Genomic DNA, 72089 nt, shown 5'->3' with positions numbered 1-72089 from the left:
TTATACTAAACATAGATCAGGGTTTAATGGTTTGCAAACTAGTGGTTTGCAAACTGATCAGTAACCTCATTGAAACACTTAGCTGATCTAAGAGGAGACATGGCTATTCACTAGACCGTCTGTGTTTTAAGTATTTGGGATTTATTTTAAACCCATGTCGTGTCTTTGGCTATGCCGGATTAAGTGATATGACATGCTATTCTATAAAATAATTTCTCCTCAATTAATATCACCTGATAGAGCTAATCATGTAAATGTCATTAACTAGAGAGTCGGGCACCAGAAAATAATATTTATAGAGCTGTTATCTTCCGAATAAACTCTTAAAGACTTAGTAATATTTTACATCAATAGCAGTCAATATCAATCGTCATCTAAATTCAGTCTCATCTGAAAGTTGTAAATTATTTTATCTGCACGAACCCTGTCTAACAAGTTGAATCAGCAATACAAAATTGGGTTTAATTATTTATTTACTAAATACCTAACTAATCACACAGAATTACACATACACATAATTAAATCATAACTTGATTACAAATTGCTTCATAAAGGAAAACGTCCCTAGCGGGTGGAACAGATATGACAGCTTGTTACACAAAAGAAAAGGGGCTGGGTTTGAGCGAAAGAGCAGGAAGACTGAGGGACACAGGGAGAAGCTGTGCTATTGCAAATCCAGTATCTTATGCATTCTAAATTACCGCCCATTTAGAAAAGGAAAATGCAATAAATATTTACTCTGAGCTGCGCTTCGGTAGGTTGGTGGTAGATGGAAGGCCGTGTTGCCAAACCGAGTCCTTTGAAGAATGTCTCTGGTTGTCAATTGGTTATGTTGTAGTAACGTCATTGTGTGATAGATGGGATACTCTGTCTGTTCCTTCCTAACCCTCGTTTGCAGCGGCTGTTGCTAACTCAACGGTTAGGAGGTATCACTTCTGTAGTGAATAAGAGTTCAAAGTTCATACCATTCGCAACCAAAGCTCACGCTGATGTTGGCTTCGTTCTGTAGTTATCTGAACCATTCTGACATGGGACCGTCGTCCTACATCCCCGGAACAGGAAGTTCTATTGTCGTCAAGGGCTTATATAGGAAGGGAGAGGAGGGCGTGTTTGAAAAGTTTTATAGCCCATGTCCCTTCACAGAGCGGGCCACTGATTGAGCAGCCCTATCTTATGAAAACCCACATCTCACATTTTAGAAGCTAAAATCACATGTCATCCCATCACAAATAATTTCATATTCAAACATTTAAATTGAACAACAATTCCATGTGAATCCGATAACTCTGACGTGTAGACTTTAAAAAAAATGTCATCTTATCATTGATGAGAATGTCTCAGATGACAACCGAACTGACATCATATTCATTAAGTACCACCGCATATGTTCAATTGTTCGGATTACCAGAATATAGTTAATCTCCCCCCACCTACTGATGTTCCCAGAATCTCTATGTTGACCAAGGGTTTTGTTCCCTCCCCTGTTTGCATAGTTGATGTGATATATAGCTATGATTTATTGTTAATGCTCCTCTCAACGAGAATAAATGTTATCTAACTGTGAATCTATCTATGAATATGACCATTGTTGACAATGGTGTGGAAGCAAGTTTGACAGTGCATATCACAATCATCTCGCTAAGTTTGGGGGAGGAACATTTATTTAAGACCAGATTGTCAATTTTTACAGAATATTAAAACATCAGGCAGGTGAGATATTTGTTTTGGTCCTCTGTTCACTGGAGTTGAAAGTAGACAAGAGATGTCTGAGTTTTCTGAGTTAAGCGCTTACAGAGCTGTCTGGGTTGACACAAGTTATTTTACATTACGTCAAAATCAAACCTTGACATTTCAGAGAGAATCTGACACACTTCCATTGCAGCCGTCCCCAGAATGAATTGCGATGAACCTGTGGCTCCTCTAAAGTCTATTAGTGGATGAGGGGCAGGTCATTTGAAAAGGTCCTGTCGACCATGACAGGGTCCTCCATAAAAACCAGGAGTCTGTATCGATCTGTCAAATAAACAAGCCAGCGCTAAGACTAGTGAGTGAACACAGAGCAAACATTGGACATGTGCTTCTCTGAATCATTTTCTCCAACTTTCTCTTTTAATTTCCTGGGAGGGACTAGATGGAATAGCCAATGAATCCGTTGAGAAATAAGACTATAAATTCAGTGCATTCGGAAAGTATTCAGATCTTTCCACATTTTGTTACATTACATCCTTATTCTAAAATCAATTGAATATTTTTTTCTCATCAATCAACACACAATACTACATAATAACAAATCAAAAACAGAAATACCTTATTTACATAAGTATTCAAACCCTTTGCTATGAGACTCAAAACTGAGCTCATGTGAATCCTGTTTCCATTGATCATCCTTTAGATGTTTCCACAACTTGGAGTTCACCTGTGGTAAATTCAATTGATTGGACATCATTTGGAAAGGCACACACCTGTCTATATAAGGTTCCACAGTTGAGAGAAACAAGATTCTCTGGACTGAAGAAACCAAGATTGAACTATTTGGCCTGAATGCCAAGCGTCACGTCTGGAGGAAACATGGCACCATCTCTACGGTAAAGAATGGTGGTGGCAGCATCATCCTGTGGGGATGTTTTTCAGCGGCAGGGACTGGGAGACTAGCCAGGGTCGAGGGAAAGATGAATGGAGCAAAGTACAGAGAGCCTTGATAAAAACCTGCTCCAGAGTAATCAGCACCTCAGACTGGGGAGAAGATTCACCTTCCAACAGCACAACGACCCTAAGCACACAGCCAAGACAATGCAGGAGTGGCTTCGGGAAAAGTCTCTAAATGTACTTGAGTGTCCCAGACAGAGCTCAGACTTGAACATCTCTAAGACCTGAAAATACCTGTGCAGCGAAGCTCCCCATCCAACCTGGCAGAGCTTGAGGAGATCTGCAGAGAAGAATGGGAGAAACTCCCCAAACACAGGTGTGCCAAGCTTGTAGAGTCATACCCAAGAAGACTTGAGGCTGTAATCGCTGCCAATGGTGCTTCAACAAAGTACTGCGTAAAGGGTCTGAATACTTATGTTAAATGTAATATTACATTTTTTTTTATATGCATAAATCAAATTAAAAACTGTTTTGGATTTGTCATTATGGGGTATTGCGTGTAGATTGATGAGGGAAAAAACGATTTTATACATTTTAGAATAAGGCTGTAACGTAACAAAATGTGAAAAAGTCAAGGGATCTGAATACTTTCCGAATGCACTCAGTCATTGTGTTTCTTATGTAAAGTCCACAATCAACTCCAATCGACACCATTTCCAAAAGCTTCTCTTATACTCTACAGCTGCACAAAATCAACAGCATAGGGTCGAGTTGACTCAAGAAGCCATATGTTTTATCTTCCTATCACCTAGCTAGGCAGATAAAGTGTGTGTCTGCTGAGGGTAGCATAATGAAGGTGACCTTACCCTCCCTGTACTTTACACTCAATAGCATTCAGACTCATTGCTCATCCCTCAGATGGAACCTGCCCCACAGACTAAAGGGAGGGGTAAGGAGGGCAGTCATAATAATAGAGTACTGAGGAGGCAATAGGCGGTATCGTAAACAAATAAAGAATGTGGTACAACGAGGGGACAGATTGAACTGGGCATAGCCTACAGCTGGATCAGAGGCCTGATCAAAGCAATCACCGGTCAGTCACATCTGATCAATGCTACTTTACACAGCCAGTTCTTCTTTCCTCCAGCAGACAGCATGCTGTCCGAATCACTACGGTAATATCTGAGAGGTTTGAAACCTATATTCAGTCTTTTTGGTAATATCAAAGGAAAATGGAAAGTGATGAAGAGAAAGACAGAGAGAAACGCCAAGGGGGCGAGGTAGAGAGTGAGACCTTGAGAGCGGGTGAGATGACGAGACAGAGAGAGATGGCGAGAAGACTACTTAGCAAGTAAAAATAGTTTGCTGCTGTTTTTTTCAATGGCAGTGTTATTGTCGATTCATAGCATAAAATGTATAATTCAGCCTTAACTTCCTGTATCAATCGACCCTAAGCAGTGATAACCAGATTAGGATGAGAAAGAATGTCATGAGGAAAAATAGAGCAAAAACGTCTTTAGAAAAGTTGCTCAAGCCTTTTATTTGACTTCTGGCTACTGTACACAATATTCATTGGGGTTAACAACGAGTCATCTGAAAGGACTTAAACCTTTCAAATGATGATTCCATCCTAAAATAAAACTGCATAGAGTACAGCATATTTCATAATACTATGGTCCAAAAACACTTCAAGCGTTCATCTCGGCTCATCAACTCACTGAACCTTCAGTGCAACACTTACTGTGCCAGACAACATACAGATCAGCTGAGTTTTGCAAAAAATAAATATACACCATGGGAAAACAGCCCAAAACAGAACGATAGCATTTAATTAATCTCACTGAGAAAATCTCCCCCAACTCAGTACATAAAATATTAAATTCCACTAGCGGGTATAACTGCATGCTCTTTGGCAATAGATGCAGCGAGTACTGCACTTCATAAATTCTACTTGTAGTTAATGGGCATCATGCTCGTCCAGCTCAGAAAAGCACAACAGATAAATCAGATGTTCATTTATTCTTATACCATTACTGTATTGATTCCAATACCTATTGATGAGTCAGGCTCACCTATGGACTATAAGTTACTGTACTTATATGCCCTCTGTGCATCATAAACTGTAATTATCAAAAGTTCTGGCAGTGTTGTGGGTCCTTCCCCCTAGTGAGGTCACAGTCATCTGTTGTCTAAATCTTAAGGCCAAGGTAACAGTAATGTGAAATGCCCCTGCTTGGCACAGCACTGCGCACAAAGATTGGGCTACAGTGGAGACTTTTTTATGGACAAGCTTTCAGGCTTTGGGGACTTCGGGATCATTTTGCTACCCCTCACTATTTTGGGCCAATCACAGCATAAGCGATATGAAAAATGTACACAGTCAACTCTTCATGCAGGACCTGGCTTTCAGTGTAGACATGTAAATATGCAGTCTGCCTGAAAATCAGAATGCAATGTCAGGAACTATTTATAGGTTCCCACAACTTTGCTGTGTATTGGTGAATGTCCCTAAAGGAAAAAAATCACTCAAAAACCTTTGGTATTTTTTCATTAGTCCACTGTTGATACAGTCCCCCAAATTTTTACATGTCAGCAGTCAAGTTTTAAAAATATTGGACTTTCAAGAAGCAAAGTGTCACTTGCCACATCATCATATGATTAATTTTGCATCATCATGATGATGTGAAAAGTGACACTTCACTTCTTAAATTTGATTGATTGACCGAGAATATTATTTGCATGCATCAGCTAGTTAGCTTTTCTCCTGACCAGCACTGTCCCAGAGCTTGGGGAAGTGTGTTTCTTCATCGTGCGGCTTGTGCGCGAGACACAACTTTACCATCATCATAGCATAGATGTCGGTGAATCGCTGTGACACATGAAATACGAGTGATATGTATTACACTATGTTAAAAATGTATGAAAATGCAGTCAGAATCAGGTCCTGATTGGTCAACAAGGTTATTTGCCGCCTCAAATAGTATTATTTAACGAGTATCTTTTTTGACACGCAAAGACCCAAACGGCCTTCAATCCAGCGTGGCATTGTGTGCCCTTGAAATATTACTGGTAATTTACCAAAGTTACTGTCATGTTCGGTCATTTTGGTACTAAACAGGTAATCTATGGCAATATATAGTACCTTTTGGTAAATTACTGAACTTAAAAAATGTATTCAAATATAGTATAATATGTTTTATGTACAGTATGTATCCATATTGTCTCTATAATCAACAATGGCATTATTTCCTCTGCAACTCTTCCAACTATCACCAGTTTGGTGCCAAAATATTTACAACAAAGACATATTGTACATAGTATAAAACATATATGTAAAGGATTTTTCATTCATTACTTTTTTTTTTAGCAGACACTTATTCAGAGTGATTTACAGGAGCAATTAGGATTAAGTGCCTTGCTCAAGTTAGCTCAGGGATTCAAACCAGCAATCTTTTGGTTACAAGCCCAAAGATCTTAACCACTCGGCTAACTGCCGCCCCTGAAACCCTCATATTAAACAGCAATGATTTTCACTAAGTTGATGGTTTATATTTAGGATGTTTTACAGCTGTCATTCTATTTATTTTTAAATATTATTTTATTATACACATACATACATACACAGCGCATTATTAAAGTATTCAGAGACCTTGACTTGTTCCACATTTAGATACGTTACAGCCTTATTCTAAAATGTATTAAATAGTATTTCCCCCTCATCATTCTACACACAGTACCCAATAATGACAAGGCAAAAACAGTTCTTTACACACTTTTTTGCAAATGTATAAAATAAAATACATTTTCAAATGAAATATGACATTTACCTAAGGATTCAGACCCTTTTTTCAGTACTTTGTTGAAGCACCTTTGGCAGCCATTACAGCCTAGAGTCTTCTTGGGTATGATGCTACAAGCTTGGCACAGCTGTATTTGGGTCATTGCACAGCTATATTCAGGTCTCTCCAGAGATGTTCGATTGGGTTTAAGTCCGGTCTCTGGCTGGGACACACAAGGACATTCAGAGACTTGTCCCAAAGCCACTCCCGCGTTGTCTTGGCTGTGTGCTTAGGGTCATTGTTGGAAGGTGAACCTTCACCCTAGTCTGAGGTCCTGAGTGCTCTGGAGCAGGTTTTCATCTAGGATCTCTCTGTACTTTCATCCATTCATCTTTCTCTCGATCCCCACAGCATGGGACGGTGCCAGGTTTCCTCCAGACGTGGCACTTTGCAGTCAGGCCAAAGAGTTCAATCTTGGTTTCATCAGACTATACAATCTTGTTTCTCATGGTCTGAGAGTCCTTTAGTTGCCTTTTGGCAAACTCCAAGTGGGCCGTCATGTGCCCTTTACTGAGGAGTGGCTTCTGTCTGAACAATCTACCATAAAGGCCTGATTGGTGGAGTGCTGCAGAGATGGTTGTCCTTCTGGAAGGTTCTTCCATCTCCACAGAGGAACTCACTTTGGAGCTCTGTCAGAGTGACCATCGGGTTCTTTGGTCACCTCCCTGACCAAGGCCCTTCTCCCCGATTGCTCAGTTTGAACGGGTGGCCAGCTCTAGGAAGAGTCTTGGTGGTTCCATACTTATTCCATTTAGGAATGATGGAAGTCACTGTGTTCTTAAGGACCTTCAATGCTGCATGAATGTTTTGGTTCTCTTCCCCAGATCTGTGCCTCGACACAATCCTGTCTCTGAGCTCTACGGACAATTTCTTCGACCTCATGGCTTGGTTTTTGCTCTGACTTGCACTGTCAACTGTGGGACCTTACAGGTGTGTGCCTTTTCAAATCATGTCTAATCAATTGAATTTACCACATGTGGACTCCAATCAAGTTGTAGAAACATCTGAACGATGATCAATGGAAACAGGATGCACCTGAGCTCAGTTTCGAGTCTCAAAGCAAAGGGTCTGAATACTTATGTAAATAAGCTTATTATCTATTATTATCTATTTTTATTTTTTATAAATTTGCTAACATTTCTAAAAACCTGTTTTTGCTTTATCATTATGGGGCATTGTGTGTAGATTGATGAGGAAAACAATTAATTTAATCCATTTTAGAAAAAAGGCTGTAATGTAACAAAATGTAGAAAAAGGGAAGGGGTCTGAATACTTTCTGAATGGCACACCTGTTAATCAAAATCCATTCCAGGTGACTACCTCATGAAGCTGGTTGAGAGAATGCCAAGAGTGTGCAAAGCTGTCATCAAGGCAAAGGGTGGCTACTTTTAAGAATCTTAAAAATACAATATATTTTGTATGATTTAATATATTTAATGTTTTTTTAAAACACTTTTTTGGTTACTACATGATTCCATATGTGTTATTTCACATTGTTGATGTCTTCACTATTATTCTACAATGTAGAAAATAGCAAAAATAAAGGAAAACCCTGTAATGAATAGGTGTGTCCAAACCTTTGACTGGTACTGTACTGTATATATTACACTACATTGCATGTGATAAGTCCATAAAGAGGGCCAGAAATAATTAGACACCTATGATTATCTGTACCCAAAAAGGCCACTAGATGTCATGTGATAACATTCCATAAAATACTTGAACGTTTCCAAAACTCTGGTAGTTTACAGGTAAACTTCGAATGTTTAAAATAATATACCCTGCCTTTGCAATCCTAGCTCTGACCAAGCTTGTTACACAATGAATGAGAACTCTGTAATAGATACAATGTGTGCTTTCATCCATTCAGAAAATCAGTGCAAAAAAGCGAGAGCTGGAAGTACTAGTTAAAAGATTCCCTTTCATTGGTCTTATATAACTGTCATCCTGTGAACTGTCCTTCACATGCAATAAAAGCAATTTACTGAGATGACAAGTTTTCTTATCATTTAGGACTTGTCCTGTATTTTCCCCTTAATTGTCCCTTGTGCTATTACAGCCTTGGACATTCTAAAACACCCATTAGTCTGTGTATGTTCCCCTTCAATCAATTTCAATCAATTATGATCTGCCAGAGAAGCAATATTGTGGCACAAAGTTTTCATTTTATGCTTCAATCACATAAGTATCCAGAGAGAAAGAATAGCTCAACCATCAGGCAGCCCATTAAAATGACTATTTATGAAACAATCAATAGCATCAAGTCAGCGTTGCTGAACACTTGGTTGAAATAAAGCAGAACAATCCATATCCGCTTCATATCTAAAGCTCCAGTACAATCTGAAATTGAACCATAAGCGTCCTTAAGGAGTTGGATCTCATCTACTCAACTCTGGACTCAATTTAATAACTTTTGTATAGCTGCCCGCTCAATGCTCATTAAAAGCTACCCCAGTATATTGTGAAATTGACTTCTCTTTGCAATCCAATAAGTCTTTCTCCCCATGTCTCTTGTTTGTGAGGTTCTGACCGATTTTAGGTCTGTGAAAAAGAGTGCTCATGCGGTTTGATTAGATTTCACATGGGCTTTGAAAAAATCTGGATATTTCAGTATGGGTCCGTGCTAAGGTTAAGGTTAGGGCCAGGTAAGGGTTATGGTTAAGGTTAGGGTTTAGGGTAGAGACGGATCACAGATAGTTCATACAGAAATGTCAGTGCTTCAGATTTGTTTATTATAATGATTACCGATCAAAAGATTCTCTATATTGATCAGAAGCAAAATTATGCTCTCAAATGATGAAACATGATGCAATATCCTGAACAGTGCACAGTAGACAAAAACTAACAGATGGGAAGAAGATGAAATTAACCAAAATTGTCTGTGGCAGAGTATCTCCTTTTAACATTCAGGAGGCAGATCTCAATTACACAGGCCTAATTAACTCGGACTCCTAATTTGGCTAGACTGTCGTGTAAAATGATGGCTTCCTGTTCCTTAATATGCACAGATTTTCAGAGTTGGGGGTAGGATTTCTCAACCAAACAACTACAAAATCAGTAAGGTAATTTCCAGAGAGTGATAATAATTTCTACCTTGGAGCCATGTGTGATGGATATAGCGAGGCAGTTAGTTAAATATGAAAAATAATATTTTGGAGAAATGCAATAATGCACTGGAGTTAAACGCCAAAGACTTCATTGCACCTATGGAGCTAAAGTTGATCATCATGGATCACGTAAATGATGACATGGACGGTACATTACTGTGACACAAAACCATTGCTACAGCATCTTCAACAGCTTGGCATTGCACATCTGTTCCATGTGCTGTTACTTAGAGAGGTATTATACACAGCCGAGCTACATAACTCTACTATGAGTCTCACCCTGGCACTCCAAACTGAGTCAGTTTTGTGAATCTCAATGGGCAAACAGAAGTATCTGTCATTGACAATCTGTGCAGGCATACCAAATGACAGTTACACAGCCCAGATCATCACTTCCATTCAGTCCTGTGTTCTCTAAACCTCCCACAGGACCAAAGTTCCATATTCTCCAAACAGACTTTTCAAAAGGAATTTGGAGGCCCTGAGCAACAATGTTTGTACTGTAGGCTGATACTAAGTTGGGAAGAGACATATATATATAAAACATATAGAAAGAATGTGACTTCCCTTGTGTTCTACAGCTGGATAGGTGAGGTTGAGAGGGAAATAGGAAATGAGTACAAACATATCAAGTAAGGCATGCGAGAGGGAGAGAGGCAGAAGGAAGGAGTAGAAAGCAGAGTCAGTATTTAAAGGCAAGTTGTCGTAGAAAAAGAGAGTGATAAGGGGTGAAGTCACAGTCAAAGTGCAGAAATTAAAAGTACATAATATAGAGTAAGGGAGTGGTGTAGGATAGTGAGGAGGAGGAACCCGGAGAATGCAGCCTGGGTGCTGGTTCAATCCTGGTTTAATTGGCTAGGACTGCTTGGCCGCCTGCTGTGCTTGTCTATCATTTCTCTCAATGATCTAATTACAGGAAGTTCCACCTGACTGAATCCACGGTTCTCCACCGTGGATTTTCAGTGTCTATTTTTCCTTTCTCCATTGTAAGTGACTTTAAAGTAAGGAATGGCTTGTATGTTTAAAGAGCAGTGTACTGTATGAAGTGGTATGTATAAAGAGGTGGACTCTACTGCCTATGCAACTTACAGAGTTCATGGGAAGTTTCCAAAGGAAGTGCCATGTGTCTGTAATGTTTCATATCTATGAAGATTGCTTTTGACATTGCTTGTGATATATATCACCTCCCTCTAAAAAAACACACATACCATGAAGTGTTTTCTACCATAATCCATCTCTCTGTTACACTAAATTAAGTGTACATGCCGATAAACAAGTTCAATAATGGCTTTAGTTGATGTTGTTACTCTCTCTCTCTCGGTCTATGTACAGTATATACAGTTAAAGTCGGAGGTTTACATACACATAGGTTGGAGTCATAAAAACTTGTTTTTCAACAACTCAACAAATGTCTTGTTAACAAACTATAGTTTTGGCAAATCGGTTAGGGAATCTAGTTTGTGCATGACACAAGTCATTTTTCCAACAATTGTTTACAGAAAGATTTTTCACTTATAATTGTCATGCCCTGACCATAGCGAGCTCTTGGTTCTCTATGGCGTAGTAGGTCAGGGCATGACTAGGGGTTGTTCTAGTATGTATATTTCTATGTTGGTGCTAATATGGTTCCCAATTAGAGGCAGCTGTTTATCGTTGCCTCTGATTGGGGATCATATTTAGGTAGCCATTTCCCCACCTGTGTTTTGTGGGATATTGTTTGTGTTTAGTTGCCTGTGTGCACGTCATGACTTCACGTTTCGTTGTTTCTTTATTGTTTTGTTTTGTTTGTTACACGGAGATTAAAAATATGTGGAACTATACTCACGCTGCCCCTTGGTTCGCTCATTACGACGATCGTGACAATAATTCACTGTATCACAACTCCAGTGGGTCAGAACTTTACATACACTAAGTTGACTATGCCTTCAAACAGCTTGGAAAATTCCAGAAAATGATGTCATGGCTTTAGAAGCTTCTAATAGGCTAATTGACATCATTTGAGTCAATTGGAGGTGTACCTGTGGATGTATTTCAAGGCCTACCTTCAAACTCAGTGCCTCTGCTTGACATCATCTGAAAATTAAAATTAATCAGCCAAGACCTCAGAAACAATATTGTAGACCTCCACAAATCTGGTTCATCTTTGAGAGAAATCTCCAAACGCCTGAAGGTACCACTTTCATCTGTACAAACAATTGTACGCAGGTATAAACACCATGGGACCACGCAGCCGTCATACCTCTCAGGAAGGAGGACACATTCTGTCTCCTAGAGATGAACGTACTTTGGTGCGAAAAGTGCAAATCAATCCCATAACATCAGCAAAGGACCTTGTGAAGATGCTGGAGGAAACAGGTACAAAAGTATCTATATCCATAGTCAAACAAGTCCTATATCAACATAACCTAAAAGGCCGTTCAGCAAGGAAGAAGCCACTGCTCCAAAACCACCATAAAAAGGCAGACTACGGTTTGCAACTGCACATGGGGACAAAGATCGTACTTTTTGGAGAAATGTCCTCTGGTCTGATGAAACAAAAATAGAACTGTTTGGCCATAATGACCATCGTTATGTTTGGAGGAAAAGGGGGGAGGCTTCCAAGCCGAAGAACACCACCCCAACCGTGAAGCACGGGCTGGCAGCATCATGTTGTGGGGTGCTTTGCTGCAGGACGGACTGGTGCACTTCACAAAATAGATGGCATGAGGTAGGAAAATTATGTGGATATATTGAAGCAACATCTCAAGACATCAGTCAGGAAATTAAAGCTTGGTTGCAAATGGGTCTTCCAAATGGACAATGACCCCAAGCATACTTCCAAAGTTGTGGCAAAATGGCTTAAGGACAAGATATTTAAGGATTGGAGACGCCATCACAAAGCCCTGACCTCAATCTTATTGACAATTTGTGGGCAGAACTGAAAAAGTGTTTGCGAGCAAGGAGGCCTACAAACCTGACTCGGTTATGCCAGCTCTGTCAGGAGGAATGGGCCAAAAGTCACCCAACTTATTGTGGGAAGCTTGTGGAAGGCTACCCAAAATGTTTGACCCACGTTAAACAATTTAAAGGCAATGCTACCAAATACTAATTGAGTGCATGTAAACTTCTGACCCACTGGGAATGTGATGAAATAAATAAAAGCTGAAATAAATCATAAATCATCACTCTCCTACTATTTATCTACTATTTCACATTCTTAAAATAAAGTGGTGATCCTAACTAACCGAGGACAGGGAACTTTTACTTCGATTAAATGTCAGGAATTGTGAAAAACTGAGTTGAAATGTATTTGGCTAAGGTGTATGTAAACTTCCCACTTCAACTGTACAAAACATTAAGGACACCTGCTCTTTCCCTGAAAATGACTGACCAGGTGAAAGCTATGGTCCCTTATTGATGTCACTTGTTAAATCCACTTCAATCAGTGTAGATGAAGGGGAGGAGACAGGTTACAGAAGGACTTTTAAACTGTGAGACAATTTAGACATGGATTATGTATGTGTGCCATTCAGTGGATGAATGGGCAATAAACACATATTTAAGTGCCTTTGAATGGGCAATAAACACATATTTAAGTGCCTTTGAATGGGCAATAAACACATATTTAAGTGCCTTTAAATGGTGCATGGTAGTTGGTACCAGATACACCGGTTTGTGCCAAGAACTGCAACGCATCTGGTGTTGTCATGCTCAGTATCTTGTGTGTATCAAGAATGGTCCACCATACAAAGGACATCCTGCCAACTTGACACAACTGTGGGAAGCATTGGAGGGAACATGGGCCAGCATTCCAGTGAAATACTTTTTACACCTTGTAGAGTCCATGCTCCGACGAACTGAGGCTGTTCTGAGGGAAAAAGGGGGTTTGCAACTCAATATTAGGAAGGTGTTCCTAATGTTTTGTATGGGATGTCAGGGTTAATAAAACCACTCAACCATAAACAAGACAATGTATGTTTCCTTCCTCAATCCTATTTTATATTATTGTAAAAAAAAGTGTTTTGATTAAAGTCAGTGATGTGAATCACTTGAATAAAATTTAAGTAAATTCTAATTTCCTCCATCATTTTTCAGCACTTTCTTTTATTATACTTTTGAGTTTTTGGTGCTTTTGGTGTAGCTGTGTGGAGGGGGCTGGATATGCATAACCTTATGCAACCACAGGGACCCTTCAAAACGTTGAGATATTAAAGCCCTTCCCTGGAGATGAATGTAAATAGCTACCCTTCACAATATAATGAAAACAGTTGCGCCCTTACCTCTACATGGCCTAATATAATTGAATGAACATTATACAACAGTGGTACTTGGTCATAATACAACTACTTTATATCATTGATTGAACCCCCTACCCCCCCATGTCTATTAATCAATAACATTGTAATACATTAGTCCATTCTAATGAACAATGTGTTCTAATGTAACTGTTTTTTGACGGCTTTGTGTTATTTTTTAAAATCAGTAATGAGGTAGATAAAGCAGCATGCATAGGTAGACATAGGTAGACATAGGTAGACCATCACTGATACTTGATTTCCTCAAAAGAAGAGAACACAGTCCAGTGACTCATTTGTGTAAATAATAGCCAAACAGTGCAACACACTGTTTAAAAAGTATCCAGTTAGATCATTGTTTTGGACTTTTAGCCAGATAATGCAAGAAGGCAAATGACCAAACAACCAGCCAAACTGTTAGGGGCTGACAACGTCTGTGATGTTGACCCGTGGTGGTGACCTGTGGTCTGATTAGATGACTAGACATGCTGGGGTTGCACATGGCTTCCATTATGATTAAGCAGTGTGACTGTCTTAGAACTGAGTAACAACCATTGCTGGCAGCAGTCACACCCACTTGACAATACAAAAATACTAATCTCTCGGAAATTTTCCACATTTTGTTACGTTACAGCCTTCTTCTAAAATGTCTGTCCCCCCCCACACACACACACATCAATACCCCGTAATGACAAAGCAAAAACAGGTTTAGAATGTTTTGCAAATGTATTAAAAAAAATATTTAAAAAAAAATCTATTTTACATAAGTATTTAGACCTTTTACTCAAAACTTTGTTAAACTACCTGCAGTGATTACAGCCTTGTTTCCACTTGGGTTTGACGCTACGAGCTTGGGACACCTTTTTTTGGGGAGATTCTCCCATTCTTCTCTGCAGAAGCTCTCAAGCTCTGTCAGGTTGGATGGGGAGTGTTGCTGCACAACTATTTTCAGGTCTCTCCAAAGATGTTTTATCAGGTTCAAGTCCGGGCTTTGCCTGGGCCACTCAAGGACATTCAGAGACTTGTCCCGAAGCCACTCCTGCATTGTCTTGGCTGGTCATTGTCCTGTTGGAAGGTGAATCTTAACCCCAGTCTGAGGTCCTGAGCCCTCTGGAGCAGGTTTTCATCAAGGATCTCTCTGTACTTTGCTTCATTCATCTTTCCCTCGATCCTGACAAGTCTCCCAGTCCCTGCCTCTGAAACACATCCCCACAGCATGATACTGCCACCACCATGCTTCACCATAGGGATGTTTCCTTCAGATGTGATGCTTGGCATTCAGGCCAAAGGGTTCAATATTGATTTAATCAGACCAGAGAATCATGTTTCTCATGGTCTGGTGCCTTTTGGCAAACTCCAAGCGGGCTGTCATGTGCCTTTTACTGAGGAGTGGCTTCCGTCTGGCCACTCTACCATAAAGGCCTGATTGGTGGAGTGCTGCAGAGATGGCTGTCCTTCTAGAAGGTTCTCCCATATCCACAGATAAACTCTGGAGCTCTGTCTGAGTGACCATCAGGTTCTTGGTCATTTCCCTGACCCTTCTCCCCCCGATTGCTCAGTTTGGCTGGGCAGCAAGCTCTAGGGAGAGTCTTAGCGGTTCCAAACTTATTCCATTTAAGAATGATGGCCACTGTGTTCTTGGGGACCTTCAATGCTGCAGAAATGTTTTGGTACCCTTCCCAAGATCTGTGCTTCGACACAATCCTGACTCGGAGCTCTACAGACAATTCCTTCAACCCCATGGCTTGGTTTTTACTCTGACATGCACTGTCAACTGTGGGACCTTGTATAGACAGGCGTGTACCTTTCCGAATCATGTACAATCAATCAAATTTACCACAGGTGGACTCCAATTAAGTTGTAGAAACATCTCAAGGATGATAAATGTAAACAGGATGCACATGAGCTCAATTTCGAGTCTCATAGCAAAGGGTATGAATACTTAAATAAATAAGGTATCTGTTTTTTTTCATTTTAACAACCCTGTTTTTGCTTTGTCATTATTTGGTATTGTGTGTAGATTGAGGATTTTTATTTATTTAATCAATTTTAGAATAACGCAGTAACGTAACAAAATGTGGAAAAGGGGAAGGGCTCTGAATACTCTCCGAATACACTGCAATGGTAGTAGCGTCTGTCAGCAGACTGTGGGATGGGATGACTAACGTGGAACCTTGGGTCCGGTACAAATATTATTTTGTCAGTGATCATCTGGACAAATACTGATTTGACAGATGCTCAAATCTTTAGAATTTCAAAAGGGGAGGGTACATTTGGCCCTTAGACTTGCTTGAAACTTGCAGAGAGTTTCAGTTTAGAGTGGGTGGAGACTTTGTGTTAGTAGCTTTCATCTCGCCCCAGAACTTAATTGAGCATCTGACACAATTACGCACAATTTTACTTCTGGGTTTATGAGAAACTATGAAACTATAAATCTGTCAACGGCAGTTTCACAATGTTGACAACTATTGTGAATGATCATTTGTTCAGCGGCTGTCATTGTGACACTATGACACCTTCAACACATAAAACTCATAGTCTCATTTAAATTCTAGACAACACACCATTTCTGGGCACCAGCTCTAATACAAAACTCCCATTACCTTTGAAAGCCATTTTATTAAAGTGAAAATCTATAAAAAGGTAGCTATTACTCTCAAAACAGACCAGCCATATCTCTAAAAAAGCAACTGAGAAATTCATGAAAAAAAAACAAATTAAACAACAATGTAGTAACTACTGTATGTTATTGTATACCATGACTCTTCTCCGTGTGTTTCATGAATCAGGGTGAACTGAACATGCATTTAGGGTGTTGATGAGAGCTTCAGATAGTGTTTCATGTCAGGGTGAAATACAGCTCAAACGTGGGAGGTGAGGCAACAGAATCAAGTAAGCGTTTTATCATTGACCTGGAGATGCTTTACAAGACACATTTACAGCTGTTCGGCTGCTCCACTTTTCTACCTCAACATTGAATTGAGCGATTTGGCAAACGTGACGGTGGTTTGGGATCAAACTAATTATTGGCTATTGTTGGAGCAAGTTGAGCTTCCGAGCTTCTGAGTGTCAGGGCTGGTGTCACGACTTCCGCCAAAGTCGGTTCCTCTCCATGTTCGATGTCGCCGGTCTTCTAGCCATCGCCGATCCACTTTTCATTTTCCATTGATTTTGTCTTTGTTTCCCACACATGTGGCTTTCATTTCCCAATTACTGGTCATGTATTTAATCCTTTGTTACCCCATGTCTTTGTGTGTGATTGTTTACTGTTCATGTCGGTATGTTTCCGGCTGGATTTGTTCAGGTGCTGTTTTCACCCGTGTTTTGTGGCAACCTTTATTGTTTGCACATTGGTACTGTTATTTGTGACAGCTGGTATTATAGCTTTGTTAGTATGTAATGCATAATATGATACAATTATGTACAGGCAGCAACCCATAACTTGGTTTTACAAAATATACTAAAGATTTTGTCATTAGCCATCCTGCAAATGTTTCACACACACCTATTACACATACAGTGCCTTAGGAAAGTACTGACACCCCTTGACTTTTTACAAAGAGGGACCTCTGGCTTTTTCATCCAATGGGTTTTGAGAAGGTGGCGAGGAGAGAGGATGCAAGGAGTATGCAATTGAGATTTTCCCAGATTGTTTTCCTGGTCAGGAAAAAACCCTAACTCTAGGTATGATGCTTCATTACTTTCTAACATAGATCATGGTAAACTTTCATCTCTCAAAGCTATAAATTATAGTATGTTTGCATTGTCTGAATCTGTCTGATTTACATTTTCGCTCCACTGGGTTCAGGTGTTAAGTGTTCTCCCTGCTGTCTGTGAAGAGAGGAGCTGCCATAACCCTGTGATGGAGTGTCGGCCTGGCTACCTGCTGTGCTACAGAACCATACAAGGAAATATGTATATTCATCAGTCTGCTTTAAAACCAGGAATTCTGAGAAACAGCAGCTGCATTTCCTTTGCCTATGCCTTAACCTTCACTTGTTGGTGTTAAAAACTTACTATTGCAGCACAACTATTGTTGTTTCTTCTTCACATATGCTGAGACAGGAGTTTTTCTGTCTCTTCATTCAACCAGATAAATATGAACGATAATCAAGTTGTATTTGTCAGATGCGCCGAATACAACCAGCATAGACTTTACCGTGAAATACTTCCTGAGGAGCCCTTTCCAACGATGCACAGTGCAACAATAGTAAGACGAGGAATAAAATAAAATACACAAGAATGGAGCTATATACAGGGAGTACCAGTACCGATGTGCAGAGGTACGAGATATTTGAGGTAGAAATGTACATGAAGGCAGGGTAAAGTGACTAGGCATCAGGGTAGATAATAATAATGAGAGAACAGAGAAGCATCAGCAAATGATGAATGTAAAAGTGCGGGAGTGTGTATGTTTGTGTGTGTGCATTATGTGTGTGTGTGTGTGTGTAGTGTATGTGAATGTGTGTGGGTTTTGTATGTGTGTATATAGTCTAGTGAGTGTGTGTAGGGTCAGTCCAAGAGAGTGGTTAGAGCGTTGGGCTTGTAACCGAAAGGTTGCTAGATCGAATCCCTGAGCTAACAAGGTAAAAATCTGTCTTTCTGCCCCTGAACAAGCCAGTTAACTCTTTGTTTTAAAGTTCCCTGTCCTCGGTTAGTTAGGATCACCACTTTATTTTAAGAATGTGAAATAGTAGATAAATAGTAGGAGAGCAAATGATTTATTTCAGCTTTTATTTATTTCATCACATTCCCAGTGGGTCAGAAGTTTACATACACTCAATTAGTATTTGGTAGCATTGCCTTTAAATTGTTTAACTTGGATCAAACATTTCGGGTAGCCTTCCACGCGCTTCCCACAATAAGTTGGGTGAATTTTGGCCCATTCCTCCTGACAGAGCTGGTGTAACTGAGTCAGGTTTGTAGGCCTCCTTGCTCGCACACGCTTTTTCAGTTCTGCACAAAAATGTTCTGTAGGTCTGAGGTCAGGGCTTTGTGATGGCCACTCCAATACCTTAACTTTGTTCTCCTTAAAGCCATTTTGCCACAACTTTGTAAGTATGTTTGGGGTCATTGTCCAAATGGGAAGACCCATTTGCGACCAAGCTTTAACTTCCTGACTGATGTCTTGAGATGTTGCTTCAATATATCCACATCATTTTCCTATCTCATGATGCCATCTATTCTGTGACGTGCACCAGTGCCTCCTGCAGCAAAGCACCCCCACAACATGATACTGCCACCCTGTGTTTCACGGTTGGGATGGTGTTCTTCGGCTTGCAATCCCACCCCTTTTCCTCCAAACATAACGATGGTCATTATGGCCAAACAGTTCTATTTCTTGTTTCATCAGACCAGGGGACGTTTCTCCAAAAAGTATGATCTTAGTCCCAAACCGTAGTCTGCCTTTTTGTATGGTGGTTTTGGAGCAGTGGCTTCTTCCTGCTGAGTGACCTTTCAGGTTATGTCGATATAGGACTAATTTTACTATGGATATAAATACTTTTGTACCTGTTTCCTCCAGCATCTTCACAGGGTCCTTTGCTGTTGTTCTGGGATTGATTTGCACTTTTCACACCAAAGTACATTCATCTCTAGGAGACAGAACGCGTCTTCTCCCTGAGAGGTATGGCGGCTGCGTGGTCCCATGGTGTTTGCACTTGTGTACTATTGTTTGTACAGATGAACGTGGTACCTTCAAGCATTTGTACATTTCTCCCAAGGATGAACCACATTTGTGGAGGTCTACAATTTTGTTTGTGATGTCTTGGCTGATTTCTTTTGATTTTCCCATGATGTCAAGCAAAGAGGCACCGAGTTTGAAGGTAGGCCTTGAATTACATCCACAGGTACACCTCCAATTGACTCAAATGATGTCAATTAGCCTATCATAATCCTCTAAAGCCATGACATAATTTTCAGAAAATTTCCAAGCTGTTTAAAAGGCACAGTCAACTTAGTGTATGTAAACTTCTGACCCACTGGAATTGTGATACAGTCAATTATAAGTGAAATAATCTGTCTGTAAACAATTGTTGGAAAAATTACTTGTCATACACAAAGTAAATGTCATAACCGACTTGCCAAAACTATAGTTTGTTAACAAGGAATTTGTGGAGTGGTTAAAAAATTAGTTTTAATAACTCCAACCTAAGTGTATGTAAACTTCCGACTTCAACTGTATCAATGACCCATCAATGATCCAAGACCAGCTCAGTTAATCCCTACCATTGTGACAATGAGTCGTCATAATGCTGCATCAAATGTACATTATCCTATGGGCATTGGGAGACACATTGTAAGGAACTCTGTTGATCCTACAGCTATTTTATGCAGTAATCATGAGCCTATGAACCAGAGTTATACTGTTAGCACTGAGGAGGAAGCCCGAGTAGGAAGACCACTGTGTGCAGCTGACCATGCACGATCAGCTCCAATAAAAAGAACATGAGTAAGTCTACTTCTGATAAGCATTAAAAGTAATACATTTAAAAACCCAGAAAAGTGCTAAAAATAGCCCATATTAACATGAGAAACAAGGTCCGTGAAGTCAATAACTTGCTTGTAACAGATGACATTCATATTCTGACTATCACTGAAACTCACTTAGATAATACTTTTGATGATACAGTTGTAGCAATACATGGTTATAACATCTACCGAAAGACTGAAATGCCAACAGGGTCGGTGTTGTGGTCTATATTAAGAAACACATTCCTGTAAAGCTTAGAGACGATCTCATGTTAATAAATACTGTTGAAGTCATATGGATACAGGTTCATCTGCCTCACCTTAATCCCATTATTGTGGGAAGCTGCTAACAGTCATTATCTGGATAATGTGTCTGCAATGCTTGATAATATATGCGCTATCAACAGAGATATTTTCTGGGTGATTTAAATATTGACTGGCTCTAATCAAGCTGCCCACTCAAAAAAGAAGTTCAAACTGTAACTAGTGCCTGCAACCTGATTCAGGTTGTCAGTCAACCTACCAGGGTATTTACAAACAGCACAGGAATGATATTGCCACATCTTCAATTTAAGCCTACTATAAAATGTGTGCCCTCAGGCCTGGAGGGAAGCTAAAGTCATTCCACTACCCAAGAATAGTAAAAACCGATTTACTAGCTCAAATATCCAACAAACCAGCCTGTTACCAACCTTTAGTAAACTTCTGGAAAAAATTGTGTTTGACCGCATACAATGATATTTTACAGTCAACAAATTGCCTTGACAGACTTTCAGCACATTTATAGGGAAGGATACTCAACAAGCACAGCACACAAATGACTGATGATTGGCTAAGAGAAATTGATGATACAATTATTGTGGGGGCTGTCTTGTTAGACATCAGTGCAGCTTTTGACATTATCGATCATAGTCTGCTGCTGGAAAAACATGTGTTATGACTTTACACCCCCTGCTGTTATGTGGATAAATAGTTACTTGTCAAACAGAACACAAAGGGTGTTATTTATCCTCTCTGGGGTAGGTGGGACGCTACCGTCCCACCAGGCCAACATCCGGTGAAGTTGCAGAGCTCTAAAATTATAAATAAACCATTCGTAATATTAAATATTTATGTGAATACATGTATCTCACATCATTTAAAAGATTAACTTCTGTTAATTCAGATTTCAAAAATGCTTTACGGCGAAAGCACACCATGCAATCTTCTGAGGACAGCGCCCTGCACACACAAGTATTAATAGCATTATCCAACCAAGAATTAGCGTCACAAAAGTCAGAAATAACAAGAAAATAAATTGCTTACCTCTGAAGATCTTCCTCTGGTGGTAATGCCAAGTGTCCTAACTACACAGTGAATGTTAATTTTGTTTGATAAAATCCATTTTTATAGCCTAACACAAAACATTTGTAAACCACTTGCGTCGTGATTTCCGTCTCATTCAACTTTGGATGAAACATTTGTGGTAATTATACACACAAAACAAATGTTTATTCAGTCATGGTTGGTTTCATTGCAATTCTATGGTTGTTACTAACACAACCATACTTGATGGTTCTTTTCCCAGGACATATTGACGGAAACAAAACAATTTGAAGACACCAATCAATGACCTCATTGCGTACCAATGTTAGGACCGGTCTATTGTTGATTGCCTGTATTTTTGCCCAATGACCACTGATCATCTTGAAATCTAGCTTGGAAGATAGCCAATGAGCTTAGGTAAACGGCAATATGTAATGGTTATATGTTCGAAGACCAGCCTTTGTCGTAAACTCTGGCGTAAAAGAGGTTAATTCGTCAATAGCATTTTGAGCAAGTTTATATTTTTAAATTATGGCGAATAAATCAGGAAAAGCTAAAACAAAGTCTAGGTATACAGATTTAAACCACATTATAGAGGAAATTGATAGAGAAAGCGAGACCAAGTTGCTTCAGGAAGATGAATCTTTCAGCGAAGCTAGTTTTGACTCCCAGCCGGAAGACATGTTTCTGCACGGAGAGGATGCCATGCTGGACTGGTAAATTCTAATGCTAATGTCGTTGTTTGAAATTAATAATATTATATATTATTATTCATTTCATTTGATTTCTTATTTTATTTGGAATATATAAATAAAAATATCATCAGTAATGAAATGTGTAAAGTATACATTGGCCATACAGTGTGTGTGTGTTATATATTTTTTTACATTTATTTTACATAAACATGGAATGGAACAGCACTTCACCATAGTGATTATGTTCCCTGTACTCTATATAATACATAGCTGTTTATTTTATGTGTTGATACAGGGCTCATACGTGAAAGTATTGTTACAGATTTGTTTAAATCTTTCACAGTGGCAGTGATTCTGATTATGAGCCGCCAATGTCTAAGTGTCCATCTCCGTCTGAAGCTAATTCATCCATCCGGAGCCCTGCTGTCTCCGGCTCCACACTTAGCCGGCCACCTAGAGGTGTGAAGTCAGTGACAAAGAAGCGGAGGTGGGGAAGAGAGAAACCTGCAGACAGAGAGCCAGAGGGTCGTTGGCACTCTGTGTTAGAAGATGATGTGGAACCAATTCCACCAGTTTTTAGACCCAAAAGGCAGCCAGGACCTCAACTAGACATGACTGCAAAGTATTGGTGTTCAATTTTTTCAACTGTTTTTCACCTCGTCAGTGGTTGATTCCCTGGTGTCGAACACCAATAAGTACGGGGCTAAGAAGCAGGCAGGAAAGAAAGAGGCATGGAAGCCCATTTCCATGTCTGCTACCTTTCAATGGTCATTTACATGGGACTGGTGAAGTTGAAAACTCTAAGGGACTACTGGAAAACGTCAGCTCTCTATCAACTGCCTTTCCCTATCACTGTCATGTCTTGTAAAAGGTTTCTGACTATCTCACGGGCGCTTCACTTCAGTGGCCCAAGGCACAGCAAGGTTTGATAGGGTCTGCAAAATCAAACCTCTCTACCCCAACATCGTTGAGGCCTGCAAGACCTATTTTCTGCCTGCCCAGAACCTGTCCAAGATGAGAGGATGGTAGCCTTAAAGGCCAGAATTGTCCTCAACCAATACATGCCAAACCAACTAAATGGGTTTACAAACTGTTTGTTTTGGCTGTTTCTGTGTGTGCCTACACTTGCATTTTTTTGTTTATGAGGGGAAAAAAGTTTTGCTACAGTTTTGCTACTGTTAACAGACCCGAAGAAGCGGGATGCCTGTATTTTGGGCTTGTGGCACCATTCGGACCAACAGAGTGGGCTTTCCAAAAACAAAGGTGAACGACATGCCTAAGCGTGCTGAACAGGGTACCATGCGATGGATTCGTGAAGATGGCCTGCTCTTTGTAAAGTGGATGGATACCAGAGAGGTGGTCATGTGCACAACTACCCACAAGTCCTTCAGTGGTGATCACGTCATCAGGCGTGTGAAGGACGGTACCGGGGCATGGACCATAAAAATGTCCCCATTCCAGCTGCTGTAAAGGACTACAACAAGGGCATGGGAGGTGTGGGCCTGTCAGACCCACTGATAGGCTACTTTAATGTTCTCCACAAGACCATGAAAAGGTACAAGACATTTTTCTATAATGTCATCGACATTGCTGTGGTGAATGCCTTCATCCTCCAGAAGGAAATGGCTAAGAGCTGTGGACAGCCCCCCATCTCACAGCTAGCCTTCAGAGAGCTGCTCATGCAGGAGCTTGCTAGCTACAGCAAGTCCACTGGATCACCTTCTGTCAACCTCTACCTCTATCCCTTCTGCTCCTTCAACCAGTGGTGTTCACCTGCCCAAATTCATCTCTGCAGGCATGAATGTGCCTCAGGGCAAAAAGGGCACAGTAGGGAGGTGTCATTGTGCCCTTTGTCACAGGAAATGCCCTATCACCTGCACCACTTGTTCAGTAACCCTATGCTTTACAGCAGAAAGAGAATGGCACAAGCAGCACAATATTGTGTAGAGGACTGAGGGTCTTCACAATATTGTAAATAGAAAATGTGTAGACCGTTACCCTTGTTATTTTTTATTTTAATTATTATATTTTTTGGGGGGGGTGTGTTTGAATAGCATTGATGTATTTTGTATATAGTTATTTGCTTCAAAATGTATCACTGTACCAATTCGGCCACTTGGGTACATTTGGGTACATTTGTGTGGGACACCTGGGAGACTTCATGCTCAATATCATGTATCTCGCTCATTCTTGAAGTTATCTGTCTGAAACTTTGCTAAACTATTGTTGTCCTCTTATATTTTTCATTCAAATTATCCCCAGCATCCCATCTGAATGTTTGGCTGTTCTGGGTCATTTGAAAGATGATGCAACAACAATAAAAAAACAGAAAACGTATGGTTTTTCCTTTTATTATCTTCTACCAGATCTATTGTGTTATATTCTCCTACATTCAATTCACATTTCCACAACATGCAGAGTGTTTCCTTTCAAATGATACCAATAATATGCATATCCTTGCTTCTGGGCCTGAGCTACAGGCAGTTAGATTAGGGTATGTCTTCAGGCGGAAATTGAGAAGAAGAGGGGATACCCAGAAGAAGTTAACAAAGAGCTGCAGTTAGTTTCAGAGTGGCTAGCAAGGAATAAGTTAGGCCTAAATATTGCCAAAACTAAAAGCATTGTATTTGGGACAAATCATACACTAAACCCTAAACTTCAACTAAATATACGTGGAAATTGAGCAAGTTGAGGTGACTAAACTGCTTGGAGGAACCCTGGATTGGAAACTGTCATGGTCAAAACATGTTGATACAACAGTTGCTAAGATGGGGAGAAGTCTGTCCATAATAAAGTGTTGCTCTGCCTTCTTAACAACACTATGAACAAAGCAAGTTCTACAGGGCCTAGTTTTGTCGCACCTAGACTACTGTTCAGTAGTGTGTCCAGGTGCCACAAAGAGGGACTTAGGAAAATTGCAGTTGTCCCAGAACAGGGCAGCACGGCTGGCCCTTAATAGTACAAGGAGGGCTAACATTAATGACATGCATGTCAGTCTCTTATGGCTCCAAGTGGAAGAGAAATTGACTTCATCACTACTTGTTTTTGTAAGAGGTGTTGACAAGATGAATGTACCGAGCTGTCTGTTTAAAATACTTGCACACAGCTCGGACACCCATGCATACCCCATAAGACATGCCACCAGAGGTCTCTTCACAGCCCAAGTCCAGAACAGACTATGGGAGGTGCACAATACTACATAGAGCCATGACTACATGGACATTTATTCCACATCAGGTAACTGACGGAAGCAGTATAATTAGTTTTTTTTTAAATGGTAAAAAATACACCTTATGGAACAACGGGGACTGTGAAGGTATAGACACATGCATACGCATGCATTGTGATATTGTTGTATGGTGGTATCAAATATTTTGTATCGTAGATATGTAGTGGTGTAATACTGTTATATGATGTACTGTTTTATCTTTTGTTTTTTATGTAATGTAAGTGTTTTAATATGTTTGGACCCCAGGAAGAGTAACTGCTGCCAATGGGGATCCCTAATAAATACAAATACAAATAAATACTGTGCCTTCAGAAAGTATTCACACCCTTCGACTTCTTCCACATTTTGTTGTGCTACAGCCTGGATTTTAAATGGATTACATTGAGATTTGGTGTCACCCATCTACACACTATACATCATAATGTTAAAGTGGAATTATGTTTTTAGAAACGTTTACAATTTTTTTTGTTATGACAAGCCTTATGACAAGTCACATAATAAGTTGCATGGACTCACTCTGAATACAATAATAAATTAGTTTTAAAATGACTAACCCATCTCTCTACCCCACACATACAATTATCTTCACAGATTAAAGCACAGATTCAAGCACAAAGACCAGGGAGATTTTCCAATGCCTCACAAAGAAGGGCACCTATTGGTAGATAGGTAAAAAAAAGCAGACGTTGAATATCTCTTTATGCGTGGGGAAGTTATTAGTTCCCATTTGGATTGTGTATCAATACACCCAGTCACTACAAATATACAGGTGTCCTTTCTAACTCAGTTGTCGGAGAGGAAATAAACCGCTCAGGGATTTCACAATGATGCCAATGGTGATTTTAAAATGGTTGGCTGTGATAGGAGAAAACAGCATTGTAGTTACTCCACAATGCAAACATAAATGACAGAGTGATGAGAAGGAAGCCTGCACAGAATAAAATATTCCATAACATGCATCCTGTTTGCAATAAGGAACTAAAGTAATACTGCAAAATATGTGGCAAAGAAATGAACTTGTCCTGACTACAAAGTATTAATCCAACACAACACATCACTGAGTACCACTCTTCATATTTTCAAGCATGGTGGTGACTGGATCATGTTATGGGTATGCATGTCAGCCGGCAAGGACTAGTGAGTTTTTTTAGGATAAAAAGAAACAGAATAGAGCAAACTACAGGCAAAATCCTAGAAGAAAACTTGGTTCATTCTTCTTTCAACAGACACTGGGAGACAAATGCAGCAGGACAATTACCTAAAACACAAGCCCAAATATACACTGGAGTTGCTTACCAAGACAAAATGTAATGTTACTGAGTGGCCTAGTTACAGTTGACTTAAATCAGCTTGAAAATGGCTGTCTAGCAATGATCAACAACCAACTTAACAGAGTTTGAAGAATGTATTTAAGAATAATAGGAAATATTGTACAATACAGGTATGCAAAGCTCTTAGTGTCACGACTTCTACCGAAGGTAACTCCTCTCCCTGTTCGGGCGGCGCTCGGCGTCGCCGGTCTACTAGCCACTACCGATCCCTTTTTCTTTTTCTGGTTGTTTTATCTGTGTTCCTTTTCACACCTGGTTTTCAATTGCTTTGATTTCTGTGGGTATATAGGGCACCTGTTACCTGCTGTAATTCGTGCAGGATTAGACTTGTGTGTATTGCGCTCGATTGTATTTGATGTTTGTTGTTTTTTCGCTATTACGCACGTGTATGTAAAGTGTCGGAACTGTGTTTGTTCCTCCGTGTGTTTGCACGAGTATTCGAGAGCGTAGTTTTGGGATTTTTTTCTGTGCCGTTTGTATTGGTGGACTATATTATTAAACACGCTTCTCAGACATCCCTGCTCTCCTGCGCCTGACTCCTACACCTCTCACCAAGACGCATATTCTCACACTTAGAGACTTAGAGACCCAGAAAGACTCACAGCTGTAATCGCTGCCAAAAGGTGATTCTAATATGTATTGATTCAAATGGTTGAATAATTATCTAATCAAGGTATATTAGTGTTTCATTTTCCATTAATAAAAAAAAAAAATCTTCCACTTTGACAATATGTGGAAAAAGTCAAGGGGTGTGAATACTTTCTGAAGGCACTGTAGCAGCCTGGCTATTTAGTAGTCTTATGGCTTGGGGTTAGAAGCTGTCTCTGAGTCTGTTGGTCCGAGAGCTGATGCCCCAGTACCATTTGCCAGACGGTAGCAGAGTGAATAGTATTTGGCTTGGGTGGCTGGAGTTTTGGGCTGGAATTTTTCGGGCCTTCCTCTAACAACCTAATCTAAAGGTCCTGGATGGCAGGGATCTCGGCACCAGTGATGTACTGGGCTGTCGGCACCACCCTCTGTAGTGCTTTGTGGTAAAGGGCAGTGCATTTTCCATACCAAGCGGTGATGCAGCCAGTCAAGATGCTCTCGATGGTGCAGCTGTAGAATTTTTTTGAGGATCCAAGGGCCCATGCAAAATCTATCCAGCCCCCTGAGGGGCAAGAGGTGCTGCCGTGCCCTCTTCATGTCTGAACGGGTGTGTGATGTGTGGACCATGTTAAGTCCTTAGTGATGTGGATGCCAAGGAACCTTAAATTCTTGTCCCGCTCCACAGCAACCCTGTCGATGTTGATGGGGGTGTGCTCTCCCCTCTAACTCCTATAGTCCACAATCAGCTTCTTGGTCTTACTGATGTTGAGGGAGAGGTTGTTGTCCTGGCACCACACTGCTAAATCTCTGACGACCTCCCTACAGGCTATATTTTCACTGTCAGCCTACCACCGCCGAGGAGCCCCAGTGTTGAGGATCAGCATGGCAGAGGTGTTGTTGCCTACCCTCACCACATGTGGCTGGCCCGCCAGGAACTCCAGGATCCAGTTGCAGAGGGAGGGGTTCAGTCCCAGGGTCCCTAGCTTGGTGATGAGCTTGGAGGGGAATATGGTGTTGAATGCTGAGCTATAATGAACAGCATTCTCACATAGTTATTTCCCCTCTTGTCCAGGTGGGAGAGGGCAGTGTGAAGTGCAATTGAGATTGCCTCCTCTGTGGATCTATTGGGGTGGTATGCGAATTGGACTGCGTCTAGGGTGTCTGGGATGATGGTGTTTATGTGTGTCATAACCAGCCTTTCAAAGCACTTCATAATTACAGTTATGAGTGCTACAGGGTGATAGTCATTTCGGCAGGATACCTTGGAGCTCTTGGGAACAGGGGCAATGATGGTCTGCTTGAAACATGTTGGGAAAATGTCCTTGAAGACATTTGCCAGCTGGTCTGCGCATGATTTGAGAAACCTGTTGTTAACCTGTTTAAAAGTTTTTGCTAACATCGGCCACGAAGAGCAAGATTACACAGTAATTCGGGAAAAACACTGGCTTTCACGCAAGGCAGATTGTTATATTCCTCGAAGTGTGGAAAAAAGGCATTTAGCTCGATTGGGAGTCCTGCATTGCTAGGAAAGTCACGTCTGGGTTTCCCTTTGTAATCTGTTATTGTCTGCAAGCATTACCACATTCGATGAGCGGCGGAACTGGTGTAATAAGATTCCACTTTGCTCCTATATTGTCCTTTTGCATGTTTGATGTCTCGTCAGAGGTCGTAGCGGGCGTTCTTGTATGCTTCCATGTCCGTTCCTTGAAAGCAGTAGCTCTATCCTTTAGCCCACCATGAATATTGCCTGTAATCCATGGTTTTTGGATTGGATTGGTTCTTATAGTCACTGTAGAGGCAAGATAGTCTATATACTTATTGATGAAGCCTGTGACTATTGTGGTAAACTCCTCAATGCTATCGGATGAATCCCGGAACATATCCCAGTCTGTACTAGCAAAACAGTTTTGTAGGCTCGCATCTGCTTCATCCGTCCACTTCTGTATTAAGTGCATCACTAGTACTTCCTGTTTGAGCTTTTGATTGTAAACAGGAAGCAGGCGAATGGAGTCATGGTCAAATTGACTGAATTAAGGACGATAGAGGGCCTTGTATGCATTTCTGTGGGTTGAATAAAAGTCATCGAGAGTTTTAGCGCCCCTAGTAGCACGGCATACATGTTGATAGAAGTGAGGTAGGATGGATTTATGTCTCCCAGCATTAAAGTCTCCACCCACCAGAAACACTGCCTCTGGGTGAGCGGTTTCATGTTTGTTAATAGCCCCATACAGTTGGTTGTGTGCCAGAGTGCTGTTGGAATGTGGAGGGATGTAAACAGCCGTGATAATTATGGATGAGAGCTCTCTTGGTAGATAAAAGGGTCTGGAGCTTACCATGAGGTACTCTATATCTGGTAAAAAAATCTAGAGATTTCATTCACACTGGAAGCAGCAGACCAGTTGTTAATCTTGAAAAAAACACACTCCTCGACTTCCCGAAGCCGCCATCTGATCCTGCCACTGCATTGAGAATCCACTGAGTACATGCATGGTGTCATCATCCAGCCAAGTTTCAGTAAGACATATAATAATGCAACTTTTCAAGTCTCTCTGATAGGAGACTCTCGAACAAAGCGCATCCATCTTTGGATTGGACATTTGCCAATAAAACGGAGGGGAGTACCGTTCAGTTTTGTCTTTGCCTCAATTTCACACCTGCATCGTTTTGGTAGTCCATTTAACAAAGGAATAGGTTCTGGCCTGTTCATTTCACACTCACATCAACATAATTTTGCATTTCCTATAGTAATAATTTACTGCATGGGTAACCTGAAGCTGGTTCGAGGAAAAGCATTTCAGAAGTTGTTCCAACCATTAGAATGAGTACCAACTATGAATAATGGAGATTTCAATCAAATTAATGCAAATATGTTTGTCATGCATATCACATTGTTTATCTTCAACTTGGGTGCAATGTTGAACTCATTAACACCCCAATGTTCATGCCTTTCAACATGCAGTGCTGTAATCAGATCAAAGTAACAGCGCTGTAGTAACAATCTCAGAACTCAATCGATTCTAGGTATTCCGAGAAACTATGAAACTATGAATCTATCGAAGGGAGTTTCACAATGTCGACAAATATTGTGAAAAGATTCCAAGTTCAGTGGCTGTCATTGCGATGCTACAATATGACACCTTCAACACACATTATTCTAGAAATGCGAGACCATTTAAAAAATGTAGATAAAACTCAATAGTCTCGTTTAAATTCTAGACGACACACCATTTCTGGGCACAAGACTTAAATAATTAGATTAATGTTGTCTAGGATCTAATGCAAAACTCCCTTTGCTTTGAAAGCCATTTTATTAAAGTGGAAATCTATAAAAGTTAGCTGTTACTCTCAAAAGACCACTGACATACAGCAGGACACTGGACTCCACAGGATTATATGCTGACCAATAGCAAAACACCTCCACCATAATGCTGAGGGGTAGGCTTTCTATGCCGTCTGCCAACTGTGTGGAGGGGTTATTTTCCCCCTATAAAACATACCATGATAGGAGAGAGCGAGGGGGAGAGGGAGAGAGAGAGGGGGAAAGGGAGAGGGGGAAGGAGAGGGAGATGTGTGTGTGATAATGATCCTTCCTTTTCTTAACTCCCTCAAGGAAATGGAAAGAGAAAAAACAGCTCACGAATGACGCTCCATTAAAGATGTCTGAAAGACAGTTTTCAGTCACCCTCATGAAATCCAATGTGATAAGAAATAATCCAACTATGTAAATAGCATTTTCTAAATCTGTGCATTCATTGACAATGTGTGAACTGAAATTCAAGGGTAAAACGTATGGTTATATTTAGTCCCAATGACATTGCTTAGAATTGATAAATATCTCTTCTATGTTAAATAGGAGACATGTTTGACGATGCACATAATCACTGTTTAGCACAACATTGACTGCAGCAAGGAAGGGCATCAGGGTGCAATATGTACATATCTAAAGGAATGGTATTGTCACTGGGGAGCTGGTCTTGACTAGTGTCTGGGAGGTTAAGGTCTAAGCCTCAGAGACACACATTTTTAAAAGTGAGCAGCAAAAAATGGCATTCAATTGAAACAAGGATCCCATAGGGGGAAAAAACACTCGCAATAATGTATTTCTCCAAACAAAAAAGAGCCAAATCAATGTACCGTCATTAATTACAGCACAGAGTAGTATTCATGCCTTCAATAATTCATAGAGGAAATGGCTTTAAGTGTTATTGCACCTCACAAATCACGCCAACGGTTAGTTTAGTAGAACGGTATCCTACGAAGCAAACTAAATTTACTTAGGGTTTACAGCATCAGCTAGCTTCACAATCCATCTCCGGCTTCATCTATACTATAACAGTGGATATTGCTCGTCCACCTGCTGCTAACTCTAGCAGGCTTGTAACTGTGCGTTCATGTCACACATGGCAAGTCGAATGCCAAACTCTTCATTGAGAAACTGAGGGGGTTCATTTATCTGACCTGGGTTAGCCCAATGGTGAAAAGTGATTGCATTTGTTTTGGAACCGGCTGCCTCCCGGGCGTGAGCCAGATACCCTGCCCTGGCCAATGGCGAAGTCGGCTCAAAAAAAAAGCCCATTAGATATTAGATAACATGTTTTCAAACACTTGTTTTTCACAAGGGCAATTAGCAGGACAATAGACACGATGTGCTCCCAAAAACAGCATCTCTCTTGATGATGTAATTGAATGTCTCACCAGCTTTGATCCATGCCTGGGCCTGTTCTTTGTTTGTCAGAATAATCATTGGGTTAAAACTAAGGAACAGTACAAAACAAGAGACCACACATGGTTAATATTCAGGAAAAGAAAATACAAAATGAAATGGCTTCATTAAATAGCACCTTCAAAACACCAGTTTCAACATCAACAGTGAAGAGGCAACTCCGGGATGCTGGCCTCCAGGCAGAGTTGCAAAGAAAAAGAAAAACTCTGTCCAGTGTCTGTGTTCTTTTGCACATCTTAATCCTTTCTTTTTATTGGCCTGTCTGAGGTATGGCTTTTTCTTTGCAACTCTGCCTAGAAGCCCAGCATTACCGGAGTTGCCTCTTCCCTGTTGAGGCTGGTGTTTTGCGGGTACTATTTAATGAAGCTGCCAGTTGTGGACTTGAGGCGTCTGTTTCTCAAACTAGACACTCTAATGTACTTGTCCCTTTGCTTAGTTGTGCACTGAGGCCACCCACTCCTCTTTCTATTCTGGTTAGAGACAGTTTGCGCTGTTCTGTGAAGGGAGTAGTACATAGCATTGTACGAGATCTTCAGTTTCTTGGCAATTTCTCACATGGAATAGCCTTCTTTCCTCAGAACAAGAATAGACTGACAAGTTTCAGAAAAAAGTCCTTTGTTTCTCCATTTTGAGGCTGTAATCGCACCCACAAATGCTGATGCTCCAAATACTCAACTAATCTAAAGAAGGCTAGTTTTATTTCTACTTTAATCAGAACAACAGTTTTCAGACGTGCTAACATAATTGAAAAAGTGTTTTGTAATGATCATTTAGCCCTTTAAAATGATCAACTTGGATTGGCAAACAAAATGTGCCATTGGAATACAGGAGTGATGGTTGCTGATAATGGGCCTCTGTACGCTTACATAGATATTCCATAAAACATCTGCCGTTTCCAGCTACAATAGTCATTTATAATGTCTTCACTGTATTTCTGGTCAATTTGATGTAATTTTAAAGGACAAAAAATGTGCTTTTCTTTCAAAAACAAGGACATTGCTAAGTGACCCTAAACTTTTGAATGGTAGTGTATATATACATCAATAAAATGTCTTACAGAACCTTTCCACGAGTCCACTCAAGTTTCTTCAACTGTTTTCAGACTATGATTGAAGCGATGTTGATGTTGTGCCATGATGCCAGCAAATTCCAGATTGCCTTTCCCGATCGCTCATCATCTTCAACCATCACTGAGTCGATGGCTTGAATAGTCTTGCTGGAAATGGAATACAACGTGCAGCATTCAGTAAAGACCAACAGTCGATTTATTTAAGCATTATTAGGCCTACAGTGGTTTGTCCTTTAAAAGTTGCAGCGTACTACAGCACAGCTTGCATGGCGCCACAGAATTCTATGGCATGTTATTTACGTGTCAGTCATTGTAACCATTAAAGCTAGTTAGTGCTAGTTTGACCACCAGAGGGCATCTTTGAGAAGAATTGGATAGCCTTCAATAGTAACCGTGCTAGAGAATTTAAACCTTTTTTTGTAAGAACATGTTATATGGGACTGATTTTAAGTAATTTTGCTTAATTCATTTGATTAATATTATGGTGTTTTTATTCCAAGAAAAATAAGAAAAAAAAACTAATGGGTTTCCATTAGGACGGGACGGAAAATACGGCACTGTACAACATGTCAGTCGGGAGTTGGCTACAGTAGTACCAAGAGCATACATTTCCAAACCCTAACAGGCTGACTACAATGCTTTTTTCACGTGCACGAGCGTTGCAAAATAAATTTAGACATGCATGTTATTCAATTATGCACCCACACTGCTCGTGTGTGCCAATGAGCATCTGCGTTGCCAAGGGTTAAAATATATGTCAGTTCTACTTCTGACGCAGATCGCACTGCAAGTCCTTCCTCTCCCATCTCCTCACTGTTTTAGAGAAGCAGGTACCCACGTGCCATCTCCTCATTGGTTATACCCACGTGGGTGACCTGAAAGACGAACGAGATCCGTGTCGGTAATGCACCTAATTTCAACCTAAGTTGCCAATCGCAATATAAAGTCAAGAGAAGAAAAGGCCTGGAAGGAGGAGAGATGACTAGAAACGACCGTTTTATGTGTGGATTAATTGGCGGAGTAGAGGACCTTGTGCATTTCAGGTAAAATAACAACTCAATGTTTATATCCCAAGACAAATTAGCTAGCAACAGCCAGTTGGCTAAATAGGACAAATTAGCTAGCAATTGCAAGCTAGCTAGCTAAATTGCCATAAATGTTTAATGCTTTTTGACCTGTCCCTAAATTAATATAATTGGTTCAGAGTTCGTTTGATATTTTAACCTGCGTGTCGTGATATCGTTTGGTGTGGGGGTACAAAATGCATTTATGCACGATGGCGCACAATGGCGCATGTGCCCAGCCGGTTTGGGTTCTGTGTAACTGTAGTCTAAACAATACCCAAATGGAGATTCAGTGGAAATAAAAATATCATTGATTTATCAAGACCAGTCCCTATGCTTGTCTCAGAGCAGTGCGAAATGGTGCTAAAATTGTTGACCACAGCGGGTAGGCTATTGCTTCAAATTTCAATATGCTTGTTAAATAAATAAGACCTACACCTCTTTTAACAGCACATTACTCAACACTAATGAGACTCATGTCAACTACGGTGGGCCTATAGTATATTGAAAACAATAAATACATATGGCTCTCCTGTTGGCAGCCGGCACGGGTATCGAATCTGTAGCAACACATTTTGCACTGTGATGCAACGTCTTAGACTGCAGTGCCAATCGGGAGGCCCCATCCACAAAGTATCAAAAAACAGAGGTGTTGGTAAAGGTATATTGTCCTGCTAACAACCCATAATGGGCTATTATAATACTGTACATGGTGTCCAGGTCAGGATAAGCAAAACATTTATTTTTAAAGACTATTAGAAAGAATGTTGGTACTTGTTTATTTTGATCCAAAGCCATGCATGAGTGAGTCACTCAGCTTTATGTAGGTGCCGGGCTATATGACTGTGCCATCAACTTGATAATATTTAACAATATTTTGGAGGTTATTTAGTTTTTTTTTTTAAAGTGAGCAATTGTAATCTGAATAAAGGCCAAAATAATATTTGTAAAGGCCAAAACTTTTATTACTGTTTTTAGAGGGAGAGAAACGCTGGGTCAATTGTGCACAGACCTATGGGACTCCCAATCACGATGTCACGGCAGATTTCATCCTCTTCCTCTGAAGAAGTGAAACAAGGATCGGACCAAAATGCAGCATAGTAAGTGTCCATGGTTTTTAATGTGAAAAACTGAACATGAACACATATACAAAATAACAAAATGAACTGGCAATGAAACAGTCCCGTGTGGCACAGACACAGGAAACAATCACCCACAAAATACCCAAAGAATATGGCTGCCTAAATATGGTTCCCAATCAGAGACAACGATAGACAGCTGCCTCTAATTAAGAACCAATCTAGGCAACCATAGACATACAATTTATCTAGACAGGATACAGCCCCATAAACATACAAACCCATAGACAAGACAAAACACATAAAACCCCCATGTCACACCCTGACCTAACCAAAATAATAAAGAAAACAAAGATAACTAAGGCCAGGGCGTGACACACGGTCGGATGTGATACATAATAATAATAATACCTTTTGTTGAATTATTTGTTGTGTCTTTTCTGGTGTATTAAACAGAAATTTCAACCAATCATGGCCGGTTGTGATACAGCCAACCTAACTAAGAAATACATTTGACGATATAATTCTCCCCCTACCCTTCTTCTAGGCAAGTCTATTGTCCAGGTACCTGCTAATAGCCATAATGGCTGTGTACAATGTGACTGTGTGTGATTGAAAGAGTATTTTCCAGAAAGCAACATTTTATTTTACCTTCATTAGACAACTTTGTTCCAATATTTCTGTAATATTTATTCCCATAATAATTCGTTATAGATCCATAACTAAATAAACATCTGCATTTTGAAAGAGTATTTACAATAATTATTTTATTAACGAAAGCATAAAGATGCTGATGAAGAAAGTGGTGTACAGTAGTGTACAGTATATGATTTATCCGTCATTTTGCGGTTGCATGAGGTCGCTCACACGCAGCTTTATGTAGGTGCCGAGACTACATGACTGTGCCATCAACTTGATTATTTAGCAGACATCATTGCTTATTTTCAGTCAACACATATATCATGGAATATAATTGATATTAATATAATTGAACATTTGTTTCTCCATGCTTGTCTCAGTGCAGCGTGAAACGGTGCTGAAATAGTAATCCACAGCATATATATATATATATATATAAATATAAAACAATATTTTGTATGTATTTTTTTTAAATGACAGTGAGTGATTGTAATCTGAATAAAAACCAAAATAATATTTATAAAAGGCCAAAATATAGCCCTGCTAATAGCCATAATGTCGCTGTACAACGTGACTGCAACCTTGTTACAATATTTCTGCAATTCAGTGATATTTATTCCATAGTAATTATGGATCCATAACTAAATAAACATCTGCATTTTGAAAGAGTATTTTTATAAATATTTTATTAACGAAAGCATAAAGATGCCGATGAAGAAATACAGTACTGTACAGTATATGTCTTTACATTTGGATAATAAAGCATTTTGAAGATAAAAGACACCTGCACTTGTATTTTAGGCTACTGTGTAGTCTGACAAGTAAACATAGCCTAAAGGTACATACTGTAGTAAACATGGGAATGTTTCCTAAATCCTGACATAAGGGAGAGCAGGCCATGTACAGACTTTCTCAGTGACCACAAGTACTCATTAAATCCATCTTTAATGCTTTTCTGGGATGCATCAGTCATAGACAGAAACTTCTGAGACACAGTATCAATGATGAACACCCAGAGGTTCACAGGGAAGCCACATTTGCCTTGGTCAGGTTGTCAGAAGAGGAATGGAAATGTCAGGGTGAACTGACAACCTGACGAACCCGCCAGGTATGTTGACTCTGCCTGTGCGAGGTGGAGTTCCAGAGCTCACAGGTGTCCCTGTGACTCCATTTTGTTCCTTGTCCTCTTCAACGCATCATTCTTCACCTGACTCTGCCAATGGCGCGTGGCTCTGGACCAATGTTGTCCGTATCACTGCCCTCAGATAAATGTTTCTCTTTCTGCTGGTCTGCCTTCAATGACGCGATCTCGGTCTTCAAAGTTTGAATCTGATCCATGTGCACCTTCATCAGATGAGCAGAATGGTACCGCCCTGAGCCCCCATCAATTACAGTGGCCTATGATAGAAATGGTAGATCAATTAAGAATTAAAAGTGACTCCAACACACAAATGCTGCGTACACATTTTAAGAATCTAGCAAAATGAACAGCTTTCTTGGCAACCATGTGTTTTTTTCCTCGGTATGGCCCCGTTGTCCAGCCATTTGTCCACTGATGGTTGTCGGCATGGTTGTATGTGTCACGCCCTGGTCTTAGTATTTTGTGTTTATATATTTATTTGGTCAGGCCAGGGTGTGACATGGGTTTATTTTGTGTTGTGTTTTTGTAGTGGGGTTTTAGTAGGTATTGGGATTGTGGCTGAGTAGGGTTGTCTAGTAAAGTCTATGGCTGCCTGAGGCGGTTCTCAATCAGAGTCAGGTGATTATAGTTGTCTCTGATTGGGAACCATATTTAGGTAGCGCCGGCTTTCACTGTGTGTTTGTGGGTGATTGTTCCTATGTCTGTGTTATTGCACCAGTTTAGGCTTTTTCGGTTTTCACGTACGTTTATTGTTTTTTTTTGTATTTATCGTGTTTATTCTTCTATTAAACATGTATCGATTTAACCACGTTGCATTTTGGTCCGACTCTCCTTCAACGGAAGAAAGCCGTTACAGTATGGTCTGCAAAAACACATTCACGTTTTTAGTACACAATTTTTTTACATCTTATTTTTATTTAACCTTTATTTAATTATCAATTTTATTACAGAGTATGCCTACACATTGATGGGCTTTATACACTTTTTTTAAAGAAAATGCACTGAAACCAAAATACCTTTAGTATTGGTGGTCCTCTCACCTCCGGCTCATTTTCAAGTCCTCTTGTGGTTACGGTCCTAACCCTGGAAAGGGAAGCACCATTGAAAGAAGCTGGCTTGATGAAAATAATGTCCATTTTGTCTGTTCTCTTTGGTCGCAATTCCATTTTCTTTAGATAAACAGCTCATTTTTTGAATGGTAACTGTGTGAGTTTGGGGTGGGGTGAGGAGTACTGGAAAGGTGTGACTTTCAGCTTACAATCGACCATAAGTATACAGCAGATCGCCGATTTCCTCACTTTGATTATGCTTCTAATCGGGCTATAAGTGTTTGAAAACCTGTTTTCAAAATGTCACAAGCTCTCCATCACTACTGTAAATAAAAACACAGCATCTTGTTTACATTCTTTACTGTAACCAAAATGTCACAAGTAATTTGTATCTACCTTTCCAATTGCTTTTAGAGTGGCACATTTTTCCCACCATTATTAGTTACATTGTTTTAGTTTGAACGTGCAGACTGGCAAAAAGAACAGCGGGAACGTTTCCCTAGTCAGCGCCATTGTTAGTGCAATGCCCCTTAAAATGTTGCTCTGTGCTACCCAGTGGGTCCAAATTAATCCCATATATTATGTTCTAACAAAAAAATTGTTTTAAATTCTCTAGTACAGCCAATATGTTAAGAACAGTCAAATGCTTCTCAAAGATGCCCTCTTGTGGTCAAACTAGCACTAACTAGCAACAATGGCTGACACTAACGTGCCATAGAATTCTGCGGCAGCCCAAAAGCTGTGCTGCAGTACGACACAACTTTTAAAGGAAGAACCACCGTAAGGTATAAACACTGACGCTTTGTACATTATCTGGAAATAATGGATGACTTGGTCTGCCCAAGTTTATTAGTTCCAGATAATGTACAGAGCAGGCATTTATCCCGCTTTTACCATGGTTGCCAAAAAAAACAAACATTTACCAGTAAAAATGATATGTTTTCATTGAGATAAAAATGTTGATAAGTACATTTATACTATTTCATCCTTCCACTAAACCTGGTTGTTAGTTCTATCAGTTAGGTTGCTAGAGAAGAGGACTTGGTGTTCATTCTATTTGTTTGATTGCTATGCATACTGGCAATGTTCTTATTCCTTGCTTGCTAGCTAGCCAACTATGACTAACACAGTCACGCCAACTCTGCAGATAGAATAACATTAAAGTAGCTGAATTTGTGTTTGTTTAAGCTGTTTTCTAGTGACATTAATTTGGATGCATCCATGCTACTGTGCATGGATGCATGACACCCACACAAAGTACATTTAATCTATTTAAATAGAAGTTTTAAAATGATAAAATATCACATATTTTTTATGTTCATGTTGTTGATAGCTGCAATATAACATTACTACCTACATTTAATATAAATATTTTTTATTGGGTGGGCGGGGGAGTAGAATCGAGTGGATTGTGTACCAGATGTTTGTGCTACATGGGACAGGTCATAGAAGCAGACAGGTAGGTTTATACAATCCCCAACTGTTGCAAACCAAATAGTAACATGGTAAAAGAATGTGTAGATGCTTTTTCCCCCCAAGGGAGATAAAGTTCAGGAATCACCTGTCTGGGCTGTAGGACAGTGGAAATATGACATTAACAGGTAATTGTATTTTTGCATGTGTTGTTGTCCCACCAATCAGCATCCGGGATCCAAACAACACGTTTTATAATAGCACTATAATGTGCACTATCATTACAGTATTTGACCGGCAGTAGCGATTATGTAAATATCCCCCTTCATTTCTTCATCGGTTAAATATACAGCCGAAGGAACCCCGCAGCAGGGGGTGGGGGTTGAGAGCAAAATGCCTGCAGACACCCCTGCCATTTACTCCCCTGCCACTCAAGGGCCATGCCAGAATGCTGGTCCCCAGGAGACTGAATACACTATGCCTCATGAATACAGATGAGGTGATACAGCTGCAACACCACAGGAGCTACACTGCTACATTTACTCATAATCAGTTCACTTTAAAGTTTGAAGTTCAGGATTATCAGAGGACCCGCACTGCATGGATAGTAGCGTGCATGGATATAGTAATAGGATCATGGATTGACACTGACACAAACACAACTTAGCTAAAGTTCACACAATAAAGGATACTGTTAAAGTTGCAACAAACAGTATGTGGGTCGTTCCACCAATTCGGTGCCTTTTGAAAGGTTTTTTATTTTATTAGACGAGTTGACAAACAAACATGGACATTTGACTATGACCATTCATCTCAATTGGGCTTAACTTTTTTCTACACACCAGTGAAAACACTGTTCCGCCGTGCCTGTGAACAGACATGAGTTAACCCTGCAATTGTTGTAAATGTGTAATTGGTGCTTCGTTTTAATTGCATTTAATTGCTGCACAGTTTCTGTAAGTCTACCGTTAATTTTGTCATAGGCTTGTCGCATGGATTGAATTAGGCAAATGTATTTATTCTTGTTAACAGGTTTTTGTTTTGTGAAAAATTTACAATGTTACTTATAATTTTTTTTTTAACTTACCTATTTAATTTGCCTCTTCCACTCTGGTTTTAGGCTATTTAAAGGGGAAGGGCACCTGCTGATTTGGCCTCATTTCAATACGGTGTTATTGAGTTTCTCCATGTGGTCATTCCTTGAAATCAGGAAATGCCCATTTGTCTCTGCCATTGGTCACTTCCGGTGTTATGAGACCGATGGTTTCTCAAAGAGAACGTTTGTTTATATTGCAGGTTAGGATAATTAACGTGGCAGGTTAGGATAATTAGCACTGCAGGTTAGGTGAATGGGGTTAAGGTTAGGAAAAGGGTTAGGATTAGCTACAATGCTACAGTTGTCAACAACTGTTGTCCCTGACAAGAAAGAAATTGCCATGGGCCAATGGTGAGTGTCAGTGGGTGTAACTTGACATCAAGAAATGCTGCAATTACACCCTTCTCCATTTTTTGGCTTGCTCATCAAGAAATGCTGGCGGCCATGACAGAAGCCAAAAGTGAGTTGATTTGGGGGTGTTTAATGTGGGTGTTTCTTGGGTGTGTCCTTGTCACCACGAAGACACACACCCCTGTCAGAACCTTACCCACAACCGTTTCCACAACCGACTCCTTCGACTCCAACCACAGACTCCAACCAATAGTCTATGGCTGTGGATTGACTGCACTGTTTGAATGGAATGTTGGCATATTGGCAGTTAATTAAAACAATTAAATGGAATCATTCATATAAAACTGGCTGGCAAACATACAGTAGAGATATATTCTTCAAATTCATAATTTTACACAATATCTTATCACAGCACAGGCAAACCATAGTTCACCAACTCCCTGACCAAAATGGCTGACCTCTATCCCATCATAAGAAGGTTCATGTCCATTATAGTATTCTAGTTCCTAATTCTATGGAACATAATGAGTTTGTTAAAGGGGGTGCATACTTTGAAAAGATGTGCCCAAAGGTTCCAACCAGCTCTGTGACCTTTGACATGTTGGGTTAAGAATGCACTATAGTGGTGACCCTAGATTGAGTCATCAATACTTTTACTCGCCACTGTTGCCCTCACAGAGACAGAAGCGAAAGCTAGGGGAAAAAAATACTGCTGCCTCAACTGCTAGGCAAGGAAGATAGTGATGAGGATACTGACATTTACACTGACAGGTGCAAATGACATGGTGCCACCTGTAACAAATCAATAACGAGGGTAAACACACGTAGATGCCGTTAACAAGCTTCCTGTTACTTGTGCAAGCTATTACACACGTATCGCGGCAAATGCATAAGAAATATAGGGAGAATTACTTTATTCACCGCGAACGGCGATCAGAGTTTACCCACGTGCTCAATTTAAACACTTGCCCCCAAATTTCCCCTTCCCCAAAACACGTGTCAAATATTGGACTATAAAATTGTGCCTTCCTGTATTGTGCCTTCCTGTAATGTTTATTCTACTGAGCCATTTACTTTATGTTCATATTCTTGTCTTTTATTATGTCTTATTGTTATTGCATCGAGAAGGAACCTGCAAGTAAGCATTTTGTTGGACAGTTATACCATGTGGATCCCATACATACATACATACAGTGGGGCAAAAAAGTATTTAGTCAGCCACCAATTGTGCAAGTTCTCCCACTTAAAAAGATGAGAGAGGCCTGTAATTTTCATCATAGGTACACTTCAACTATGACAGACAAAATGAGAAAAAAAATCCAGAAAATCACATTAAGGAATTTTTAATTAATTAATTTGCAAATTATGGTGGAAAATAAGTATTTGGTCAATAACAAAAGTTTATCTCAATACTTTGTTATATACCCATTGTTGGCAATGACAGAGGTCAAACGTTTTCTGTAAGTCCTCACAAGGTTTTCACACACTGTTGCTGGTATTTTGGCCAATTCCTCCATGCAATTCCTCCTCTAGAGCAGTGATGTTTTGGGGCTGTTGCTAGGCAACACGGAATTTCAACTCCCTCCAAAGATTTTCTATGGTGTTGAGATCTGGTGACTGGCTAGGCCACTCCAGGACCTTGAAATGCTTATTACGAAGACACTCCTTTGTTGCACGGGCGGTGTGTTTGGGATCATTGTCATGCTGAAAGACCCAGCCACGTTTCATCTTCAATGCCCTTGCTGATGGAAGGAGGTTTTCACTCAAAATCTCACAATACATGGCCCCATTCATTCTTTCCTTTACACGGATCAGTCGTCCTGGTCCATTTGCAGAAAAACAGCCCCAAAGCATGATGTTTCCACCCCCATGCTTCACAGTAGGTATGGTGTTCTTTGGATGCAACTCAGCATTCTTTGTCCTCCAAACACGACGAGTTGAGTTTTTACCAAAAAGTTATATTTTGGTTTCATCTGACCATATGACATTCTCCCAATCTTCTTCTGGATCATCCAAATGCTCTCTAGCAAACTTCAGATGGGCCTGGACATGTACCGGCTTAAGCAGGGGGACATGTCTGGCACTGCAGGATTTGAGTCCCTGGCGGCGTAGTGTGTTACTGATGGTAGGCTTTGTTACTTTGGTCCCAGCTCTCTGCAGGTCATTCACTAGGTCCCCCCGTGTGGTTCTGGGAATTTTGCTCACCGTTCTTGTGATCATTTTGACCCCACGGGGTGAGATCTTGCGTGGAGCCCCAGATCGGGGGAGATTATCAGTGGTCTTGTAAGTCTTCCATTATCTAATAATTGCTCCCACAGTTGATTTCTTCAAACCAAGCTGCTTACCTATTGCAGATTCAGTTTTCCCAGCCTGGTGCAGGTCTACAATTTTGTTTCTGGTGTCCTTTGACAGCTCATTGGTCTTGGCCATATTGGATTTTGGAGTGTGACTGTTTGAGGTTGTGGACAGGTGTCTTTTATACTGATAACAAGTTAAAACAGGTGCCATTAATACAGGTAACGAGTGGAGGACAGAGGAGCCTCTTAAAGAAGAAGTTACAGGTCTGTGAGAGCCAGTAATCTTGCTTGTTTGTAGGTGACCAAATACTTATTTCCACCATAATTTGCAAATAAATTCATAAAAAATCCTACAATGTGGTTTTCTGGATTGTTTTTCAAATTTTGTCTGTCATAGTTGAAGTGTACTTATGATGAAAATTACAGGCCTCTCTCACCTTTTTAAGAGGGAGAACTTACATACATACATACACATAATAGAATTTGAACCCATTTCTTTACCACTACATCACTGGATACAATGGATATCTAGGTGATACCGTTACCATACAAAACCAATAGTGAAAGGTATGAAGGTGGCCTTTATTCTATACTGTCATTCATAATTGAGCATTCAGTCATCAAAAATAAAACGTAATTTATGAAATGAACACATTGCAGTTACATTGTAAAGAGTCAGGTGAATTTGTCCATCCCAAAGCATTGCTGATTCTGGCCCAGATTAGCATAGCCTGTAAAGAATTATTGAGATCACTTAAACAGGCTATACTAATTAAAGCCAGAATCATCAATTCAGATCTTCAGATTTCAGCCCCAAATGGAAGAACATCCACTTGGACAGACTGCAAAATTAAAAATGTGGCATCAGTTATCATAGGATGGTTGGATGTTAATAGATGACTGATGTTAATCTACAAGATCAGAGGACAGGTTATCTGCTGATACTATAGTAAGTCCACACACCTATCTAGAGAATTATATAATTGGATCTAATAATGTTCATATTCACCACGGAACGTGGAACTTCTTGTATCTTGCTTTTGTATCTTAATCATAATTTTCTCTGGAGCAAATGACTGAGACATGCCGTTCAGCTGAGCACAGTACAGACTCAGTAGTCAGGAGGAGAAAATGTCCTGTTCTGTTTCTGTCCGCTCCTTAAACAGTCTTCATCTCACTGCCGCATAAGTGAATTATACCACACAGAATGTATCACATACCAGCTGCAGCCTTTGTCTCCTCAATGACATACTACACGGGGGGGGGAGTGAGATTGATGGAAAGGGAGAGAGAGAGAAAAGATATGACCAAAGAGATGGAATTAAGAACGGCCTCAGGAGAGGAGTGGTACAATTTACGAGAATGCTGCCCAACTGAAGCCAAAATCAGAAACATATAAGTTCCCTAGTTCCCTATTATTCACACTGCCAAACACGCAACAGAACCAGACAAATGAACCAGAAGAAATCATACAGCTCTGATATGAAACCACAAGGTTTACAGTATTAACTACCAAAGGGATATGACTTAACATTTTCATTGTGCTTCAAAATTGTTCGGCATGTCTGAACGTGTAGCTTTTAGAATAAAACATGCTTTAAAAGAATCAAGCATAAATAGTTTATGGCACTCGAGAAAACCCTTTTGATTTGATCATAAATCAATTTACAGTCTATGGGCTTATAAATGGAATCTTTCATCATTCATCACTTTAATCATACATCAAGATCAATCTATTGGAAGGTTTTCCTATGGATACTCATTTGGGCTTTATACAATGGGTGGGTCTAATCCTGCATGCTGATTGGTTAAAGCCGCGTTCCAGACTGTGTCTAATCCACAAATTACCACTGGCTTAGGCTATGACGTCGACATGCCTATTTACTGTTCCATCTCACCAGCCCAATCAGGCAATATATTAAACTTGATCTCCACTGTAAAAAAGCATTTAGACATGATCTCCCATTTTTTTAGACTAGCATTTGGTTTTCAACAGCTAACAGTGGAGATTTGTATAAACTTTGCTGTCTGTCTCTCTGACCTTTGCAACATTGTTTCAATATTAAAATTCAATATCCACTGACCCATTGAGGATTAACGTGTCAGGATTAGACAGACATATCAGCCAGTTGAAATCATGATTCAGCATTATTTTTATGGATATAGAAATGTAAACAGACAAACGAATCAATAATAAATTCCTAAAAATTATTTGAATGAAAATATGTAATTATTTGATTATGTTGGGAACCCGGTGTATTAAAATAATAATGTCCGCGTGATTTGCATGCACTTGAGTTCATCTCGGACCTAACAACACCCATGCCAATATATGCTTCAAACATCAGCTTCTTGGTCATTATCACTTAAGAAGAAAATGACTGCCCTAAAAGGACTCACTCAAGAGACGACACAGAGAAGATAGTATAGGAAGACGATCTTCTGAACTAGATTCAGTCCTTTCAAGTATTTCTTCAAATAACACTGGGGGATTATTTATGTTTGAGGGCCAATCAAGATTTCCATTATGTGTGACATGTCAACTCATTTTGTTTTCCTTTGAAACGCATGAGACCGTAAATTGATGACCTGTCACAGAGAATGATGCTTTCTCTCAATTGTTGCAATATCATGTTCTTCAAAGTAAGACATCAAGCAGGTTGGACTGGTGGACCAAGCTCTAGTAGGCTTTACTCACTGATTTAGAACAGGTAAATAAAGATAAGCAGTATATTCAAAACTCCTTCATGTGAATTGGGAAAACAAGATAACATATTTTAAAGTTCTGATCAGTAAATGCATAATGCCAGAAAAGGTTAATGTGGGCTTCCATTAAAATACTAGGAGTAGTCCTGAAAGATGTGCTAGAAAAGTTCATTTTTAAGTGGTTTCACTATGATGCAATATCCAGTGAGCCATTCCTTGGTGCTACTTTTGCTGGATATGGTTTGTGAATTTAAAAGAACCTAAAAAAAAACAATTTATAGAGAAACATTACAGTAGACACATAACTTTGGACACTGTCTCAAGCAGGAAAGGTAGTGGGCGTTCTTGCAGATGCAGTATAAGAAAAAAAAGATATGCAACTACTGAAATGGAACACAGAAAACAGAAAGTGGCTGCCCTGAATATTAAAAAAGTTACATCTCGTAACTGTTGTGGCTGGGATGTGTATGCAAATGTTACCATTTCTGAATATTGGGTAGAACAAGTAGAGACAATCCAGAGAAATTAAAGCATGCTCTATTAGCGGACACATTACTAGTCAAGATTACTATGAGTATACATCACACTGATTTTGGAGAAGTTTTGGTAAACTGTGCACAAAGCCAGGCAAATAAAACTTTAGTGCTGTTAATGTTTAGGTTACAAAAGGCTGTCCTAATAAGGATACCTCTACATGTTATTGTCTTTCACTCTGGGCTGGGCGATATCCAGTATCTATATCGAAATGTTCAACCAAGTCCAATAATACCTTTTCATTCCTGAGGAACATAATACTAAGTCATGGCAGTAAGGCTAATGTAGTATTTTCGTCTTCCACATTTGATTAGGAAGATGCACTGAACAGCTGAGAGGAAATTATAGCTCCACTATCTGACTTGTTAAAATGTCCCAGATTGAGTTATTCAGAACACAGCAGCTCCACTGACTAGTGGATTGACAGAATGTGTCTTCATATGTGTCTCTATAAATGCCAACTTCCTTATCCACGCCTCAAGACTGACATGGAAATCAGATCCCTTTGCATTGCCAGCTACTTTGTATGGTGACAGCAGCCATGTGGCCTTTACAAATAGCCAGGTAAAAAGTCAGAGGTAGAGTCTCACCCATTGGTTTCTGGCTCCCTTACTGCAGCACCTTTCTCCTCTATACTATTTTTCTCATTGTACAGTAATGTGCTGCCATCCACTACCCACGGGTGTTAATTATTAAAAGCAGTCATTACACAGAGTCCATAGATTCCCTGAAGGGAAGAGAGACCAGGAAGCGTGGAATAGAAAACATGGTCTAATTGTGAACAAGTTTTCATTGGTGCATCAATAAGAACTATAGCCACCTTAAGATGTTACCAAGAGGGTGGCAATAGTCTTCAAGTTGAGTACTTTTGAAGTACTGTCATACCCATGGAATAATAAACCCTCTGGGTTGCGAGGATAAAAGCTGTTTCATAAAGGAAAGTATTCAGACCCCTTTACCTGTTCCACATTTTTGTTACGTTACATCCTTTTTCTAAAATGGTTTGAACTACATTTTTTCATCAATCTACACACAATACCCCATAATGACAAAGAGAAAACGTTTATACATTTTTGCAAATGTATAAAAAAAACTACATCAGAAAAAGCTGATTTACATAGGTATTCAGACCCTTTGCTATGAGACTCACAATTCAGCTCAGGTGATTCCTGTTTCCATTGACCATCCTTGAGATGTTTCTACAACTTGATTGGAGTCCACCTCTGGTAAATTCAATTGACTGGACACGATTTGGAAAGGCACAAAACTGTCTATGTAATGTGCACGTCAGAGCAAAAACCAAAACATGAGGTCGAAGGAATTGTCCGTAAAGCTCAGAGACAGGATTGTGTCGAGGCACAAAACTGGAGAAGGGTACCAAAAAATTTCTGCAGCATTGAAGGTCCCCAAGAATACAGTGGCCATCATTCTTAAAGTTTGGAACCACCAAGACTCTTCCTAGAGCTAGCCGCCTGAATGTCCTTGAATGGCCCAGCCAGAGCCCGGAATTGAACCCGATCAAACACCTCTGGAGAGACCTGAAAATACCTGTGCAGCGACACTCCCCATCCAAACTGAGAGCTTGAAAGGATCTGCAGAGAAGAATTTGAGAAACTCCCCAAATACAGGTGTGCAAAAAGGTGAAGTGTCATATCCAAGAAGCCTCAAGACTGTAATAGCTGAGAAGGTCCTTCAACAAGGTACTGAGTAAAGGGTCTGAATACTTACCCTACCAGTCAAAAGTTTTAGAACACATACTCAATGGTTTTTCTTTACTTTTACAATTTCCTTCATTGTAGAATTATAGTGAAGTCATCAAAACTATGAAATAACACATATGGAATCATATTTTTTTGTTTTTGAGATCCCTCAAATAGCCACCCTTTGCCTTGACAGCTTTGCACCCTCTTGGCATTCTCTCAACCAGCTTCATGTCAAATGATTTTAAACCGTCTTGAAGGAGTTCCCACATATGCTGAGCACTTGTTGGCTGCTTTTCCTTCACTCTGCGGTCCGACTCATCCCAAACCATCTCAATTTGGTTGAGGTCGGGGGATTGTAGGGGCCAGGTCATCTGATGCAGCACTCAATCACTCTCCTTCTTGGTAAAATAGCCATTATACAGCCTGGAGGTGTGTTGGGTCATTGTCCTCTTGAAAAACAAATGACAGTCACACTAAGCCCAAGCCAGATGGGATGGCATATCGCTGCAGAATTCTGTGGAAACCATGCTGGTTAAGTGTGCCTTAAATTCTAAATAAATCACAGACAGTGTAACCAGCAAAGCACCGCCCACACCATAACACCTCCTGCTCCTTGGTTTATGGTCGGAAATACACATGCGGAGATCATCCGTTCACCAACACTGCGTCTCACAAAGACGCGGCGGTTGGGAACAAAAATCTCAGATTTGGACTTCCACTGGTCTTATGTCCATTGCCCATTGCTTCTTGGCCCAAGTAAGTCTCTTCTTCTTATTGGTGTCCAATAGTAGTAGTTTCTTTGCAGCAATTTGACTATGAAGGCCTGATTCACACAGGCTCCTCTGAACAGTTGATGCTGAGATGGGTCTTTACTTTAACTCTGTGAAGCATTTATTTGAGGTGCAATCTGAGGTGCAGTTAACTCTAATGAACTTATCCTCTGCAGCAGCGGTAACTCTGGGTCGTCCTTTCCTGTAGCGGTCCTCATAAGAACCAGTTTCATCATAGCGCTTGATGGTTTTTGCGATTGTATATGTAGAAACTTTAAACATTCTTGAAATGTTACAGATTGACTGACCTTCATGTCTTAAAGTAATAATGGACTGTTGTTTCTCTTTGCTTCTTTGATCTGTTCTGGCCGTAATATGGACTTGGTCTTTTACCAAATTGGGGTATCTTCTGTATACCCCACCTTGTCACAACACAACTGATTGGCTTAAATGTATTAAGAAGGAAAGACATTCCACAAATTAACTATTAAGAAGGCACACCTGTTAATTGAAATGCATTCCAGGTGACTACCTCATGAAGCAGGTTGAGAGAATGCCAAGAGTGTGCAAAGCTGTCTTCAAGGCAAAGGGTGGCTATTTGAAGAATCTCAAATATAAAATATATTTTTATTTGTTCAACACGTTTTTGGTTACTACATGATTCTATATGTGTTATTTCATAGTTTTGATGTCTTCACTATTATTCTACAAAGAAGAAAATAGTAAAAACAAAGAAAAATCCTTGAATGAGTATGTGTTCTAAAACATTTGACCGCTAGTGTATGTCAATGTGATATTTTAGTTTTGTATTTTTAATCAATTTGTAAACATTTCTGAAAACCTGTTTTTGCTTTGTCATTATGGGGAAGTGTGTATATATTTATGTCAAAAAAAACAATTGAATACGGCTGTAACATAACAAAATGTGTAAAAAGGGGTCTGAATATCTCTCTCCCACAGCTCCGTCTGAATATTCCTTACATGAGACAAACTGATCTCAGATATGTAGGATGCCAGGGACTCAGAAGTCAGAACTGCATGTTATGCAGAGTCAATATTATATCAATTACAAAATCATAATTAAAATATTTATCAAAATAGCTAATGACCTAATACTTTTAAGCATAGAACATGCAAATGGTAAACAGCTGACAGTACTGTAGGTGGTGTTAGCTATCACAGCAGGATGGATGACTAAGTGTTCGTTTGAAAAGGAGGTGATGTTTTTTAAAGATATAAACAGACATTTCCTACAATTAACAGTGACTTATAATGCAGTACATAAAACATTACAAAAGAAGTTCCAAAACATATTTCTACAGACTTGTGGCTTTCCACACCACCAGGGGTGTGATGTTGTTTCGAAATAATGCTCCCTGTCACACATCATTGCATACTTATTGGTGTAAAAAAATTGGAAAGCTTAATTCAAACTAAATCTACTTTAGGCAGCACAATAAATATTCAAGAGTTGCAAATTAATGCTGTTGAATACTGCATCTCAATACTAAAAGCACAGACTTAGAGAAAAGTGACCAACAACCCAGCAAACAAGACAACAGTTATATAATAAACATGGGGTTTATTCTGTTTCAATGAAAAAAAAATGGTATAAAACAGCCTTAACAAATACAAGACACTGTATAAGAAACCTTTCCCAAGAGCTGATGATGGGAGACAGTTGTGATCCAAACACTCAGTGGACCCCAGGCATTATTCTGGACAAGTTATGATATTCACCAAAATAAAATGACATAAAAAGTTTAACATCACTTGGTGAGTCTTGCTACCACCGTTTCAGGCAGCCTAGTGGTTAGAGCATTGGGCCAGTAACCGAACGGCTCAGTAACCTGAGCTGACAAGGTAAAAATCTGTTGTTCTTCCCCTGAACCAGGCAGTTAACCCACTGTTCCTAGGCCGTCATTGTTAATAAGATTTTGTTCTTAACTGACTTGCCTAGTTCAATAAAGGTTAAAATAATTCACAAATGGATGTTGACAGAGTTATATCTTGCTGTTGAACGAGTAAGAGCTCGGTTTTGTCGTCTTGAAAAGTTTGTTGTTTTGAAAGTGTATTGGAAAGTTCTTAGTAGCTAACTTTTTAGTTTGGATCCCGCGATGCAGTTGGCATCCATTACTGGGACTGCTAGTCTCTGTCCAGTGATCCTGCTGACTAAGGACAGGTCTGAGTAACTATTTGGCATTGCAGTAAAACTAGCTGTTAGCTAGCTGCATATCAAGCTAGCAGGGTTTTCTTGAGGGCTTGAACGCAGCCCTCGACGCGGTTTGTTTTACTCAATCTTCCTTGTGACCTGCCCCATCTGAAACTGCGAGGAGTAACAGAGTAACCTACATTGCTATCTACCATGACAAACACCAAAGCCAGTGGGAGTACAGTTGAGGACAGTGGTGTCTGTCTATCACGCATGAAGGATCTTTTAAATGAACAAAAATAGTTCCACAAGCAGTTGTAACAACAACAAGAAAATAGTTTTTTGTCCAAATACTGGTGGATTCAACTAATAAAAGAATGGACGACCTGACACATTTTTGGAGACTCATATCTCCCTCGCTAGCTTTAAGCACCAGCTGTCAGAGCAGCTCACAGATCACTGCACCTGTACATAGCCCAACTGTAAATAGCCCATCCAACTACCCCATCCCCATACTGTATTTATTTATGTATCTTGCTCCTTTGCACCCCAGTATCTCTACTTGCACATTCATCTTCTGCACATCTACCATTCCAGTGTTTAATTGCGATATTGTAATTACTTCACCACCATGGCCAGAAAAACACATTTTCTGTCCATTAAAATAATATCAAATTGACCAGAAATACACTGTGTTCTACTCTCTTCACAGAACAGCTCAAACTGGATCCAACCAGAATAGATAAAGGAGTGGGAGGCCCCGGTGCACAACTAAGCAAGAGCATAAGTACATTAGAGTGTCTAATTTGAGAAACAGATGCCTCACAAGTCCTCAACTGGCAGCTTCATTAAATAGTACCCACAAAAAAACCAGCCTCAACGTCAACAGTGAAGAGGCGACTCCGGGATGCTGGCCTTCTAGGCAGAGTTGCAAAGAAAAAGTTATATCTCAGACTGCCCAGTTAAAAGCAAAATAACACAGGCACTGGACAGAGGTCAGCATCCCAGAATACAGTATGGGGATGGGGTAGTTGGATGGGCTATTTACAGATGGGCTATGTACAGGTGCAGTGATCTGTGAGCTGCTCTGACAGCTGGTGCTTAAAGCTAGCGAGGCGAGATATGAGTCTCCAGCTTCAGTGATTTTTGCAGTTTGTTCCAGTCATTGGCAGCATAGAACTGGAAGGAAAGGCGGCCAAAGTAGGAATTGTCTTTGGGGGTGATCAGTGAGATATATCTGCTGGAGCGCATGCTACAGGTTGGTGCTGCTATGGTGACCAGTGAGCTGAGATACGGCGGGGCTTTACCTAGCAGAGACTTGTAGATGACCTGGAGCCAGTGGGTTTGACGATGAGTATGAAGCGAGAGCCAGCCAACGAGAGCGTACAGGTCGTAGTGGTGGGTAGAATATGGGGCTTTGGTGACAAAACGGATGGCACTGTGATTGACTGCATCCAATTTGTTGAGTAGAGTGTTGGAGGCTATTTTGTAAATTACATCGCCAAAGTTGAAGATCGGTAGGATGGTCAGTTTTACAAGGGTATGTCTGGCAGCATGCGTGAAGAACACTTCTTTTTACAGTCTAACCAGACAGCTAGGTATTTGTAGTTGTCCACATATTCTAAGTCAGAACCGTCCAGAGTAGTGATGCTGGACGGGCGGGCAGGTGCGGGCAGCGATCGGTTGAAGAGCATGCATTTAGTTTTACTTGCATTTAAGAGCAGTTGGAGGCCACGGAAGGAGAGTTGTCATTATTCCCCCCAAGATGGCGTAGCAGTCAGACGTCTTGTCGTGTCATGTCCCTTGTATATATAGTTTGTTTTACATATTTTTCTTCGCATATCTTTTAAAACATTTTGCTAAACCTCAACATCTAAATACTCTCCTGCAACCCGCCTCACCCAATGTAGTGTGGATCTGCTTTTCTTTCTAAAGTATTTATATTTACTTCGGATCTGGAACCCCTCAACTGAAGCTAGCCAGCTAACTACCAGCTATCAGTCAGCAAACCATTGCTAGCGGTCATCAGCTAACCTTTAGCTCGGAAAGCTCTCGCCAGTTCGAACAACGGGACTCTAACCAGAGCATAACGGACCTATTATTTTTATCCCCGGATTCCCACCACAAGCGGAACATTTTCATCTGGATCTTCACAACTAGCTAACCGCAACCCCGGATGACTACTCCTGGCTAGCATTTCCATCCACTTAGCTAGCCCGGCCAGAGCTCCTGTGCTACCACCAAAGCATACTCCTGGGCTACAATATCCGGACCCACGACCGGTCTATCGATGTCACCGCATGAAGAGGCATAAACAGACTTAACCCCATCGCGACGACCCCCAAAGGCTAACTTTCTAGCCCTTGCTATCTGCTTGCTTGCTAATTCGGCCTGCTAACTGCTAGCTTGTTTAGCCCCGGTCTGCTAACTGCTAGCTTGTTTAGCCCCGGCCTACTAACTGTTAGCTTGTTAGCACAGGCCAGCTAACTGTCTGAATCGCCGCGTCCCCAGCCAGCCCAACCACTCACTGGACCCATATTTACTTTCAATCTCTTTTTGATTTTTAATTTGATTATACCTTCCGGTAACCTGCCTCACCCAATGTGATACGGAATCGCTATTATTTTTAATTTTTAGAACACATTCAAGAACCTCCAGAAGCTAACCAGCTACAAGCTATTTAGTCATTGTTAGCCACTGCTAGCGGCTTTTACCTTCTGCACAGCCAGACAGTTTTTTTTTTTTGCCTGGATAATACTCGCCAGTCTAGCTTCCCTGTCCCATCCACCGCTGCCCCCTGGACACTGTGATCACTTGGCTACATAGCTGATGCCTGCTGGACTGTCCATTAATCACGGTACTCCATTCTGTTTGTTTATGTTTTGTCGGCCGCACTCAGGCTCTGTGTCGGCCGCACTCAGGCTCTGTGTGTAGTTAATCCGACCCTCTCTGCCTAGTTAACGCCATTTTACCTGCTGTTGTTGTGCTAGCTGATTAGCTGTTGTTGTCTCACCTACTGTTTTAGCTAGCTCTCCCAATCAACACCTGTGATTACTGTATGCCTCGCTGTATGTCTCTCTCAAATGTCAATATGCCTTGTATACTGTTGTTCAGGTTAGTTATCATTGTTTTAGTTTACAATGGAGCCCCTAGTTCCACTCTTCATACCCCTGATACCTCCTTTGTCCCACCTCCCACACATGCGGTGACCTCACCCATTACAACCAGCATGTCCAGAGATGCAACCTCTCTTATCATCACCCAGTGCCTGGGCTTACCTCCGCTGTACCCGCACACCACCATACCCCTATCTGCGCATTATGCCCTGAATATATTCTACCATGCCCAGAAATCTGCTCCTTTTATTCTTTGTCCCCAATGCTCTAGGCGACCAGTTTTGATAGCCTTTAGCCGCACCCTCATACTACTCCTCCTCTGTTCCGTGGGTGATGTGGAGGTAAACCCAGGCCCTGCATGTCCCCAGGCACCCTCATTTGTTGACTTCTGTGATCGAAAAAGCCTTGGTTTCATGCATGTCAACATCAGAAGCCTCATCCCTAAGTTTGTTTTACTCACTGCTTTAGCACACTCTGCAAACCCTGATGTCCTTGCCGTGTCTGAATCCTGGCTCAGGAAGGCCACCAACAATTCTGAGATTTCCATACCCAACTATAACATTTTCCGTCAAGATAGAACTGCCAAAGGGGGAGGAGTTGCAGTCTACTGCAGAGATAGCCTGCAAAGTAATGTCATACTTTCCAGGTCCATACCCAAACAGTTCGAACTACTAATTTTAAAAATTACTCTCTCCAGAAATAAGTCTCTCACTGTTGCCGCCTGCTATACCGTCCCCCCTCAGCTCCCAGCTGTGCCCTGGACACCTGCTACCCGTGACCGGCTCGGAAACCAGATTGCACAGCGGAGAAGGTACGGTGGGATTCGAGATGGTCAGTGACCTGTTTGTTGACTTGGCTTTCAAAGACCTTAGATAGGCAGGGCATGATGGATATAGGTCTGTAACAGTTTGGGTCCAGGGTGTCTCCCCCTTTGAAGAGGAGGATGACTGCGGCAGCTTTCCAATCCTTGGGGATCTCAGACGATATGAAAGAGAGGTTGAACAGGCTGGTAATAGGGGCCAGAGGTATACAGAATGGTGTTGTCTGCATAGAGGTGGATCAGAGAATCACCAGCAGCAAGAGGGACATCATTGATGTATACTGAGAAGAGAGTCAGCCCGAGAATTGAACCCTGTGGCACCCCCATAGAGACTGCCAGAGGTCCGGACAACAGGCCCTCCGAATTGACACACTGAACTCTATCAGAGAAGTAGGTGGTGAACCAAGCGAGGCAATCATTTGAGAAACCAAGGCTGTTGAGTCTGCTGATAAGAATGTGGTGATTGACAGAGTCGACAGCATTGGCCAGGTCGATGAATACGGCTGCACAGTAATGTCTCTTATCGACAGTGGTTATGATATTGTTTAGGACCTTGAGCGTGGCTGAGGTGCACCCATGACCAGCTCTGAAACCAGATTGCATAGCGGAGAAGGTAAAGTGGGATTCGAAATTGTCGGTAATCTGTTTGTTAAATTGGCTTTCAAAGACCTGCAAAAGGCAGGGTAGGATAGATATAGGTCTGTAGCATTTTGGGTCTAGAGTGTCTCCCCCTTTGAAGAGGGGGATGACCGTGGCAGCTTACCAATCTTTGGGAATCTCAGACGATACGAAAAAGAGGTTGAACTGGCAAATACAGTGCCTTGCGAAAGTATTCGGCCCCCTTGAACTTTGCGACCTTTTGCCACATTTCAGGCTTCAAACATAAAGATATAAAACTGTATTTTTTTGTGAAGAATCAACAACAAGTGGGACACAATCATGAAGTGGAATGACATTTATTGGATATTTCAAACTTTTTTAACAAATCAAAAACTGAAAAATTGGGCATGCAAAATTATTCAGCCCCTTTACTTTCAGTGCAGCAAACTCTCTCCAGAAGTTCAGTGAGGATCTCTGAATGATCCAATGTTGACCTAAATGAGTAATGATGATAAATACAATCCACCTGTGTGTAATCAAGTCTCCGTATAAATGCACATGCACTGTGATAGTCTCAGAGGTCCGTTAAAAGCGTCATGAAGAACAAGGAACACACCAGGCAGGTCCGAGATACTGTTGTGAAGAAGTTTAAAGCCGGATTTGGATACAAAAAGATTTCCCAAGCTTTAAACATCACAAGGAGCACTGTGCAAGCAATAATATTGAAATGGAAGGAGTATCAGACCACTGCAAATCTACCAAGACCTGGCCGTCCCTCTCAACTTTCAGCTCATACAAGGAGAAGACTGATCAGAGATGCAGCCAAGAGGCCCATGATCACTCTGGATGAACTGCAGAGATCTACAGCTGAGGTGGGAGACTCTGTCCATAGGACAACAATCAGTCGTATATTGCACAAATCTGGCCTTTATGGAAGAGTGGCAAGAAGAAAGCCATTTTTTTAAGATATCCATAAAAAGTGTTGTTTAAAGTTTGCCACAAGCCACCTGGGAGACACCAAACATGTGGAAGAAGGTGCTATGGTCAGATAAAACCAAAATGTAACTTTTTGGCAACAATGCAAAACGTTATGTTTGGCGTAAAAGCAACACAGCTCATCACCCTGAACACTACCATCCCCACTGTCAAACATGGTGGTGGCAGCATCATGGTTTGGGCCTGCTTTTCTTCAGCAGGGACAGGGAAGATGGTTAAAATTGATGGGAAGATGGATGGAGCCAAATACAGGACCATTCTGGAAGAAAACCTGATGGAGTCTGCAAAAGACCTGAGACTGGGACGGAGATTTGTCTTCTAACAAGACAACGATCCAAAACATAAAGCAAAATCTACAATGGAATGGTTCAAAAATAAACATATCCAGGTGTTAGAATGGCCAAGTCAAAGTCCAGACCTGAATCCAATCGAGAATCTGTGGAAAGAACTGAAAACTGCTGTTCACAAATGCTCTCCATCCAACCTCACTGAGCTCGAGCTGTTTTGCAAGGAGGAATGGGAAAAAATTTCAGTCTCTCGATGTGTAAAACTGATAGAGACATACCCCAAGCGACTTACAGCTGTAATCGCAGCAAAAGGTGGCGCTACAAAGTATTAACTTAAGGGGGCTGAATAATTTTGCACGCCCAATACTTCAGTTTTTGATTTGTTAAAAAAGTTTGAAATATCCAATAAATGTCGTTCCACTTCATGATTGTGTCCCACTTGTTGTTGATTCTTCACAAAAAAATACAGTTTTATATCTTTATGTTTGAAGCCTGAAATGTGGCAAAAGGTCGCAAAGTTCAAGGGGGCCGAATACTTTCGCAAGGCACTGTAATATCGTCGGATAATTTTAGAAAGAGAGGGTGCCGATTGCCCAGCTGATTTGTAGCCTTTGAAATAAGGTTCATGAAATCAATAACTAGAAAATACAGAAATGCTTATAGTGGAGGTGTTGCTATATACTGTATATACTGTGTATCCCTGTAATGCTTAGAGAAGATCTTATGTCAAGTGTTATTGAGGTGTTGTGGTTGCAGGTTCCCTTGGCACATCTAAAACCTCTTCTTTTGGGCTGTTACTATAGGCCCTTTAATGTGAACAGTCACTATCTAAATAATATGTGTGAAATGCTTGATAATGTATGTGATGTAAACAGATTGGTCTACTTTCTTGGGGACCTGAATATTGACTGGTTTTCATCAAGCTGTCTGCTCAAGAGGAAGCTTCTTACTGTAACCAGTGCCTGTAATCTGGTTCAGGTTATTAATCAACCTACCAGGCTGTTTACAAACACTATGGGAACAAGATCATCCAAATGTATCGATCACATTTTTAATAGTACTGTAGAACTTAGATCTAAAGCTGTATCCTTACCCATTGGATGCAGTGATCACAATATAGTGGCTATATCCAGGAAAGACAAAGTTCCAACTGCTGGGCCTAAAATATTTTATAAGAGATCATACAAAAGATTTTTCTGTGACTCGTATTTGGACAATGAAAAAAATATTTCTTGGTCTGATGTGATTAATAAAGAGCATTCAGATGCTGCACTTGATGAATTTACGAAATTGCTTCTTCCAATTATTGATAAACATGCACCTGTTAAGAATTGGACTGTTAGAAATGGTAAGGCTCCATGGACCGATGAGGAATTGAAAAACTGTATGGTTGAAAGAGATCGGGCAAAATGAGTGGCTAATAAGTCTGGCTGCACATCTGACTGGGTAATAGAGAAAGATGTGACTAAACTCAACAAAAAGAAGAAGAAACTATATAATGAAGCCAAGATCAATGATATAAAGAAAAACGTTGGCGTACTTTAAATGAAATTATGGGCAGAAAGACTAATTCAACTCCCTCTTTCATCGAAATAAGATGGCTTATTTATCACAAAACCATTTGATGTTGCCAATTATTTTAATGATTACTTAATTGGCAAAGTGGGCAAACTTAGGCAGGAAATGCCAACAACGAACCGTGAGCCATTGTATTCATACATAAAAGCAAATAATGAAAGAAAAGCATTGCAAGTTTTAATTGTTTAAAGTTAGTGTGCGAGAGGTGGAAAAAATATTCTTATCGATAATGACAAACCTCCAAGCATTAACAACTTATATGAAAAGCTACTGAGGATGGTAGCTAAATCTACAGCCACTCCTATCTGTCATATCTTTAATCGGAGCTTAGAGGAAAGTCTTTGTCCTCAGGACTGGAGGGAAGTCAAAGTAATTCCATTATCCAGAGTGGTAAATCGGCCTTTACTGGTTCTAACAGCAGACCGATAAGCTTGCTGCAAACTGTTGGAAAAAATGGTGATTGACCAAATACAATGCTATTTCTCTGTAAAGAGATTAACCACAGACTTTCAGCATGCTTATAGAGAAGGGCACTCAACATATACTGTACTGAGACAAATGACTGATGATTGGTTGAAAGAAATTGATAATAAGAAGATTGTGGGAGCTGCACTGTTAGATTTCAGTGCAGCCTTTGATATTATTGACCATAACCTGTTGTTGAAAAAAACATATGAGTTATGGCTATTCAACCTCTGCCATATGGTGGATTCAGAGAAATGTATCTAATAGAACTCAAAGGTTTTTCTTTAATGGAAGCTTCTCTAATGTCAAACATGTAAAGTGTGGTGTCCTGCAGGGCAGTTCTCTAGGCCCTGTACTCTTTTCTATTGTTCCCAATGACCTGCCACTGGCAATAAACAAAGCATGTGTGTCCATGTATGCTGATGACTCAACCATATACACATCAGCAACCACAGCCAATGAAGTCACCGAAACCATTAACAAAGGGTTGCAGTCTGTTTTGTAATGGGTGGTCAGTAATAAACTGCTCCTGAACATCTCTAAAACCTAAGCGCATTGTATTTGGTACAAATCATTCCCTAAGTTCTAGACCTCAGCTGTATCTGGTAAATCAAATCAAATCACCAAATCAAATTTTATTTGTCACATACACATGGTTAGCAGATGTTAATGTGAGTGTAGCGAAATGCTTGTGCTTCTAGTTCCGACAATGCAGTAATAACCAACAAGTAATCTAGCTAACAATTCCAAAACTACTACCTTATAGACACAAGTGTAAGGGGATAAAGAGTATGTACATAAAGATATATGAGTGAGTGATGGTACAGAGCGGCATAGGCAAGATACAGTAGATGGTATTGAGTGCAGTATATACATATGAGATGAGTATGTAAACAAAGTGGCATAGTTAAAGTGGCTAGTGATACATGTATTACATAAAGATGCAGTAGATGATATAGAGTACAGTATATACATATACATATGAGATGAATAATGTAGGGTATGTAAACATTATATTAGGAAGCCTTGTTTAAAGTGGCTAGTGATATATTTTACATCATTTCCCATCAATTCCCATTATTAAAGTGGCTGGAGTTGAGTCAGTGTGTTGGCAGCAGCCACTCAATGTTAGTGGTGGCTGTTTAACAGTCTGATGGCCTTGAGATAGAAGCTGTTTTTCAGTCTCTCGGTCCCAGCTTTGATGCACCTGTACTGACCTCGCCTTCTGGATGATAGCGGGGTGAACAGGCTCGGTGGTTGTTGTCCTTGATGATCTTTATGGCCTTCCTGTAACATCGGGTGGTGTAGGTGTCCTGGAGGGCAGATAGTTTGCCCCCGGTGATGCGTTGTGCAGACCTCACTACCCTCTGAAGAGCCTTACGGTTGTGGGCGGAGCAGTTGCCGTACCAGGCGGTGATACAGCCCGACAGGATGCTCTCGATTGTGCATCTGTAGAAGTTTGTGAGTGCTTTTGGTGACAAGCCAAATTTCTTCAGCCTCCTGAGGTTGAAGAGGCGCTGCTGCGCCTTCTTCACGATGCTGTCTGTGTGGGTGGACCAATTCAGTTTATCTGTGATGTGTACGCCGAGGAACTTAAAACTTACTACCCTCTCCACTACTGTTCCATCAATGTGGATAGGGGGTGTTCCCTCTGCTGTTTCCTGAAGTCCACAATCATCTCCTTAGTTTTGTTGACGTTGAGTGTGAGGTTATTTTCCTGACACCACACTCCGAGGGCCCTCACCTCCTCCCTGTAGGCCGTCTCGTCGTTGTTGGTAATCAAGCCTACCACTGTTGTGTCGTCCGCAAACTTGATGATTGAGTTGGAGGCGTGCGTGGCCACGCAGTCGTGGGTGAACAGGGAGTACAGGAGAGGGCTCAGAACGCACCCTTGTGGGGCCCCAGTGTTGAGGATCAGCGGGGTGGAAATGTTGTTGCCTACCCTCACCACCTGGGTGCGGCCCGTCAGGAAGTCCAGTACCCAGTTGCACAGGGCGGGGTCGAGACCCAGGGTCTCGAGCTTGATGACGAGCTTGGAGGGCACTATGGTGTTAAATGCCGAGCTGTAGTCGATGAACAGCATTCTCACATAGCTATTCCTCTTGTCCAGATGGGTTAGGGCAGTGTGCAGTGTGGTTAAGATTGCATCGTCTATGGACCTATTTGGGCGGTAAGCAAATTGGAGTGGGTCTAGGGTGTCAGGTAGGGTGGAGGTGATATGGTCCTTGACTAGTCTCTCAAAGCACTTCATGATGACGGAAGTGAGTGCTATGGGGCGGTAGTCGTTTAGCTCAGTTACCTTAGCTTTCTTGGGAACAGGAACAATGGTGGCCCTCTTGAAGCATGTGGGAACAACAGACTGGGATAGGGATTGATTGAATATGTCCGTAAACACACCAGCCAGCTGGTCTGCGCATGCTCTGAGGGCGCGGCTGAGGATGCCGTCTGGGCCTGCAGCCTTGCGAGGGTTGACACGTTTAAATGTTTTCCTCACGTCGGCTGCAGTGAAGGAGAGTCCGCATGTTTTAGTTGCGGGCCGTGTCAGTGGCACTGTATTGTCCTCAAAGCGGGCAAAAAAGTTATTTTGTCTGCCTGGGAGCAAGACATCCTGGTCTGTGACTGGGCTGGTTTTCTTTTTGTAATCCGTGATTGACTGTAGACCCTGCCACATACCTCTTGTGTCTGAGCCGTTGATGGTGAATGGTGTGGCTGTTGAACAAGTTGAGGAGACTAAATGACTTGGCGTTACCTTAGATTGTAAACTGTCATGGACAAAACATATACAGTACCAGTCAAAAGTTTGGACACACCTACTCATTCAAGGGTTTTTCTTTATTTGTACTATTTTCTACATGGTAGAATAATAATGAACTTTACTACAATATGAACTAACACATATGGAATCATGTAGTAACAAAAAAAGTGAAACAAATCAATATATATTTTAGATTCTTCAAAGTAGCCACCCTTTGCCTCGATGACAGCTTTGCACACTCTCGGCATTCTCTCAACCAGCTTCAACTGCAATGCTTTTCCAACAGTCTTGAAGGAGTTCCCACATATGTTGAGAACTTGTTGGCTGCTTTTCCTTCACTCTGCAGTCCAACTCATCACACACCATCTCAATTGGGTTGAGGTCGGTGATTGTGGAGGCCTGGTCATCTGATGCAGGACTCCATCACTCTCCTTCTTGGTCAAATAGCCCTTACAAAACCTGGAGGTGTGTTGGATCATTGTCCTGTTGAAGAATAAATTATTGTCCCACCAAGAGCAAACCAGATGGGATGGTGTATAGCTGAAGAATGCTGTGGTAGACATGCTGTTTAATTATGCCTTGAATTCTAAATAAACCACAATGACACTAGCAAAGTACCCCCACACCTCCTCCTCCATGCTTCATGGTGCAAACTACACATGCAATGATTATCCGTTCACCTACTCTGCATCTCACAAAGACATGGCGGTTGGAACCAAAATTCTCAAATTTCGAATCCATTCCAAAAGGACAGATTTCTAAGGGTGTAGTGTTCATTGCTCGTGTTTCTTGGCCCAAGCAAGTCTCTTCCTCTTATTGATGTCCTTTAACAGTGGTTTCTTTGCAGCAATTCGACCACAAAGGCCTGATTAACACAGTCTCTTCTGAACAGTTGATGTTGAGATGTGCCTGTTACTTGAATTCCGTAAAGCATTTATTTGGGGTGCAATTTCTGAGGCTGGTAGCTCTAATGAACTTATCCTCTGCAGCAGAGGTAACTCTGGGTCTTCATTTCCTGTGGCGGTCCTCATGAGAGCCAGTTTCATCATAGCGTTTGATGGTTTTTGCGACTGCACTTGAAGAAACTTTCAAAGTTCTTGAAATTTTCTAGATTGACTGACCTTCATGTTTTAAAGAAATTACGGACTGTCATTTCTCTTAGCTTATTTGAGCTGTTCTTGCCATAATATGAACTTGGTCTTTTACCAAATAGGTCTGTCTTCTGTATACCAACCCTACCTTGTCACAACACAACTGATGGGCTCAAACGCATTAAGGAAAGAAATTCCACAAATTAACTTTAAACAAGACACCTGTTAATTGAAATGTATTCCATGCAGCTGGTTGAGAGAATGCCAAGATTGTGCAAAGCTGTCACCAAGGCAACGGGTGGCTACTTTAAAGAAACTAAAATATATTTTGATTTGCTTAACACTTTTCTGGTTACTACATGATTCTGTATGTGTCATTTTATAGTTTTGATGTCTTCTCTATTATTCTACAATGTAGAAAATAGTAAAAATAAAGAAAAATCCTTGAATGAGTAGGTGGGTCCAAACCTTTGACTGGTACTATAGATTCAATGGTTGCAACGATGGGGAGAGGTCTGTCCGTGTAATATCGGGAGAGTGATGGGTGTGGAGTCAGACGCAGAGAGCAGCAGGTAGACAGGAAAAAATGCTTTAATGTCCAAAACACAGGCGCAACAAACCCAAAACCACTGTTACCAAAATACCGGACAGCGAAAACCCAAAAGTACACAAACACCACTAACGTAAAATAAACACCAGCGGGCTAAACAAACTTAAATAACACCCATCCCAAAACCCCAACAAGGAACAGGTGAAAACAATTAGACAAAAACAAACAAAAAGGAAAAAGGGATCGGTGGTAGCTAGTAGACCGGCGACGACGACCGCCGAGCGTCACCCGAACAGGAAGGGGAGCCACCTTCGGTGGTATTCGTGACAGTCCGTAATTAAGAGATGCTCTGCTTTTTTGATACCACACTCCAAAAAGCAAGTTCTGCAGGCTCTAGTTTTGTCTAATCTTGATTATTGTCTAGTCGTGTTGTCCAGTGGTGCAAGGAAAGACCTAGTTAAGCTGCAGCTTGCCCAGAACAGAGCGGCACATCTTGCTCTTCATTGTAATCAGAGCGCTGATATAAATACTATGCATACTATTCTCTCTTGGCTAAGAGTTGAGGAAAGACTGACTGCATCACTTCTTTTGATAAGAAACAATGTGTTGAAAATCCCAAATTGTTTGCATAGTCAAATGACGCACAGCTCTGACACACACACTTACCCCACCAGACATGCCACCAGGGGTCTTTTCACAGCCCCCAAATCCAGAACAAATTCAAGATAGCGTACAGTATTATATAGAGCCATTATTGCATGGAACTCTGTTCCATCTCATATTACTCAAATAAACAGCAAACCTGGTTTCAAAAAACAGATAAAGCAAAACCTAACGGCGCAACGCCTCCCCTTTATGTGACCTAGATAGTGTATGTATTGATATGTAGGCTACGTGTGCCTTAGAAAAAGGATGTGGTTCTGTTCTTGTCTATTAATATATTGTATTATGTCATGTTTCATGTTTTGTGTGGACCCCAAGAAGAGTAGCTGCTGCTTTTGCATCAGCCAATGGGGATCATAACAAAATATTTTTTAAATATATATCCGATGCATAACCAGGCAGATTGGAGAGCCCATTTATACCCTAGCAAAGCCTAAAACAAATCTGACAATCAGAAAACACCATCCCGGTCTCATAAGTAAAAGGCAATGAGTTACAATTGGAAAAACAAAACCCAATGAACTTTGCATTCAAATTACCATGAGAACATAAATCAAACATTTTATGATAAATTGACTTGTCATTGACCGATCAACAAAATCATTTTTTGATATTTAAATTAGATGCTTTTCTTTGGTGTGGTGCAATGATTTTGGACTGACGTAATGCCTGTACTATCAGTCATGAAGCCAATCTTGATTAGCGTACAGAACATTACCTCGAATAGTCAAAGTAGCCCTGCAGGCCACTGTTGAAATAACATTTTATCTCATCTCTGCAAGCAAGGATGGAAAAGTGCTCATATTAAACTTAATGGCCTTATCTATTTATTTGCATTGAACTAACAGACATCCATCATTCATTTAGGCCACCATTTGGATTTTAGAATTTATAGTGCATTGGAAAGTATTCCCCTTGACTTTATCAAAATGTTACGATACAGTCTTATTCTACAATGGATTTAATTATTCCCTGCCCCCCTCATCAATTTACACACAGCCATAAGAGGTTATTAGAAAAAATTGAAATATAACATTTACATAAGTATTCAGACCCTTTACTTAGTACTTTATTGAGGCATATTTGGCAGCGATTACAGCCTCGACTCTTCTTAGGTATGACGCTACAAGCATGGCACACCTGTATTTGGGGAATTTCTCCCATTGTTCTCTCTGCAGATCCTCTCAAGCTCTGTAAGGCTGGATGGGTAGTATCGCTGCACAGCTATTTTCAGGTCGCTCAAGAGATGTTAGATCAGGTTAAAGTGCGGGCTCTGCCTGGACCACTCAAGGACATTCAGAGACTTGTCCCGAAGCCACTCCTACATTGACTTGGCTGTGTGCTTAGGGTCATTGTCCTGTTGGAAGGTGAACCTTCGCCCCAGTCTGAGGTCCTGAATGCTCTGGAGTAGGTTTCATCAAGGATCTCTGAACATTGGGCCGTTTATCTTTTGCTTAATCCTGACTAGTCTCGAAGGCCCTGCCGCTGAAAACATCCCCACAGCACAATGCTGCCACCACAATACTTCAACATAGGGATGGTGCCAGGTTTCCTCTAGTCATGAGTTCAATCTTGGTTTCATCAGACCAGAGAATCTTGTTTCTCATGATCTGAGAGGCCTTTAGGTGCCTTTTGGCAAACTCCAAGTGGGCTGTCATGTGTCTTTTACTGAGGAGAGGCTTCCGTCTGGCCACTCTACCATAAAGACCTGATTGGTGGAGTGCTGCAGAGATGATTGTCCTTCTGGAAGGTTCTCCCATCTCCACAGAGGAACTCAGGAGCTCTGTTAGAGTGAGCATTGGGTTCTTGGTCACCTCCCTGACCAAGGCCCTTCTCCCCTGATTGCTCAGTTTGGCCGGGCTACCAGCTCTAGGAAGAGTCTTGGTGGTTCCAAATTTCTTCCATTTAAGAATGATGGTTGGATGTTCTTGGGGATCTTCAATGCTGCAAGTTTTTATTTTTTGGTACCCTTCCCCAGATCTGTGCCTTGACACAATCCTGTCTCGGAGCTCTACGGGCTGTTCCTTCGATCTCATGGCTTGGTTTTTACTCTGACATGCACTGTCAACTGTGGGACCTTATATAGACAGACAGGTTTGTGCCTTTCCAAATTATGTCCAATCAATTGAATTTACCACAGGTGGACTCAAATCAAGTCATAGAAACATTGCAAGGATGATCAATGGAAACAAGATGCACCAGAGCTCAATTTCTTGTCTCATAGCAAAGGGTCTGAATACTTATGTAAATAGGGCATTTCTGTTTTTTAATTGTAATAAATTTGCACAAAAAAAATCAAAACACTTTTTTTATTTTTGTGATTACGGGGTATTGTGTGTAGATTAATGATGAAAATAATCAATTTAAGAATAAGGATGTAACGTAACAAAATGTGGAAAAAGTCATGGGGTCTGACAACTTTTCGAATGCACTGTAGGTGAGCACAGAATATTGGGAGTAGACTGCCAAAGCCAATCAAGTCTGAATGATTTTGTGTGGTAGCGAATTGTGCTTATATCAACCCAAAAGGGAAGTCGGTAGTTAACTACACATAGCTGAGCCAATGCAGAATTATAAATACACTATAGCCAAAGGCTATTTTGTTGGACACCAGTTGATTGAACAATGTTTAACACGAGTCATGTAACTAACCTTTCTACATAGGTCGCAATCTACAAAGAGCCCCCCCCGATTACACATGTTTCTCTGTTGAGAATTATGAATTATGAATTAAGAATTATGAGATTTCGGTCTTTATCCTCTTTACTGTACACTTTAGTCAATTTTGACACTAGACTAAATGTTTCTGACTAATACCGATGCCACATATGCTGTTTTCTATCAGAGAAGTTGTTTTATTGCCTTCAGTTGTGCTTTGAAGCTCTGACTGGAATAACTCCATTAATTGATTTCTGAGTGGAGCAACACACACACACCCACAATCACTCACACACGCACAGATGTGCACACTCACACACAATATCCCATCAACCCAGTGTAAGGAACATTAAACAGTTCTCATTAATGCATCGGATCACCAATCAATATCCATCCCCACATGCTCCTTGTCTGACACACAGTAGGGTTGTGTATCCTCGTATCCTCCTCATCTGACACACACAAAGTAAAGGCCAATTCTCCTGATGGAGGCAATCTTAAATCGATGATCAGGTGTACTTTTAATCATTGTACGAAAGGGAATGAAACGGGGCCCCATCAATGAGACTGCCTGCCTCTTAATTATGAAATAAAGATCGCATGTTTCTCACCCTGATGAAAACACAATTTTTACAGGGGCTAGCAAATCAATACTGCAAGGTTAAATTTAAAAGAAGCTTAGGACCAGTTGACTGACTGACATTTCAGAGGGAGGTGACAGAAGTAAAATAAAAACATTTAAACGATTCTTGATTCACTTGAAGACAGCGCTTCTAAGATGACCATTAAACAACATATTTTGGAGACAGGCAAGTAGACAGTGACAGGCAGGGGGAGGAGCATGTGTCCCTTATCTATCCACAGAGCTGGGGAGGATTCAGTTTACTCACCAAAAGTTTTGGAGAGGTGAAAACAGTGGAAGTCACCTTTCAGTGGAGTGCATTTCAGTGTCTGTGCTGTCCATTCATGCGTGCTTATCCTCCGACTAGGTCATGGTGTCTGGAGGAGATGGAGGGGGGCCAGGAGGAAGGGGAGGGAAGCAGTGAGAGAGAGACAGAGACAGAGGGGGGCCAGGAGGAAGGGGAGGGAAGCAGAGAGAGAGAGACAGAGACAGATTTGAAGCCTGTTGGAACTATTGATACAGTATTCTCAGCATCAGGCTCAATTAGTGCATCCGGAAAGTATTCAGACCCCTTGATTTTTTCAACATTTTGTTACGTTACAGCCTTTTTCTAAATTGGATTAAATTGTTTTTGTCACGTATATTCCCACTCTGGCCTCTAGGTCATCAGGCTGCTGATTATCCCGCACACCTGTCACCATTGTCTTTCTCACCTGCGCCTCATGACACTCATCTGGACTCCATCACCTCATTGATTATCTTCCCTATACCTGTCACTCCCCTTGGTTCTTTCCTTAGGTGTTATTGGCTCTGTTTCATGTCGGTGCGTTGTTTGTGTTTCGTGTTTATTGTTTTGTTTATTTATTAAAACACTCACTCCCTGTACTTTCTTCCCGACTCTCAGCGCACTCGATACAGAATAACACCTCACCTAAGAGAAGCATCAGGGAGTGTTTTCTAATAAGTTTTTTTTGTGTTGGAGTAATGACGTTGGGTGCAGGAACTGCTATAGGCTCTCATGCCTCAACCAGATGGCCAGGCTTCCCTGCCTCAGCCGGCTCATCATGCTCTCATGCCTCAGCCAAAAAATTTAAAATGGCGGCAGCAGTTTAACGGGCACCCAAACAATTGTGCTATTGTTCACCTAATACCTTTTTTTAAACTTAAAAATTGCATTGTTGGTTAGAGCCTGTAAGTAAGAATTTCACTGTAAGGTATACATACACCTGTTGTATTCGGCGCACATGACAAATAAACTTTGATTTGATCGCCGGATCATCGGGCTTTCATGCCTCAGCCAGATCGTCGGGCTCCCCTGCCTCAGCCGGCTCATCGGACTTTCATGCCTCAGCCGGATTGCCAGGCTCCCCTGTCTCAACTGATCTGTCAGGTTCCCGTGCCTCAGCTGTTGTGACATGTTCTTGTGCATCAGCAGGGGTGACCGGTCCGCTCCTGATCCCCGGGTTCGTCCCCTTTAACGGCGTCCTGCAGCTGGAGCTATGCGTCAGGGCTGGGGTACTGTCACGTATACTCCCCCTACGGCCTCTAGGTCATCAGGCTGCTGATTATCCCGCACACCTGTCACCATAGTCTTGCGCACCTGCACCTCATGACACTCACCTGGACTCCATCACCTCCTTAATTATCTTCCCTAAATCTGGCACTCCCCTTGGTTCTTTCCTCATGTGTTATTGACTCTTTCATGTCAGTGTGCTGTATGTGTTGTGTTTATTGTTTTGTCTATTTATTAAAACATTCAGTCCCTGTACTTGCTTCCCGAATCTCAGCGCACTCGTTACAGTTTTTTTCTCATCATTCGATTATCGACACACAATACTCAAATAATGACAAAGTGAAAACAGGTTTAGACATTTTTGCACATTTGTAAAAAAATATTTTTTTAAAAGACAAATATTTACATAAGTATTCAAACCCTTTGCTACGAGACTCAACATTTAACTCAGGTGCATCCTGTTTCCATTGATCATCCTTGAGATGATTCTACAATTTGATTAGATTCCACTTGTAGTAAATCCAATTGATTGGACATGATTTGTAAGGAAAACACCTGTCTACATAAGGCCCCACAGTTGACAGTGCATGTTAGAGCAAAAACCAAGCCATGAGGTCGAATGAATTGTCTGTACAGCTCCGAGAAGGGATTATATTGAGGCAGAGATTTGGGGAAGGCTAACAAACACTTTGCAGCATTGAAGGTCCCCAAGAACAAAGTGGCCATCATTCTTAAATGGAAGAAGTTTGGAACCACCAAGACTCTTCCTAGAGCTGGCCGCCCGGCCAAACTGAGCAATTGGGGGAGAAGAACCTTGGTCAGGGAGGTGACTAAGAACCCAATGCTCACTCTGACAGAGCTCCAGAGTTCTTCTGTGGAGATGGGAGAACTTTCCAGAATAATAACCATCTCTGCAGCACTCTACCAATCAGGCCTTTATGATAGAGTGTCCAGACGGAAGCCACTCCTCAGTAAAAGGCACATTACAGCCCGCTTGCAGTTTGTCTAAGGGCACCTAAAGGACTCTCAGACCATGAGAAACAAGATGCTCTGGTCTGATGAAACCAAGATTGAACTCTTTGGCCTGAATGCCAAGTGTCACGTTTGGAGGAAACCTGGCATCATCCCTATGGTGAAGCATGGTGGTGGCAGCATCATGCTGTGTGGATTTGTTTTGCGTCAGGGACTGGGAGACCAGTCAGGATTGAGGGAAAAATGAATGGAGAAAGCACAGAAAGATCCTTGATGAAAAGCTGCTCCAGAGCTCTCAGGACCTGAGAATGTTCACATGCCAACAGGACAACAACCCTAAGCACACAGCCAAGAAGACGCAGGAGTGGCTTCGGGACACGTCTCTGAAAGTCCTTGAGTTGCCCAGCCAGAGCCCGGACTTGAACACGATCTAACATCGATGGAGAGACCTGAAAATAGCTGTGCAGCAACAGTCTCCATCCAACCTGACAGAGCTTGAGAGGATTTGCAGAGAGGAATGGGAGAAACTCCCCATATACAGTTGTGCCCAGTTTGTAGCGCCATACCCAAGAAGACTTGAGGCTGTAATCGCTGCCAAAAGTGATTCAACAAAGTACTGAGTAAAGGGTCTGAATACTTATGTAAATGTGTTATCTCAGTTTTTAATTTTAATTACATTTGCAAACACTTCTAAAAACCTGATTTTTCTTTGTCGTTATGGGTCATTGTGTGTAGATTGATGAGGAAAAAACACAAATTAATCAATTTTAGAATAAGGCTGTAAAGTAACAAAAATATATTAAAAGTCAAGGGGTCTGAATATTTTCCAAATGCACTGTGTATGCACCATGACACACTGAGCAAAAAATAACACCCACCACTACCAATACACCACATTAAATAAACAAAGAATCTTGAAATACTGTGTTGGAATACAACAAACGTCCCTTAACAGAACCTACAGAAAAATGTATCTGTCACCTTTTGAAGGCAAACAAGTAAAAATCTTTGACTCCTTCCAGATATACTGGAGTTGATTTGCCCTTAGAGCTGAGCTACAGGCTCAATAATGGCTGGAGATGTAATACCTCTCTGGACCACTCCGTCAAACAGCTTCAGGAAGCTCGTAATGATCAAGTCATCAATTCGTCTCACATCTCTTATTTAGAACCATGTGTGAGTCTAATGCTATCGCCTCCATCAAGCTCACTTCAAATAGTTTCCATTCCCCCTGGATTGCATCTGTCAAACAGAAAACATTTCAACTCTAAATCTCTTCGTGGCTTATATAGACATAGTGAGATGCCTGCTCCACAAGGTTTAGTATGTTCAGGCAAAGGAAGGAGCATTTATGAAAGCTCATTAAAGTAACCCTCCTTCAACCCATAAAAATAATCACTGGTTATGGATGGTTCCCAGACTAAAATGCCTTTGCTAAAGAAATAGTCTGTTGGGAGAAATCACTCAATAAGAATGGGCAGATAATGACAAGCTGGATGGGACCTCAGAGGCAAAGAGACCATTCTAAGCAGGTAAGCTGACTACAGTATTATAGTATAAGCAAAGCAGCTAAGCTGGCCTTCTAGGCAGTTCCTCTGTCCAGTGTGTGTTATTTTGCCCATCTTAATCATTTCTTTTAATTGGCCGATCTGAGATATGGCATTTTCTTTGCAACTCTGCCTAGAAGGCCAGCATCCCGGAGTCGCCTCTTCACTTAACTAATTATAGGCAGCATTTGGCTGAGTAGGCAAAGACATTCATATGATAACCTAAAATGGATATGGAGAATGATATATTTAACATGTTGCCAACTTCCTTCCTTAATCTGAAGAGAAAGGCTAATGTGGCTTTTAATATGTGTGAACCATGAATAGGATGGCTTTTTTTCCATAATATGAAATGGGAATCATCTAACACGGGACTTGTTAACACAATAGACCATGGCTAAATCTGTGTATGCGCGAGCGCGCATGTGTGTGTGTGTGTGTGTGTGTGGGCGGTGAGGGGGTTCACGTAAGTTTATAAATAAGGTTAAGGGGAAGGACTGATTTAAGTTGAAGTATTTATAATTGGTCAGAATGAAAGGGTTCTCATTTGTCAGTGACATGAAATGAGACAATATCCAAATTGGACATGTCTCATTCATATTTTTTATTGTTGTTGAAAGTTCCAGGAATTTTCCAACCCTATAC

General features: G+C 40.8%; 1 long non-coding RNA gene across 1 annotated transcript; it reads right to left on the bottom strand.

Moving 5' to 3' along the window:
* Positions 1–36712: 36712 nt before the first annotated feature.
* LOC121847478 lies at positions 36713–67782 on the bottom strand. Its single transcript, XR_006084332.1, has 3 exons — positions 67681–67782; positions 38157–38223; positions 36713–37397 (listed from the first exon to the last, which is right to left on the bottom strand). It is a non-coding gene; the product is annotated as an uncharacterized LOC121847478 (long non-coding RNA).
* Positions 67783–72089: the final 4307 nt, after the last annotated feature.

The sequence above is a fragment of the Oncorhynchus tshawytscha genome, linkage group LG01 (genome assembly GCF_018296145.1).
Source record: "Oncorhynchus tshawytscha isolate Ot180627B linkage group LG01, Otsh_v2.0, whole genome shotgun sequence".
Classification (NCBI taxonomy): Eukaryota; Metazoa; Chordata; class Actinopteri; order Salmoniformes; family Salmonidae; genus Oncorhynchus; species Oncorhynchus tshawytscha.
This window is presented reverse-complemented; position numbering and strand designations above follow the sequence as displayed.